The following is a 72089-nucleotide window of genomic DNA, read 5'->3' as shown; positions in this document are numbered from 1 at the left end:
TCATTACGAATCCTTGGTTATGCCCTTTGGGTTGTGCAATGCGCCCGCAGTCTTTCAGGAATTCATCAACGATGTTTTCCGTGACCTGTTGCAGCAGTGTGTGGTAGTCTATTTGGATGACATCTTGGTATATTCTGAATCCATGGAGGCCCACATTCTGGATGTCAGACGAGTGTTGCAACGGTTACGAGAGAACAAGCTGTTCGGTAAGCTTGAGAAATGCGAATTTCACCGATCCCAGGTAACCTTCTTAGGTTACATCATTTCCGCTGAGGGGTTCTCCATGGATCCTGAGAAGGTTTCGGCTGTCTTACAGTGGCCCCAGCCCAGTGGTCTTCGTTCCCTGCAGCGCTTTTTGGGCTTCGCCAATTATTATCGGAAGTTCATCAGGGACTTTTCCATGCTGGCCAAGCCTCTCACGGATCTGACCAGGAAGGGCAGTAATTCCCAGGTCTGGCCGCTCGAGGCCATCCGAGCTTTTGAGGCCCTAAAGTCCGCCTTTGTGTCGGCTCCGATTCTGTCGCATCCCAACCCTGGGTTGCCCTTTGTCCTCGAGGTGGACGCGTCTGAGACGGGAGTAGGCGCCCTTCTGTCTCAGCGTAGAACACCAGAGGGTCCTCTGCTTCCTTGTGGGTTTTACTCCCGGAAACTGTCTTCCGCGGAGTGAAACTATCAGATTGGTGACAGGGAGTTATTGGCCATCGTGCAGGCCCTTAAAGAATGGAGGCACTTGCTCGAGGGTTCGGTGGTTCCGGTTCTCATCCTGACGGACCACAAGAATCTGACCTACCTTTCTGAGGCCAAGAGATTGACACCACGTCAGGCCAGATGGGCTCTGTTTTTGTCACGTTTTAATTACGTGGTCTCCTACCTACCCGGTTCCAAGAACATCAGGGCGGATGCCTTATCACGGCAGTACTCCGAGCTGTCCAGGGAGGAGTCGATTCCGACTTCGGTCATACCTCCGAATCAGATCCTGGCCGCCATTCGCACCAGCCTGACCTCTCCCCTGGGTGAGCAGATTTTGGCGGCTCAATCTGGTGCTCCCTCTGGGAGACCCAACGGCAGATGTTTTGTGCCTGAGGAGTTGCGCACTCGGTTGTTGCGAACCTACCATAACTCCAAGACCGCGGGGCATCCTGGAAAGAATCAGCTGTCCTGGGCTGTTTCACGTCTGTTCTGGTGGCCTTCCCTACGTTCCGACATCGCCGCATATGTAGCGGCATGCTCCGTTTGTGCCCAGAGTAAGTCCCCTCGGCACCTTCCGTTGGGCCTTCTGCAACCCATAGCCACCGGGGAGCGTCCATGGTCACACCTGGGGATGGATTTCATTGTGGACCTCCCTGCATCCCGAGGCCATACGGTCATTCTCATGATTGTGGATCGGTTTTCCAAAATGTGCCACTGTGTTCCTCTCAAGAAGTTACCCTCTGCACAAGAGTTGGCCACGATTTTTGCCAGGGAGGTCTTCCGGTTGCACGGTTTGCCTAAGGAGATTGTGTCGGATCGGGGGAGTCAGTTTGTGTCCAGGTTCTGGCGCGCCTTTTGCTCCCAGTTGGGGATTAATCTCTCCTTCTCCTCGGCCTACCACCCTCAGTCCAATGGGGCCGCAGAACGATCCAATCAGGCCTTGGAGCAATTCCTTCGTTGCTATGTCTCCGATCACCAAGACAATTGGGTTGACCTCCTGCCTTGGGCTGAGTTTGCTAGGAACACGGCGGTGAACTCTTCCTCTGGGACATCTCCCTTCATGGCCAATTATGGGTTCCAACCTGCCGTGTTACCGGAGGTATTCTCTCCCCAGGATATTCCGGCTGTGGAGGATCACCTTTCCGTCCTACGTGCTTCTTGGGTACAGATCCAGAAGTCCCTTGAGGTCTCTGCGCAGCGCCAGAGACTCCAGGCTGATCGCAGACGAGCGCCTGCTCCTTCCTACCAGGTCGGAGACCGTGTATGGTTGTCCACCCGCAACCTCAACCTTCGAGTGCCCACTCCCAAGCTGGCGCCTCGCTTTGTTGGTCCCTTCCGAGTGCTTCGCAGGGTAAACCCGGTAGCCTATGCCCTTGCGCTTCCTCCTGGCATGCGGATCTCCAACGTGTTTCATGTCTCCCTGTTGAAGCCACTGGTGTGTAATCGTTTCACTTCCTCGGTTCCTCGGCCTCGTCCGGTCCAAGTGGGCAATCGTGAGGAATATGAGGTGAGCAATATCCTGGACTCACGCCTGGTCCGCGGTCGGTTGCAGTTTTTGGTCCATTGGCGTGGTTATGGTCCAGAGGAGCGTTCCTGGGTTCCCTCCGCAGATGTCCATGCTCCTGCCTTGCTCCGAGCCTTCCACGCACGCTTCCCTCAGAAACCGTTTTGTGCTCCGCGGAGGAGGGGTCCTTGAGGGGGAGGTACTGTCATGGTCTTACCTGCTTGCTGCTCTCCTTCGTTTGACATGTGCTGGCGGCCATCTTGGATTCTGGGTTTCTTGTAGCCTTCCACCCTGCGGCTCCTCCTTCCCCTGGGAGGAGCTGGATGCCTAGCTCATATATATAGGAGGTCTGTGGCTTCAGTTCCTTGCTTGGTCCTCTTGTGTTCACATGCTTCTAAGACTGCTGCTGCTTCTGGTTCCTGATCCTGGCTTCGTCTGACTACCCTTCTGGTTCCTGATCCTGGCTTCGTCTGACTACCCTGCTGGTTCCTGATCCTGGCTTCGTCTGACTACCCTGCTGGTTCCTGATCCTGGCTTCGTCTGACTACCCTGCTGGTTCCTGATCCTGGCTTCGTCTGACTACCCTGCTGGTTCCTGATCCTGGCTTCGTCTGACTACCCTTCTGGTTCCTGACCTCTGGCTTCGCAAAGACTCTGCTCGGTTTCACCATCCGTTTGGACTTTTGCTTTACAGCTTTATTTTCAATAAAGCCTTCTCATTTTCACTTATCTCTTGTTGTACGTCTGGTTCATGGTTCCGTGACAGCAACTGATGGTCCCAACCCCATTTATAAGGCAAGAAATCCCACTTATTAAACCTGACAGGGCACACCTGTGAAGTGAAAACCATTTCAGGGGACTACCTCTTGAAGCTCATCAAGAGAATGCCAAGAGTGTGCAAAGCAGTAATCAAAGCAAAAGGTGGCTACTTTGAAGAACCTAGAATATGACATATTTTCAGTTTTTTCGCACTTGTTTGTTATGTATATAATTCCACATGTGTTAATTCATAGTTTTGATGCCTTCAGTGTGAATCTACAATTTTCATAGTCATGAAAATAAAGAAAACTCTTTTAATGAGAAGGTGTGTCCAAACTTTTGGTCTGTACTGTATATTCTTTTTTTAAAATTAAGTTTAACAATCCCCCCCAAAAAATTATTGATGACCAGCATATAGGTGATCAGTACACCAGTTACTATACTTTCCCTTTAAGTACAGGGATAAGGTGTATTGTGCAACAATTCATTACTATTAATGCCCGTTAGGACTAGATAACACCTATTAATCCTGTACCTACCAATAGCTAAGACATAACTTTTATTGATAATGCAGCATTATCAATAAAAGTTATGTCTTAGCTATTGGTAGGTACAGGATTAATCAGTACACCAGTACACAGGCTACGATAACAATTTACCTGGGAGTTTGATATTAAGGGTCAGGTCTCAATAACCAGTTTCCGTATATTCAGTTTCCATGCAATTGGAATAATGTCATCACCAACGTACGACCTCAGGAATTGTTCCACAGACTGATTAAGGCGTTCAGTCTGCCCATTACTCTCAGGGTGGTAGGCGGAGGAAAAAGACAACAAAATCTGACATCTTTGACAGAAAGCCCTCCAAAATTTGGACACAAACTGCACATCCCTGTCAGATACAATATTTTCCGGGATACCATGTAACCGTACAATTTCTTTCACAAAAATAGACGCCAGGGTCTTGGCTTTCGGGAGTATAGACATAGGAATGAAATGAACCATCGTGCTAAACCTATCGACCACTACCCAAACTACAGTCTTACCCTCTGCCGGCGGCAGGTCAGTAATAAAGTCCATCAAGATATGGGACCAGGGTCTACTGGGAATGGGTAGGGGTCGTAGGTTACCAGCAGAGCAAGTCCTAGGTGTCTTAGACCTAGCAAAACCTCACAGGCTGACACGTAGGACTTGACATCCCTAAATAGAGTGGGCCACCAATAAGATCTAGAAACCAGCTCTCTAGTGCCCTCAAAACCAGGATGTCCACAAAAGGCAGAATCATGACACTCACCCAACAGCTGGAGACGAAATTGTATGGGGACAAACAACTTATCTGTTGGGGTGGTTGCCGGTGCCAGATGTTGTTCAGCCTTAATGAGAGCCGAGATATCTTGGGTTAAGGCTGCTACGAAGATATTTGCTGGTAGGATGGATTCAGGCGGTGCCTCTGTAGGCTGAAAAGCATGGAAGCTCCGAGATAATGCATCAGCCTTCACGTTTTTACTTCCAGGCCTGAAAGTAGTGGAGAATTCAAAACGAGTAAAAAACAGTGCCCATCTAGCCTGACGGGGATTCAACCTCTTAGCAGATTTGAGAAACATAAGGTTCTTATAATCAGTGACAACAGTTACACAATGCCTTGCCCCCTCCAGAAAATGCCTCCACTCCTCAAATGCCCACTTAATGGCCAGCAACTCCCGATTCACTATGTCGTAGTTTCTCTCCGTGGTAGAAAATTTTCTGGAAAAGAATGCACACGGTCTCAGGTTAGTTAGACTAGCAGGACCTTGTGAAAGGGCTGCTCCTGCGCCGTCCTCAGACACATCCACCTCCACAATAAATGGTCTCTCCTGATCTGGCTGGATCAGAAAGGGAGTGCTACTGAATGCCTTTTTTAGTGTTTCAAACGAAGTAATGGCCTCAGTAGACCAGTTCTCCAAATCCGCCCCTTTCTTAGTAAGGTCGGTCAACGGTTTAGCAATTACTGAAAAATTCTTAATAAATTTACGGTAGTAATTGGCAAAACCTAAGAACCGTTGTAAGGCCTTTAAGGATGAAGACCTTACCCATTCCTTAATAGCTAGTACCTTACCAGGATCCATCTTGAAGGCATGAGGGGTCAGGACATGCCCTAGAAACAGTATCTCCTGTACACCAAAGACACATTTCTCTTGTTTAGCAGACAACTGATTCTCCCTCAACACCTCTAATACTTGTCTAACATGAGACACATGAGATTTGAAATCAGGAGAAAATATCAAAATGTCGTTAAGATAGACAATAAAAAATTTACCTAAAAACTCTCTAAGAAACGCCCTTTAGGAAATCTAACTCTATGGCGCAATCATAAGGTCTATGGGGTGGTAGAACCTCCGGGGTAGGTGATGAGAACACATCAGAATATTCCCTAATGACCATGGGTAATATATCAGATTCTACTGAGACCCCAGCTTGTACCACAGGCAGGAAAGAGTCACACTTAGGTCCCCATTTCACCAACTCCCCCCTGAACCAATCAATAGTGGGGTTGTGTAATCAGAGCCAAGGCAACCCTAGTACCACCTCGACTGGTAAGTTCTCCAGGACTAAGAGGGAACATTTCTCCGAGTGGCACACCCCCACGGTTAAAGAAATCTCTGAGGTACATGACCTCACCATACCACCTACCAGGGGAATGGCATCAATAGCCATGACATGGATAGGTGTAGGAAGATAAAAAATTGGAATACCCAGTCTAATGGCGTACTCAGAGTCAATAAAGCTGGCTGCTGAACCAGAGTCAATAAAGGCCTTACCCGGCCATTTATTAACCCCCAGAGATATTGTTATAGGTACCAAAAGCTTACATTTCGTAATATTAGGGTGTACCTGTTCTTTAGGTTGCCTTGCCTTGGGAGACTTAACGGAGAGGGCCTTCTTAGGACACTGGTTGATCCAATGGTCAGGATCTCTCCAGTAAAAACACACTGCACATCTGCGGCGCAGATTCCCTTGAGTCATGCCAACCTGCATGGGTTCCTCAGTAGAGACCTCAGCGTTGTTTCTGGGATAAACCTCAGGCTGGACCACCATCTGAGAAAAGAACTGTCGTTCCTGTCATCTCTCTAACCCGTCGGTCAAGTCGGACTACAAGGGTCATCATCTCCTCTAGAGTCTCTGGAAGCTGATAACTCACTAGAAGATGCTTTAAGTTATCAGACAGACCTGACCTGAACTGTCTCTTAAGTGCTGGTTCATTTCATCCTGAGGGAACACACCACCTTCTGAATTGGGTGTAATACTGCTCCGCAGGTAGATCGCCCTGAACCAGAACCTTTAGAGCAGTCTCGGCTACCAGTGTCCTGTCTGGTTCATCCTACAGGGTACCCAGGGCTTGAAAAAAAAACCTCCACTGATGTTAAACAACTGGCGTCAGCAGATAAAGAAAATGCCCAGTCCTGGGGATCACCCTGTAACCGGGAAATGACAATGCCAACGCATTGACTCTCGGGGCCAGAGGATACAGGGCGCAAACGGAAAAAAAGTTTACAATTTTCTTTAAAGGAAAGAAACTTCTTCCGATCTCCAGAAAAGGGCATCAGGAAGCCTAATCTGGGGCTCTAAATGTGGACTGGAGGCCTGAGGGATGGAAGTACCTTGTCCTAGCTCAAAAGAACAGAGTTTCTCCCCTAGCTCCTGCACCATCTGCGTCAGGTTAGAGACATGGTCAGTCAAGGTCACCAGAGGATTCATGATACAGTGGTTAGGTTACGGCCTGTTAATCTGTGACGGTCACGTACACTATACACAGGGGGGAGGATAGTGACCACTGCGATCCACCCTCACCCCTGGCCCTGCCTACTTGCCTCACAAGTCCTAATGACAGGGAACAACTAGACGGCAGTCCCTAACTTAGGATACGTGCTGGGAAGACAGACAAGACAAATAACGGAATGTGAACGGACCGGGTCAGAACCAAGAGAGCTATGCGGTACAAAGGGTTAAGCAAAGATTGATCAGGAGAAGCCGAGGTCAAATACCAGGAGAGTAGAGAAGTACCAGAGGAGTCCGCAAAGAGTAGTCAGGTGGGAGCCGAGGTCACAATAACAGGAGGGATGCGCAGTACAGGAGGAGCAGGCAAAGGATTGTCAGGGAACAGGATCAGGTGAGTAATCAGTAGTCCAACAAATAGCCAGGAACCTAGAATTAACAGGCAACCTGTGGCCAGCAGGCTGCCTGTATTTATAGTGGGGTCTGAGGGTCATGTGACGTGGCCAGCGTCACATGACCGACAGACAGACAAGTCGAGCACCGAGTGATCAGCTCGGCGCTCAAGGCAGACCTAGGAGCAGGGAGCCTCCCAGCTAGAAAAGCCTCCCTGGGAACGAGGCCAAACACAGATCCTAGCTCCCGAAGCTAAGCAGCAGGTCTGTGGCTGATGGGAGACCGAGTGCGCCTTTGGCGCCCCGTGACATGTATTTTACAAAATCAAAGCTAGGTTAATTTTGAAGTTAGAACTATGTACAGTGCAGTGGAACATATTGGCACTAGTGATGAGCAAATCAATTAGTCTCACCACCAAGAGTTCTTCATTTGCGAGGGGCTCTCTCAACTGCTGAAGGATCTCCCCTGAGACATCTCTTGCAGACCTTAAAAAATACACACCTGTGCCACTGCTCCATGGCACAAGCGCAGAGGCTTTGCATCCAATATCAAAGTAGCAACTATACTACACTTCACTAGTGGCGCATAAACAGTCACTGCTCAAGAAGCAAAAGTCTCTGCTATTGCTACTCGGAACAGGGGTGCAGGCACCAGATTGGCAGGGCTGGGCAAGGTGTTGGTCCTGGGCAATCAAGTAAAGTGGCAAGGGGGAGCTTCTTCAGAAGCAGGGAAGGTGCAAAGCTCTTGATGAATGACAAATAAATTTGCTCATCTCTAGTTGTCACTATATAAATGAGTAAACTAAATAAGTGTATACCGCAGCATTCTTGACAGGGGCCCTAATACATTGTCAATGCCCTTTTATAACTGACCAGAGATATGCTCATGCTGCCGTCATTCTTTAGCTTTTAGAATCCCTATAAATTGATAGTATCTACTTCCGAGAGGATCATATGTTTCTGCTCCCAATCTGACCGCTGTTTCAGTTGCCAAATGGAAACACATACAGCAACAGTCACATGGCCAATTTTACTATTTTTGGCAGTAATACATAAAAAATGCTACATCCAAAACAAAATTGGTAGCTACTTATCATCTCTTATTAGTAGAGATGAGCACATTTTTCAGGAAAAATTCATTTTACCAGTTCGCCAAATTTTTCGGGAAAAATTCAGTTCAATCACAATATATTTGCGGCGAATTACATAAAAAAATGGCTATGGTGGTGTGGAACACTGTGCCTTGTAGTAACACGCATAGGGAGTCTGCTTTGGTAGTGAGCAACCGAGTATAATGGAAGTCAATGGGAGAACCCAAGCATTAAACCAGGTACCCCCTGGAAAATGTTCATAGGAAAATGTCAGAAATTGATGGAAACACCACCGAAATGGTTCTGGAACAGCATGGGGGGGATTTCTGGATATATCTTGTACTAGCAGGTCGCTGCTGGGAACGATGTTGTCCGAATAGTATGCCACTTTTACAGACTGACAATAATACGCACAAAACCGAAGAAAAACATCGATTTTATAGGAAAATTGATAGGAAACATTATTTCCTGTATATTTACGTGTATATAAAGAGCAGGTGCTGCCAAACAAAACAAGGAAAAGGCACTCTGATAAAACCTGTACATCTCCTAAAGGAGGGCCTCATTCACATTGCGGTACAATTGTTCATGTAGTGGGACTCCTACACTCATAAAGCCTATGCACTAAGTGAAAGGGCTGCCAAATATTACAAGGAACCGGCACTCCAATACACCCTTTGTTACACATAAATGAGGGCATCATACACAGCCTTGAAAAATTATGATTGATGGCCTGCTGGTGACCCTCAAAATAATTTGAAGCAAGGGCCTGCTGATCTGACCATCTAAAACAGGGCCTGCTGCTGCTTTGGTGACTCTAGATATCCTGGGGACAATTGCACATCCCAGTGACGGTGACTATCTATTCGGATGTGTTCCCTATCAACTTTTGATGTTATTTTCAGCCCAAACCATGTAGACCATGGTTCGTGCCGGGCCCTATTCACTTTATTGGCAGGCAAATCTGAAAAACCTTCAGCTCATAATTGCAGCCACCAAATACTTAGTAGAAGTGTACAAATAGTCCCACAACATGGACAGTGACATACTACAGGGGGATCAATGACAAAAATTCCAACAAAAAATATGTATCTTAATCAGGGGACATTTTTATGCATCTTAAAGGGAAAGTCTCTGAAATGTGCCCTGTTGGAGCCTAGAAAAATTTTATTTTAGGCCACGGGAGTACGGGCCTTAAAGATTAGGCATTCACCTGACATAAAAAAAATTCTGATTATGTGGCTCGAGGTACATTATGCGGTCAATGGATAAAATTTTTACTGTAGGCCAATGGACTACAGGCCCCAAACATTAGGCATTCACCGGACAGAAAAGATCAAGTGATTATGTTGCCATAGGTATATTACACGGTCAATGGATATCAATTTTACTGCCAGTACAAATACAGGTCAAATACATATGTTTAAAAGAACTACAAATATAAAAACATGGCTAACGAAATCCCCCCTCTTGAAAAAAACCGTAATGATAATAGTTGAAATTCGATAACACGTGGTCCTCACTGGTGTTGAATTCCTCCGAGGCCGCAACAATTATTCATTCACCGTACAGAAAAGAACAAATAAGTATGTGGCTGGAGGTTGATTACACGGTCATTGGATATCAATTTTGTAGCAGGCCAGTGGACTTCAGGCCCCAAAAATTATGCATTCAGTGTACAGAAAAGAACAAGTAAGTATGTGGCTGGAGGTCTATTAGACAGTCAATGTATATTAATTTTACTGAAGGCCAATACAAATATAAGTCAAATATAAAATTGGAATAAAAACATGGCTAAGAAAATCCCCCCGCTTGAAAAAAAACCTAATGATAGCAGTTGAAACACGAGGTTGTCACAACTGTTGAATTCCTCCGGGGCCCAAAAAATTTGACATTCAAAGGACAGAAAATGCCTTTTATGCCGCTGTATTTACCTAAGACAGGGACGATTATTTGTTCTGTGTGGTGGCAGATATTTGTGGGCTGGCATGAGAAAATTCAATTAAACGTGGTCTACTCGTCACATGTGTTGAATTCCTCCGAGATCCATGCCTCATTCATTTTTAGAAATGTGTGGTTGTACACACTGTAGATAAAAAACTCCAGTGACCTTATACTTGATTAGTGAATTTTAATCGTTATGCGGTTGTACACACTGTCATGAGCTAGGCGAGTGCGCTTATCGGTCACGATCCCCCCTGCTGCGTTGAACATCTTTTCGGATATGACACTGGACGAGGGGCAAGCCAAGAGTTCCATGGCAAATTGTGCCAGCTCTGGCCACAGGTCAAGCCTGCACACCCAGTAGTCCAGGGGTTCCTCACTTCTCAGAGCATCCACAACGCCTGTTAACCCGATGTAGTCGGACACCTGTCGGTCTAGACGTTCCCTGAGGCTGCAAGAATGATCTTATATCCAAAGTGACCAACACATCTTCAAACAGCCCTCTTCTTGAATGTGCTGTTGGATTGGTACCCGCAACTGTTTCTCTGTGAGTGGAAAATCATCTGCCAGCACCTGCAAAAGCAAAATGCAGCATTTCTCGAAGCAAGGCCTGGAAGTGCTGCATTCTGACAGCCCTCTGTGATGCTGGTAACATGTCCGCCATTTTGTGTTTGTACCAGGGGTCTAAGTACGTTGCCCCCCAGTACTGGTCCTTTCCCTTTATGCATTTTTATTTGTGGGTCCCTCTTCAAACATTGGAGCATGAAGGCCCCCATTTGCACTAAACTGGAGGCGATGGAGTGGCCTGGCTCCTGCTCATCGTCCAGGAAAATGTCGTCCTCGGTCTCCTCCCCCCAGCCTCAGACAACACCAGGGATCCCAGAAAAGTTTAAAGCATGCTCTTCTTGCTCCTCCTCCGCACTGTCACTATCCTCCTCTGACTCCTCTTCAGACTCCTGTCGACTTGTCTCAGATGGAGTAGCTCCCCCTGGGAATTCATCCAGCATTTCGACTTCCTCATCTTCCTGCTCCTGCTCCTCGACGGCTTGATCAATGACACGACGCAATGCACGCTCCAGCAGAAAGTAGGCATAAGGTACAATATCACTGATGACGTCCTGGCTGCGACTGACCAGTTTGGTGATCTCATCAAATGGCTGCAGAAGTCAGCATGCATCGCGCATTAGCAGCCACTGGCGCGGTGAAAAAAAACAAGCTCCCCAGAACCTGTCCTGCTGCAGAGTTCGTACAGGTAGTTATTAACTGCACGTTTCTGCTGGAGCAGCCTATCAAGCATATACAAGGTGGAGTTCCATCGCGTCGGGCAGTCACAAATCAGACATCTGACGGGCAGGTGGTGTCGCCGCTGAACGTCAGCAAGGGGAGCCATCATGGCCGTGTAAGATCTTCTAAAATGGCCAGAGATTTTCCTGGCCTGCCGCAAGACATCCTGGACCCCGGGGTATTTTGCAATGAATCGCTGCATGACTAAGTTTAGGACATGTGTCATGCACGGCACGTGTGTCATTTTGCCCTGTTTCAGCACACTCAGCAGATTTGCCCCGTTATCGCACACCACTTTACCAACTGTCAAATTGAGCAGGGTAAGCCATTGATCGGCCTGTGACCACAAAGCAGGCCTGAATTTAATCCGTGGTGGTAACACGAAATCCACACGAGTGCCACGGGTTGTATGCTTGACGGCCAACAGCAGGTTCACTCAGTGGGCAGTAAAAGTTATGTACCTTCCCTGCCCGTGTTTGCTAGACCACATGTCTGTGGTCAGATGTAACTTGGCACCGACACAGAGATACATTCACTTGCTGCTGAACGTGGCCATATAGCTCCGTGATGCCCTTCTGGGAGACATATTTCCTTCCGGGGACCTTCCATTGCGGTGTGCCAATGGCCACAAATTTTCTATAGGCCTCCGAGTCCACCAGTTTATATGGCAGTAGTTGGCAGGCTAGCAGTTCCGATAAGCCAGCGGTCAGCCGTTGGGCAAGAGGGTTATCAGGCGTCATCATCTTTTTTTCGCTCGAACATTTGGGCCACAGAAGTCTGCCTTTTGCCAGATGAACGCGACGACGGCACAGTGGAAGGTGGAGGACAAATGGGAGGAGAGAGGAGAAGGAGAAGAGGCAGGATGTGGAGCGCCAGGAGTGTGGCTTTGTGGGTTCTGACGGTGTTGCTCCCACTGGGCTCGGTGAGGGGAGGCCAGGTGCCTTCTTAAGGCGGTCATCCCTAGGTGACTGTTGGGCTTACCGCAACTTATGCGTTGACAGCACAGTCTGCAGATGGCAACACTATTGGACATAGTGCATGGTGGATGGCTCGTTCCAGATACATTATCAGTCTGCTTTTTGCCTCCTGTGCAATGTAAGTTCTGCCTGCTTCTCCTCCTTCTCCTCCCTATCTGCTGCTCTGTCTCTCCCTCTGAACTCCCCTCCTCTTCCTCTCTTGTGGGAGCCCACGTGACGTCCATAGACACGTCATCATCATCACCTTTACCACCACTGAAATTAGAGATCTCGGAGTAGGCAGCAACAGCGGGGACCACCCTCCTTGGGCTGATCTGTGAACTGTCATCAGACTGCTGGGTGGTGACCGTTGATACCTCCTCTTCCTGATCCGATGCCAAGAATGGCTGCGCATAGGTAAGGTCTTGTAATGGATGGGAAAATAATTGTTCTGACTTGAGCGGAGGGGATATGGTGGTGGTGGTGTCTTTTGGGGTGCACACAGCAGAGAGTGAAGAGGGAGCAGATAGAGAGGATGAGGAGGGTGCAGAAGCGGAAGGCTGAGTGAGCCACTCAACCAAGTCTGGTGCGTCCTTTGACGTAATCGCATGCACCTTCTGCAACTTCTCACTTAGGCTCGGCCTGGTGCACCTGCCCGACTCCTACCACCCCTGCGGAATGGCCTGCCTCTTCCTCTGCCTGTCATTTTCAAATTGACACAGTGACAAAAGTACCTATAGAAGAGCAGTATTTGTGGAAAAAGGTATATCACACCCCTGCCTCAATCACTTTTTTTGGGGGGAAGCTAGAAGATCACACCAGTAGAAATTATTTGTTCCAATAGCATTTGTCATTCTGTGTAGATGCGGTAACGCAGCAAAACCGCAAACAAATGCTGCACTACCAAAAATGCACTATATAAAAAGTATATAATTGTTATATCACACCCCTGCTTCCATCAGTTTTTTTGGGGGGAAACTGGTATTTTACTCCAGTAGAAACAATTTGTTCCAATAGCGTTAGTCTCTCTGTGCAGCTGCGGTAACGCAGCAAAACCGCAAACAAATGCTGCACTACCTAAATGGACTATATAGAAAGTATATAATTGGTATATCACACCCCTGCTTCAATCAGTTTTTTGGGGGGACAACTGGTATATCACACCAGTTGTAATTATTTGTTCCAATAGCGTTTGTCACTCTGTGTAGCTGAAGTAACGCAGCAAAACAGCAAATAAATGCTGCACTACCTAAATGCACTATATAGACAGTATATTATTGGTATATATAGCCACCATATGTCAGCCATCAGCCCCAATATGTCAGCCAGCATCCCCCAAATGTCAGCCAGCCGCCCCCATAAGTCAGCCAGCAGTCCCCATATGTCAGCCAGCAGCCCCTATATGTCAGACATCAGCCCCATATATTCAACCATGAGCCCAATATATTCAGCCATCAGCCCCATATATCAGCCCCTATATGTCAGCCATCAGCCCCCATAGGTCAGCCATCAGCCCCATATATCAACCCCTATATGTCAGCCATCAGCCCCCAGTGCAAATAACATAAAAAAACCTCACTTACCTCTCCTGCTTCTGGACTCCACCTCTCCTCACCATCACGATCCTCTTCATCCTGCTGTCGGCTGTGTATCGCGGCGCACAGTGTGAGGTCACAAAGCGCCCTCACACTGTGCGCAGCCCTGCACAGCCGATAGCTGAGCTGAGGACCAGGAAGCGGTGAGTACAGAGCCTTCACCGCTTTCTGGTCCTCTGGTACTAATGAAGCGCTTCATTAGTAGTTGCCACATAAGACGCAGAGGCATTTTCCCCCTGATTTGGGGGGGGGGGGAGTGCGTCTTATTGGGCGAAAAAAACGGTACCCTTGTTTGTGGTGGAAGGTGTGCATGGGAATACACTGTATTCAGTAGATTATAAACAACACATTTAAAGTGCCTCTATGTTCAGCCACTTTCGTTTTTGGAGTCGATAAGTCATGGTCAATCCAGACCTTGCTCAATTTTGTAAGAGTCAACCTGTCAGCATTTTTAATTGATAGGCAGATACGCTTATCTGTTATAATGCCACCAGCAGCACTAAATACCTGCTCAGACAAAACGCTGGCTGCAGGGCAGGCCACCACCTCCAAGGTGTAGAGCGCCAGTTCGTGCACATGTCCAGCTTGGACACCCAGTAGTTGTGAGGCTGCTGACACGGTCTGCTATGTACTCCTTCACCATCTTCCAAATTTTTTTTCTCTTTGTGACACTAGGCCATGCATCAGGGTGAGGGTGAAGGCGGGGTGTCATGAAACTGTCCCAGGATTTGGAGAGTGTTGTCCTGCCTCCTTTTGAACTGCTGTGTGTTCCCCTTGTCTTCCCTCCTCGGTTGGCCCAGGAACTACGGACTCTGCCGCCAGCGTTGTCAGATGGAAATTTTTGGAGCAAATTTTCAACAAAGAACTTCTGGTATTGCACCGTTTTGCTCGTCCTCTCCACCAGAGGAATGAGAGATGAGAAGTTCTCTTTTCAGCAGGGGTCGAGAAGGGTGAACAACCAGTAATCCATGTTGTCTAAAATGCGTGTAACGCGCGGGTCGTGGGAAAGGCAGCCGAACATGAAGTCAGCCATGTGTGCCAAAGTACCAACAGGCAAGACTTTGCTGTCATCATCAGGAGGATCACACTCAATCTCCTCATCCTCTTCCTCCTCTTCTGCCCAACTACGCTGAACAGATGGAATTAAACTTCCATGGGTACTACCCTCTGTAGCGGAGGCACCCCTCTCATGCTCCTCCTCCTCTTCCTCTTCATTGTCCAATTTGCACTGAGTAGACGAACTTAGGGTGGTTTGGCTATCACCCTGTGTAATGTTTTCCCCCATTTCCACCTCTCCCACATGCAAAGCGTTTTCCTTAATTGTGAGCAGCGAACGTTTGAGTAGACACAGAAGTGGGATGCTTACGCTGATAATAGCGTTATCGCCGCTCACCATCTGTGTCGATTCCTCAAAGTTTCCTAAAACCTCAGAAATCCATGCCCACTCCTCGTGTCACGAGTTAGAGGTCCCAGGAGAGACCACCGCGTCGTCAAGCAATAAACGGAAAGCAGGTACAGACATATAAGAGTTTATTGCACAAACAAACACATGAAAGGCAGCACAGATAAAACATGAGCTCTATGTACCGTCAGAACAGTAGGAGAAAACCCCCACTGCGCCACTGTCTAGTAATACTCCAGAGGGGCGTAACTAAGCAACTCCTGGTTTTCACTAGAGCCCTAGATGGTAGGGTTAGACTTAGCCGCAGGAAGTTGCCAGGGTCCACTCTGGAGCGTGACCTAGACAGTGACAGCAGGAGCGAATGGACAACAGGTACCAGAAGGTACCGACGGCACATAGGCAAACATAACAGACAGGTAAATACAAAACACAAGCAGGAGTTCATGCAAGGGAGCAGGAGTGGCAATGAGCAGAGAAGGACTTTCTCCACCAGTAGTAAACTGCATGGCCTTGTCATGCCACTCTGCTGCAAAGGCTTGCTGAACACAGACATATGAATACAAAACAGGGCAACTAATAATACAAACAGGAGTTCACGCAAGGGAGCAGGAGTGGCAATGAGCAGAGAAGGACTTGCTCCACCAGTAATAAACTGCATGGCCTTGTCATGCCACTCTGCTGCAAAGGCTTGCTGAACACAGACATCAGAATAAACACAAAGTAACAAAAACATAACAGGCAGAACAGATAACAGAAAGACAGGAAAGAAGACATCAAAATGGACAGGAAAGAGGACGCAAATGAACAAGTAGGGAAACCCACAGAGCACAGGCAGACAGACACGGATCCCATGGGTCAGCAGCATTGGAGACAGAGTACAAACCAGGAGCAGGACAAGACAACACACACCAGGAGAGCTGACCCAGAACTGAGAATACCTCAGCCTTATATACAGGTTCCATGGGTGCAGCAGAGAGACCACACCCATGGAGCAGACAGAGGATTAACTCCAAATAGGCACACAGGGGAGTTAACCCATACAGAACCACAAATAACACAAAGGAACAGAACTTCAGCGAGGAGCGCCAAACGAGCAAGAACGGAAGGTCACAGCCAGAGATAGTGGCTGTGACACCTCGCTTGTAAATAGCAGAAGCTGACGATGTTGCAGCTGGTATTCCACTACTGCCCTCTGCTGCTCACAAAGCCTGGCCAACATTTGGAACGTGGAGTTCCAGCGCGTGCTCACGTTGCACAACAGCCGGTGAACTGGCAATTTCAAGCGCTGCTGCAGCATTGACAGACCGGGTGAAGCTGTCGGTGACTTGCGGAAATGTGCACACACTCTGTGCACCTTCACCAGTAGCTTAGGTAAATTGGGGTAGGTTTTGAGAAACCGCTGAACCACAAGGTTGAACACGTGAGCTGGGCATGTGATGTGTTTGAGCTTGCCGAGATCCAAAGCCTCCACCAAGTAACGGCCATTATCAGACACAACCATGCCTGGTTCTAGGTTGAGTGGCTCAGTCTGGTCTCTTATCCCCTGCCACAGCTCTGCGGCGTTGTGCTGCTTGTCCCCTGAGCATATCAGCTTCAGCACGGCCTGTTGCCGCTTCCCCATCGCAGCGCTACACTGCTTCAAGCTACCAACTGATGACTGACTGGTGTTGCACGCGGATAATTCAGAGGTGGAAGTGGAGGAGGAGAAGGCCGAGGAGAAGTGTGGGTTTGAGCCACTAACGTAGGTGCTGGCGAAAACCCTGATTGACGTAGGGCCCGCAATCCTTGGCGTCGGTAGCACCTGTACCATCCCAGGGTATGACTCGCTCCCGGCCTCCACAATGTTCACCCAGTGTGCCATCATGGTAATGTAGTGTCCCTGGCCGGATGCACTTTTCCATTTTTCCGTGGTTAAGTGGACCTTCTCAGTAACTGCATTGGTCAGAGCACGTGTGATGTTACTTGACACATGTTAGTGTAAGGCGGGCACGGCACACCGTGAAAAATAGTGGCGGCTGGGGACTGCATAACAAGGGACGGCCGCCAACATCAGGCTGCTGAAGGACTCAATGTCAACAAGCCTAAATGGCAACATTTCCAGGGCCAGTAATTTGGAAACTTGCGTATTTAGTGCTAATGCCTGTTGGTAGGTTGCTGGGTATTTGCGCTTGCGTTCAAATGCCTGGGGTAAGGACATTTGTACGCTGCACTGGGACACAGAAGTTGATGGTGCTTGCTAAGGTCCAGGTGCAAGGCGGGATGCATCCGGGCCTGCGCCTTTGACAGGGGATTGGCCAGCATGTAACACAGGGGAAGAAGAGGCAGTGGTGTGACCCGCAGACTCAAATTGTGGACCCAGGCGTTTGGCCCACTTATTATGGTGCTTGGATGCCATGTGGTGGTGGGGAGGTTGCTAGTGTTCACACCCCAGCTCATTTTCGTATGGCACAGGTTGCAAACTACTATTCTTTTGTCGTCCGCACTTTCCTCAAAAAAGTGCCATACTGCGGAACATCTACCCCTTGGCAAGGGAGCTTTCCGCAAGGGTTTGGTCCGTGGAACAGTTGCGGGCCTGTGGGGTGTGGCCCGCCTTCTCCCTTGACAACTGTGTCTCATCCTCTTCATCAACCTCTTGGGACAGTAATTGTGGTTGACTCATTGGCAACTGTGTCTCATCATCATCCACCTCATTAAACACTAATTGCCATTCCCCACCGTCATGTTTTTGTGACTGTGGATGTTCAAGAGGTTGAGAATCAGGGCACCAGATCTCATGTCCCTCTTCAAGCATGCTTGGCAATAGGGACAAATCAAGTAATGGCGATGAAAATAGGTTCTCGGAATATCCAAGTGTGGGATCATTTGTTTGGCCAGACTGTAAATGGTGGGAGGAAAGAGGATCAGGGTGAGCATTGTGTTGACCAGACTCCTGGCTATTGAGACTGGACTTGGTGGAAGACAGGGTGGTGCTTAATAGTGTTGATCACGAATATTTGAATTGCAAATTTTTATTGCGAATATCGGCACTTTGAGAATTTGCAAATATTTAGAATATAGTGATATATATTCGTAATTTCGAATATTCAAGATTTTTTTAAAATCAGTACACATGATCCCTCCCTGCTTCTAGCTTGTGGGCCAATGAGAAGGCTGCAATATCTTTGACTTTAGGAGTAGTTTTGATTGCGAATTTTCGTAATGCAAATTTTTGAAATGAGAACTTTCGTAATGCAAATTTTTGTAATATAATAATTTGTTATATTGCTATATATTCTTGTTTTAGAATATTAAGAATAGTCTAAAAAACGAATATATAGCAATATAGCGAATATATATATATATATAAAAAAAAATATAGAGCAATTTAGCTAAAATAGTGCTATAATCTTCTTTGTCTAATACTTGTAATTTTTTTCTCATCTGAAGTTCAGATTGGAAAAAAATGACAACTCTAAAAAAAAAAATTATAGCACTATATTAGCTAAATTGTTCTACATTCCTTATTTTTTCCGAATATTCGCTATATTGCTATATATTCTTGTTTTAGAATATTACGAATATTCTAAAAAACAAATATATTAGTTTTTTAGAATATTCGTCTTTTTTTTTAAAATCTGTACAGTTGTTCCACTTTGGCATTCTTCTCCCCGACAAGCGTCCCAGTCACCATGGGAACGCCTGGGGCTTAGAATATACCATTGAATCTGAGTTTTCACAATCTCATTGATTCTCATTACGAAAGTTCGCATAACGAAAATTCTCATTACAAAAATTTGCTTTACGAAAATTCGCAATCAACACTACTCCTAACGAAAATTCGAATTCGCGAATATTCCACGAATATTCCACAAAATATTTGAAAAATATTGCAAATTTGAATATGACCCCTGCCGCTCATCACTAGTGTTTAACCGACTGAAAGCATTATCTGCTGCAATCCAACCGACCACCTGATCGCACTGGTCTGACTCAAGAGTGGTGTCCTGTGCCACTCTGCAAACTGGGACATGAAGCTAGGTATCTTGGATGATTGTTTTTCTTGTGCTCTGGCAGCAGGCACATTTCTCTGCGCCTAGGGCCACGGCCTCTGCATGCACCATCAGCATCACGGCCACTTCCCCGTCCCTTACTGCTCACCTCACTATTTTAAGGATGTGCACGCTTTAAACAGGAGATGTGGCGCAGATAATAACTGTCCGCAGCGGACACCGTCTACGGAAAAAGTGCACTGGATGTCACTGATATTTTAGGGATGCAACACAATTTACACAGGAGATTTGGCGCGGGTAATTTAACTGCCCTCAGCGGACACTGTCTACCGAAAAAGTGCACTGGATGTCACTGATATTTTAGGAATTCGCACACTTTAAACAGGAGATGTGGAACGGATAATTTTACTGTCCGCAGGGACACTGTCTGTGGAAAAAGTGCACTGGATGTCACTGATATTTTAGGGATGCTCACACTTTAAACAGTAGATGTGGCGCAGATAATTTTATTGTTCGCAGCGGACACCGTCTACCGAAAAACTGCACTGGATGTCACTGATATTTTAATGATGTGCACGCTTTAAACAGGAGATGTGGCACAGATTATAACTGTCCACAGCAGACACCGTCTACGGGAAAAGTGCACTGGATGTCACAGATATTTTAGGGATGCGCACAATTTACACAGGAGATTTGGCGCGGGTAATTTAACTGCCCGCAGCGGATACCGTCTACAGAAAAAGTGCACTGGATGTCACTGATATTTTAGGAATGCACACAATTTAAACAGGAGATGTGGGAAGGATAATTTTACTGTCCACAGGGGACACCGTCTATGGAAAAAGTGCACTGGATGTCACTGATATTTTAGGGATGCGCACACTTTAAACAGGAGATGTGGCGCAGATAATTTAACTGTCCGCAGCGGACACCGTCTACGGAAAAAGTGCACTAGATGTCACTGATATTTTATGGATGCGCACACTTTAAACAGGACATGTGGCGCAGAAAATTTTACTGTCCACAGGGGACACCGTCTACAGAAAAACTGCATTGGATGTCACTGATATTTTAGGGATGTGCACGCTTTAAACAGGAGATGTGGCGCGGATAATTTAACTGTCCACAGCGGACACCGTCTACAGAAAAACTGCACTAGATGTCACTGATATTTTAAGGATGTGTACAATTTACACAAGAGATGTGGCGCGGATAATTTTACTGTCCGCAACGGCCTATTACACAGTATTTTGCGCAGGATGTGCTAAAAATATATATTGCTGCCTTCACACACAATAGTCCTTAATAGAGTTGAGCGGACACCTGGATGTTCGGGTTCGGCAGGTTCGGCCGAACTTGAAAAAAAAATTCGGGTTCGGGACCCGAACTTGACCCCGAACCCCATTGAAGTCAATGGGGACCCAAACTTTTGGCAACTAAAATGGCTCTAAAATAGTCCTGGAAAGGGCTAGAGGGCTGCAAAAGGCATCAAAATGTGCTTAAGAGCATGGCAATTGTTATGAAAACAAATGTGGATAGGGAAATGACTTAAAATAACATAAAATACTGAAGAATAAAAAAATAAAAATCTGGATCTAGGAGTAGGAGGTTGAGGAGGCGGTGGATGGGTGGATGTGGCGGTGTAGGTTAACGTGGCGGTGTAGGTGGAAGCGGCGGTGAAGGAGGAATAGGTAGCCAACACTGATTTGTGTTGTTTTTTATTTTTAAATTGGGGTATCCCCCAAAATATTGGGACATATAACAAAATGAAAAAAACAAAGAATAAGTGCACTTGAGTACAAGAATGGATGGTTGAGGCTGGTATAAATGTCTATTCTGCACAAGGTACAGACAAGTCCAGTGGGATCCATGCCTGGTTCATTTTAATAAACGTAAGCTTGTCCACATTGGCTGCGGCCTGTGATAATGCTCTCTGCTGTGCTAAACACACGTTTACACTATACACTGGCTGCAGGGCAGGTCAGCACCTCCAAGCCTGACAAAGCTTTTCCACATTTGGGCCATGCTAACCCTGCCTTCTCAGGTGCTGGCGGTGCCCCAGGTGCGTTGGCGACCTCTTCCTCCTCCTCTGCCTTCGCCTTGTGCTTCCACTGTGCCCCCGCTGTCAGGTGGGAATGCCATCAGCAGTGTGTGCTTGTAGTCGCACATCTTCCGATCAGTAACAAATGTCTTCACTAAATTTAGGCCCCTGTCACCCAGGCACAGCAGGGATTCATTCACGGCAAAAGGGTGTTCATGTCACCCAGCAATAGAACAGAGGATTTTGAGAGATTTAGGCCCCTGTCAACCAGGCACAGCAGGGGTTCATTCAGGGCAAAAGGGGGTTCATGTTACCCAGCAATAGAACAGATGATTTTGAGAGATTTAGGCCCATGTCAACCAGGCACAGCAGGGGTTCATCCACGGCAAAAGGGCCTCCATGTCACCCAGCAATAGAACAGACGATTTTGAGAGATTTAGGCCCCTGTAAACCAGGCACAGCAGGGGTTCATTCACGGGAAAAGGGGGTTCATGTCACCCAGCAATAGAACAGTAGATTTTGATAGATTTAGGCCCATGTCAACCAGGCACAGCAGGGGTTCATTCAAGGGAAAAGGGGGTTCATGTCATCCAGCAATAGAACAGACGATTTTGATAGATTTAGGCCCATGTCAACCAGGCACAGCAGGGGTTCATTCACGGCAAGACGGGGTTCAGATGCAGCACGCCAGACCTGCAGGGTATTGCGATTGTGAGGGCAATCAAGGGTTACTCACTGTTCATAGGAGGCCCTGGGCAGGCATGCGACAGTGAAGGAGAGGATGACACAAAGTTCCTCTGGGGCACACTCTGTATGTAGAGACCAGGCCTGATGGTGAATGAGGTGCCCTGGATGTTGCAGGTGTTTTGAGTGCCTGAGGCAAGGTCCCTTTAAGAATCGTGACGCCAGTGCCTGTAACGGTGGCACACCGATTTTATAGTAGCAATAAGTGAGGTACGCAGATGGTATAGTGAACCAAACTTTGCTTTACTTGATAACAGTCCAACTTTATACAATAAGATGGTAATACAGTCCCTTACATCAAGTGTTCTTCACAAGCAGGCTTACATCAACAATGGCAGGGATATTCCTTGCAAGATACTCAGAGGGCAATAATAATACACACTCAGACCAGGTTGTCCCTTCTCCTCAGAAATAGTGTACACTGTTCCTAGAACTCCTTTCTGGCTTTTATCCCAAGGCCCGGATGCCTCAATGCTGGATTTTATCCTTGGTAAAAATAATCTTCCTCCCGTATTTATCCTTGCATTATATTTATAATTCTTCTGCCCATCAGCTTACTTGTCTTAGCTGGATACACTGGCTCTGCTTGGCTTGAGGGTACTGCAGGTTTCTCCCAGGAGGCACATCTCTTCTACTGGGGTGACTTCTTCTTGTGCTATCATAGGCTCAATAATACTTCAGGCAGGCTATGGTCCTTCACTAGCCTCCTGGTGGCAACTAGAAGCCTGGACTATCTAGCTGTATGTCAGGAGGAGGCCCTCAGCATATCTCTGGCTAAGATGCCCTCTCACTTCTGTCTTCACAGACTCCTGACTACAGACTAACTCCTCCCTGTCTGGGCCTGAACATTTATACTAGGGGCTCCCTATCTCCCTCTAGTGTCTAGGATTCTACAGTACACTCCAATAGGCCTGCTATGCATGTCACAGGGGAAACAATACACATAAAGCACATAAAAAATACAGTAAAATACTTGGTCAAATATAATATTACTGTCCCTTAGGAGTAGGAGTAACACGTGACCCTTGTGTAGTGCCCACCCCTACCTAGTGGGACACTACATACGCCCATGCTACAACGTTGCCCGTCCTCGGCGCAACATAAAGGGGCCCTGCCCAGCTGGAGACTGCACCTGGAAGACAAAAATAATGCAAAGCAGGAACATACATCTACATTTGCAAATTCACATATATATATCAGGCAGTTCTGCTTGCTTAGGAACAAGTCCGGTGAAAAGGGGCGTCGTTCTCTTCTCTCAGGATAATATAAGGGAACAGGGGGCGCTGACCTGGCGCAGCATATCAAGGTATACCAGGATAGTCCATAATACAATTGAAGTGCAATTGTCAATAATAAAACACAGTAGTCCATAGAAAAATGCAAAATAGAATAAGTCCTTGGAGGCTCAAAGAACAAACTGAGTCCGTACCCTGGTCTTGTAAATGGTTAAAGCAAGTGATGTATAATTTAGGGCAGAAGAACAGCATCTCAGAGGCTCACATCCACTAGAGTCCATCTCTGGGTACATTTCCTTGAAGTATAAGTTGCATAATAGAGCAGCATCTCAGAGGCTCACATACATTAGAGTCTATCTCTGGGCACATTTCCTTGGAACGTAAGTTGCATATAAAAGTCACAGCACAATAAAAGTCCACATTATTAAAAATGACGTATAAAATAAGTGCTGTAATATCCCTTAATCAACCTGAAAAAGGGGTTAAAAGGGTAAAGGTGCAAACAAAAATAGGCACAACTTGGCTTGCAGAATAATTTAAGCAGGCAGGAGGTCCTGTTAACAATATGGCAGCAGAGCATGTTTTATTCTCAGTGGCCGTGCAACTGCCACTGGGCCGTGGAGAACTGGCAGCAGCTCAATGGTGTCAAAACAAAGGACTCCTGTCCTGAAAGGGTTAAGTCCTCTTTAGTAAGGTCCCTTGTCAAAAAGAAGCAAGAATAAGGCCTGGCAGGCCTACTTACAGGGGTATATCAAATCCACTTGGTACATTAGTGGCACTTCCTGGTTCCATTTGTAGATTGGGCCTGCAGTGAGATTCGACATGCGGATGGGCCCACAAAACAGTATTGGGTGGCAATTTCAGCATGAAAGGACCCCTAATTGGTATTGGCCCCATAGGCCTAGGGGAGATTATAGTTGGTGGTCTTAGTGCTGCATACGGATCGCTGTACCTGGATTCGTATGAGATGGAAGGCTCCATAGGTCCAGGTAATATCACAGCGGGAAGCCCTGTTGGCTCAGGGGTTACAGATCGCACGCGCCGGTGCACTGAATAGGTAGACCTTCTTGGGGGTCCTACCGCAGCTGCAGTCACTATAGGGGGCCGGCTGGCAGGGACAGGTACCCTTACCTCAGACTCAGAGACGTCCGAGTCCTTAACCCCACTTTCCTTTTTCTTAGGCGGAGTCCGGATCCTGGCGGTAGCAAGCTGGTGCAGGCCTCGCAGTTGTAGCTCCAGTCGGACGATCTGATCATCCAGGCTCTCGGGTTCTGCGTCGCTGTCTTCCGATGTTACCGCAGGTGCAGGTGAGGGATCCGGCTTGTCTTGCGCGGCCGATGCAGGTGAGGGTGACGCGTCTGCTTTTCTTCCCTTGCGGATGTTGTCTAGAGCAACATGGAATCGCTCTAGATTTTCAAGCTCTTGTAAAGTCTTTTCCCAGCGGGGCAACTCGGGGGTAAGGATACGGGCTCACCCACTTTTCCACCACAGTTGGTTGCCAGAAGACGTTTGGGCCAATGAAGGAGCCTCGCTCCTGAAAAGTATTGTGGGCCGGTTCTGGAGAGCGCTCTGGTTCGCGCTCGCAGCCAGGATAGTCATCGTCTTCTTCCCAGTTCTCCGACTTCTTTTTAGGACGGGTCACAGCAGTGGCGTAGAGGGGCAGGCCCTCGGCAGGAGTAAATTCTACCTCCTCTCCCTCGCGGAGGTTATGCATATGCTCTGGGAGGTAGCTGCGCTTGACAGATCTGCGGTTCACATAAAGATCCCTGCCGGTCACATAATCTTTAATAAAGCCGAAGCCTTGGTCCTTATCGAAGGCCACTACCAACCCCATTCTCCTTTCCAGGCGGGGTTGGTTGTCAGTATGGCGCTCATATACGGTCTTTGCCAGCTCCTCAAAATAGATCTTGGTTCTGGTCGTCTTTTTTATCGCGGCCTCCCGTATCTCTGCCATAAGTGCCGACCACTGCATCGAGGGCCGGTGAAAGTCCTTCCATGAGCCGTAGTAGGGCTCAGGCTGCATCCTCGTTGGCGGGCAGGTGGGTCTCTCCGGTCCCGGAGAATAGGCCGGTGGAGCATCTTCTCGCTCTTTAGTAGTAGAATCCATGTTAAGTTCCATAGGTGCTGACAGCAATTCAAAGCAGTCCTCACTCGCCAACATGCTCGATCCTTCTCTGGAGAGCGACAGGGCGGCACCAATAATTGTAGACAGATCCTCCCATTGCTCCGGGAGGCCGCCCCCCAGGTATTCCAGCATAGGGGAGGCGGAGTCCATTATAGCAGACATGCTAATTTGTAGACAGGGCGGTGGCGCGGACATACAGCCTTTCCCGCACTTTTCAGCAGAAGGCACCATTTTTTCCCGCCAGACAATGTACAAAGATGACGCAGCAAATAAATCCAGTCAGGTTAAGCTGCCATCTTTAAGCAAAAACGCTGTCTATTCACTGACAGCAAGCGGTGGCTAAATAAGCAGCAAAACAGTCCATGCAATATACAGTTCTTCACACCGCAATTATTACAGTTCTTTGGCCCAACAACTCTTCAATAAAACAGTAGGGCTTAGTCACTTTATAGGTAATATAACGGCACACAGTTTTTGTATTTCAACAATGGCACAGGAATGATCGTATCCTGTTCGTGATGCCAATTTATGCAGCACGCCAGACCTGCAGGGTATTGCGATTGTGAGGTCACGGTTATGGGCAATCAAGGGTTACTCACTGTTCATAGGAGGCCCTGGGCAGGCATGCGACAGTGAAGGAGAGGCTGACACAAAGTTCCTCTGGGCCACACTCTGTATGTAGAGACCAGGCCTGATGGTGGATGAGGTGCCCTGGATGCTGCAGGTGTTTTGAGTGCCTGAGGCAAGGTCCCTTTAAGAATCGTGACGCCAGTGCTTGTAACGGTGGCACACCGATTTTATAGTAGCAATAAGTGAGGTACGCAGATGGTATAGTGAACCAAACTTTGCTTTACTTGATAACAGTCCAACTTTATACAATAAGATGGTAATACAGTCCCTTACATCAAGTGTTCTTAACAAGCAGGCTTACATCAACAATGGCAGGCATATTCCTTGCAAGGTACTCAGAGGGAAATAATAATACACACACAGACCAGGTTGTACCTTCTCCTTAAGAAATAGTGTACACTGTTCCTAGAACTCCTGTCTGGCTTTTATCCCAAGGCCCGGATGCCTCAATGCTGGCTTTTATCCTTGGTAAAAATAATCTTCCTCCCGTATTTATCCTTGCATTATATTTATAATTCTTCTGCCCATCAGCTTACTTGTCTTAGCTGGATACACTGGCTTTGCTTGGCTTGAGTGTACTGCAGGTTTCTCCCAGGAGGCACATCTCTTCTACTGGGGTGACTTCTTCTTGCGCTATCATAGGCTCAATAATACTTCAGGCAGGCTATGGTCCTTCACTAGCCTCCTGGTGGCAACTAGAAGCCTGGACTATCTAGCTGCATGTCAGGAGGAGGCCCTCAGCATATCTCTGGCTAAGATGCCCTCTCACTTCTGTCTTCACAGACTCCTGACAACAGACTAACTGCTCCCTGTCTGGGCCTGAACATTTATACTAGGAGCTCCCTATCTCCCTCTTGATAACAGTCCAACTTTATACAATAAGATGGTAATACAGTCCCTTACATCAAGTGTTCTTCACAAGCAGGCTTACATCAACAATGGCAGGCATATTCCTTGCAAGATACTCAGAGGGCAATAATAATACACACTCAGACCAGGTTGTACCTTCTCCTTAAGAAATAGTGTACACTGTTCCTAGAACTCCTGTCTGGCTTTTATCCCAAGGCCCGGATGCCTCAATGCTGGCTTTTATCCTTGGTAAAAATAATCTTCCTCCCGTATTTATCCTTGCATTATATTTATAATTCTTCTGCCCATCAGCTTACTTGTCTTAGCTGGATACACTGGCTCTGCTTGGCTTGAGGGTACTGCAGGTTTCTCCCAGGAGGCACATCTCTTCTACTGGGGTGACTTCTTCTTGTGCTATCATAGGCTCAATAATACTTCAGGCAGGCTATGGTCCTTCACTAGCCTCCTGGTGGCAACTAGAAGCCTGGACTATCTAGCAGCATGTCAGGAGGAGGCCCTCAGCATATCTCTGGCTAAGATGCCCTCTCACTTCTGTCTTCACAGACTCCTGACTACAGACTAACTCCTCCCTGTCTGGGCCTGAACATTTATACTAGGAGCTCCCTATCTCCCTCTAGTGTCTAGGATGCTACACTACACCCCAATAGGCCTGCTATGCATGTCACAGGGGAAACAATACACATAAAGCACATAAAAAATACTGTAAAATACTTGGTCAAATATAATATTACTGTCCCTTAGGAGTAGGAGTAACACGTGACCCAATTGACCCTTGTGTAGTGCCCACCCCTACCTAGTGGGACACTACACATGTCACCTAGCAATAGAACAGAGGATTTTGAGAGATTTAGGCCCATGTCAACAAGGCACAGCAGGGGTTCATTCAAGGCAAAAGGGGGTTCATGTCACCCAGCAATAGAACAGTAGATTTTGATAGATTTAGGCCCATGTCAACCAGGCACAGCAGGGGTTCATTCACTGCAAAAGGGGGTTCATGTCACCCAGCAATAGAACAGATGATTTTGAGAGATTTAGGCCCCTGTCAACCAGGCACAGCAGGAGTTCATTCAAGGGAAAGGGGGGTTCATGTCATCCAGCAATAGAACAGACGATTTTGATAGATTTAGGCCCATGTCAACCAGGCACAGCAGGGGTTCATTCACGGCAAAACGGGGTTTATATGCAGCACGCCAGACCTGCAGGGTATTGCGATTGTGAGGGCAATCAAGGGTTACTCACTGTTCATAGGAGGCCCTGGGCAGGCATGCGACAGTGAAGGAGAGGATGACACAAAGTTCCTCTGGGGCACACTCTGTATGTAGAGACCAGGCCTGATGGTGAATGAGGTGCCCTGGATGTTGCAGGTGTTTTGAGTGCCTGAGGCAAGGTCCCTTTAAGAATCGTGACGCCAGTGCCTGTAACGGTGGCACACCGATTTTATAGTAGCAATAAGTGAGGTACGCAGATGGTATAGTGAACCAAACTTTGCTTTACTTGATAACAGTCCAACTTTATACAATAAGATGGTAATACAGTCCCTTACATCAAGTGTTCTTCACAAGCAGGCTTACATCAACAATGGCAGGCATATTCCTTGCAAGATACTCAGAGGGCAATAATAATACACACTCAGACCAGGTTGTCCCTTCTCCTCAGAAATAGTGTACACTGTTCCTAGAACTCCTTTCTGGCTTTTATCCCAAGGCCCGGATGCCTCAATGCTGGATTTTATCCTTGGTAAAAATAATCTTCCTCCCGCCCATGTCAACCAGGCACAGCAGGGGTTCATTCACGGCAAAAGGGGGTTCATGTCACCCAGCAATAGAACAGACGATTTTGATAGATTTAGGCCCCAGTAACCCAGGCACAGCAGGGGTTCATTCACGGCAAAAGGGGGTTCATGTCACCCAGCAATAGAACAGACGATTTTGAGAGATTTAGGCTCCTGTCACCCAGGCACAGCAGGGGTTTGTATACGCCAAAAATTGTAAAATGTCACCCGACAATTGAAAATAAGATTTTTTTCAATTTAGGGCACTAAAATTGGCACTTTTTTGCATTAAATGGCTCTAAAATAGTCATTGAAAAGGCTAGAGGGATGTAAAAGGCAGTAAAATGTGCTTGAAACTTAAAATAAAATAAAATAACAAATTACAAATTATTAACCTGCAACTCAGAGAAGGAGGTGGATATGGAGTCGGAGGTTGAGGAGGCGGTGAATGTGGTGTTGTAGGTGAAGGCAGCAATAGAGGAGGAGGAGGCAGCCAACAATGTTTATTTTTTATTTTTTATTGGGGTAGGTAGCCCCCAAAATATTGGGACAAATAAAAAAAAATTAAAAAAGAATCATTGCACTTGACTTGAGTACAAGAATGTATGTTTGATGGTGGTATAAATGTCTATTCTTCACAAGGTACAGACAAGTCTTGTGGGAAGCAAGCCTGGTTTATTTTAATGAACGTGAGCTTGTCCACGTTGGCTGTGGACAGGCGGCTGTGTCTGTCTGTAATGACGCCTCCTGCCGTGCTAAATACACGTTCAGAGAGTACACTGGCTGCAGGGCAGGCCAGCACCTTCAAGGCATACAGGGCAAGCTCTGGCCATGTGGACAATTTGGAGACAAAGAAGTTTAATGGGGCAGAACCATCAGTCAGTACGTGTAGGAGTGTGCACAGGTACTGTTCCACCATGTTGTTCAAATGCTGCCTCCTGCTAACACGCTCCATATCAGCAGTTGGGGCCGGTTGTTGCGGCGAGGTGACAAAGCTTTTCCACATGTCAGCCATGCTAAGCCTGCCTTCTGAGGTGCTTGGCGCTGACACAGCTGCTTAGGCGACCTCTTCCTCCTCCCCTGCACTCGCCTTGTGCTTCCACTTGTCCCCCAGCGTCAGTCGGGAATGCTCTCAGGAGCGCGTCTACCAGCGTGCGCCTGTAGTCGAGCATCTTCCGATCACGCTCCAGTGAGGGAATTAAGGACGGCACATTGTCTTTGTAACGGGGATCCAGCAGGGTGGCCACCTAGTAGTCAGCACACGTTAAAATGTGGGCAACTCTGCTGTCGTTGTGCAGGCACTGCAGCATGTAGTCGCTCATGTGTGCCAGGCTGCCCAGAGGTAAGGACAAGCTGTCCTCTGTGGGAGGCGTATCGTCTGCGTCCTCCGTATTCCCTCAGCCACGTACCAGTGATAGGCCCGAGCTGCGTTGGATGCCACCCCGCTGTGAACATGCTTCATCCCCATCCTCCTCCTCCTCCTCCTCCTCCATTAGTGGGCCCTGGCTGGCCAAATTTGTACCTGGCCTCTGCTGTTGCAAAAATCCTCTTTCTGAGCCACTTCTAAAAGACTGGCCTGAAAGTGTTAGAGATGACCCCTCTTCCTCGTCCTAGTCCACATCCTCTTCCATCATCGCCCTAAGTGTTTTCTCAAGGAGACATAGAAGTGGTATTGTAAGGCTGATAACGGCGTCATCGCCACTGGCCATGTTGGTGGAGTACTCAAAACAGCACAACAGGGCACACAGGTCTCGCATGGAGGCCCAGACATTGGTGGTGAAGGGGTGCTGTTCCGCAGTGCGACTCACCCGTGCGTGCTGCAGCTGAAACTTCACTACGGCCTGCTGCTGCTCGCACAGTCTCTCCAGCATGTGCAAGGTGGAGTTCCACCTGGTGGGCACGTTGCATATGAGGCGGTGAGCGCGAAGGCCGAAGTTACGCTGTAGAGCAGACAGCTACGCTGTTGGCTCGGTCTCACCACTGCCTCTTCTCCCAAACTCTGAAAGCCAGTGGCACGACCTTCATTCCATGTGGGGTCTAGGACCTCATCGTCCCCTGCATCGTCTTCCACCCAGTCTTCCTCCCTGACCTCCTTTTCGGTCTGCACACTGCAGAAAGATGACGCAGTTGGCACCTGTGTTTTGTCATCATCAGAGACGTGCTGAGGTGGTATTCCCATGTCCTCATCAGGAAACATAAGTGGTTGTGCGTCAGTGCATTCTATGTCTTCCACCCGTGGGGAAGGGCTAGGTGGATGCCCATGGGAAACCCTGCCAGCAGAGTCTTCAAACAGCATAAGAGACTGCTGCATGACTTGAGGCTCAGACAGGTTCCCCAATATGCACGGGGGTGATGTGACAGACTGATGGGCATGGGTTTCAGGTGCCACCTGTGCGCTTTCTGCAGAAGACTGGTTGGGAGATAATGTGAACGTGCTGGATCCACTGTCGGCCACCCAATTGACTAGCGCCTGTACTTGTTCAGGCCTTACCATCCTTAGAACGGCATTAGGCCCGACCAAATATCGCTCTCGATTCTGGCGCCTACTGGGACCTGAGGTAGTAGGTTCAGTAGGAAGTGTAGCTGTGGCAGAACGGCCACGTCCTCTCCCTGCACCAGAGGCTCCACCAACACCACCACCGCGACCATGACCGCGTCCCTTATTAGATGTTTGCCTCATAGTTAGCGTTCACAAAGCAAAGTAAAAATTGGTTAAGTATGTTAAAAATAATTAACCGCTAATATAAACCCTGATGTAGAGTATTGCAATAAATTTTTATTTTTAAACTCTATATGACAGCTGTATTTGTGGCCTAAATGTGACTGCATTCGATGTACGTTAAATCCAAAATGATCAGTATATGAACACACGGTTTATTTAACCACCTCCGGACCGCTGTACGCACAGACGCGTCCTGGAGGTGGTTGATTCATTCCTCCTGGACGCGCCGGCGCGTCCTCTCGCGAGACGCGAGATTTCCTGTGAACGCGCGCACACAGGCGCGCGCGCTCACAGGAACGGAAGGTAAGAGAGTTGATCTCCAGCCTGCCAGCGGCGATCGTTCGCTGGCAGGCTGGAGATGTGTTTTTTTTAACCCCTAACAGGTATATTAGACGCTGTTTTGATAACAGCGTCTAATATACCTGCTACCTGGTCCTCTGGTGGTCCCATTTGTTTGGATCGACCACCAGAGGACACAGGTAGCTCAGTAAAGTCCCACCAAGCACCACTACACTACACTACACCCCCCCCGTCACTTATTAACCCCTTATTAGCCCCTGATCACCCCTAATCACCCCTGATCACCCCATATAGACTCCCTGATCACCCCCCTGTCATTGATTACCCCCCTGTCATTGATCAACCCCCTGTAAAGCTCCATTCAGATGTCCGCATGATTTTTACGGATCCACTGATAGATGGATCGGATCCGCAAAACGCATCCGGACGTCTGAATGAAGCCTTACAGGGGCATGATCAATGACTGTGGTTATCACCCCATATAGACTCCCTGATCACCCCCCTGTCATTGATCACCCCCCTGTCATTGATTACCCCCCTGTAAAGCTCCATTCAGACGTCCGCATGATTTTTACGGATCCACTGATAGATGGATCGGATCCGCAAAACGCATCCGGACGTCTGAATGAAGCCTTACAGGGGCATGATCAATGACTGTGGTGATCACCCCATATAGACTCCCTGATCACCCCCCTGTAAAGCTCCATTCAGATGTCCGCATGATTTTTACGGATCCACTGATAGATGGATCGGATCCGCAAAACGCATCCGGACGTCTGAATGAAGCCTTACAGGGGCATGATCAATGACTGTGGTTATCACCCCATATAGACTCCCTGATCACCCCCCTGTCATTGATTACCCCCCTGTCATTGATTACCCCCCTGTAAAGCTCCATTCAGACGTCCGCATGATTTTTACGGATCCACTGATAGATGGATCGGATCCGCAAAACGCATCCGGACGTCTGAATGAAGCCTTACAGGGGCATGATCAATGACTGTGGTGATCACCCCATATAGACTCCCTGATCACCCCCCTGTCATTGATTACCCCCCTGTCATTGATCACCCCCCTGTAAAGCTCCATTCAGACGTCCGCATGATTTTTACGGATCCACTGATAGATGGATCGGATCCGCAAAACGCATCCGGACGTCTGAATGAAGCCTTACAGGGGCATGATCAATGACTGTGGTTATCACCCCATATAGACTCCCTGATCACCCCCCTGTCATTGATTACCCCCCTGTAAAGCTCCATTCAGACGTCCGCATGATTTTTACGGATCCACTGATAGATGGATCGGATCCGCAAAACGCATCCGGACGTCTGAATGAAGCCTTACAGGGGCATGATCAATGACTGTGGTGATCACCCCATATAGACTCCCTGATCACCCCCCTGTCATTGATTACCCCCCTGTCATTGATCACCCCCCTGTAAAGCTCCATTCAGACGTCCGCATGATTTTTACGGATCCACTGATAGATGGATCGGATCCGCAAAACGCATCCGGACGTCTGAATGAAGCCTTACAGGGGCATGATCAATGACTGTGGTTATCACCCCATATAGACTCCCTGATCACCCCCCTGTCATTGATTACCCCCCTGTAAAGCTCCATTCAGACGTCCGCATGATTTTTACGGATCCACTGATAGATGGATCGGATCCGCAAAACGCATCCGGACGTCTGAATGAAGCCTTACAGGGGCATGATCAATGACTGTGGTGATCACCCCATATAGACTCCCTGATCACCCCCCTGTCATTGATTACCCCCCTGTCATTGATCACCCCCCTGTAAAGCTCCATTCAGACGTCCGCATGATTTTTACGGATCCACTGATAGATGGATCGGATCCGCAAAACGCATCCGGACGTCTGAATGAAGCCTTACACGGGCGTGATAAATGACTGTGGTTATCACCCCATATAGACTCCCTGATCACCCCCCTGTCATTGATCACCACCCCTGTCATTGATCACCCCCCTGTCATTGATCACCCCCCTGTCATTGATCAACCCCCTGTCATTGATCACCCCCCTGTAAGGCTCCATTCAGACATTTTTTTGGCCCAAGTTAGCGGAATTATTATTTTTTTTTCTTACAAAGTCTCATATTCCACTAACTTGTGACAAAAAATTAAATCTCACATGAACTCACCATACCCCTCACGGAATCCAAATGCGTAAAATTTTTTAGACATTTATATTCCAGACTTCTTCTCACGCTTTAGGGCCCCTAGAATGCCAGGGCAGTATAAATACCCCACATGTGACCCCATTTCGGAAAGAAGACACCCCCAGGTATTCCGTGAGGGGCATATTGAGTCCATGAAAGATTGAAATTTTTGTCCCAAGTTAGCGGAACGGGAGACTTTGTGAGAAAAAAATAAAAAATATCAATTTCCGCTAACTTGTGCCAAAAAAAAAAAATTTCTATGAACTCGCCATGCCCCTCATTGAATACCTTGGGGTGTCTTCTTTCCAAAATGGGGTCACATGTGGGGTATTTATACTGCCCTGGCATTCTAGGGGCCCCAAAGCGTGAGAAGAAGTCTGGTATCCAAATGTCTAAAAATGCCCTCCTAAAAGGAATTTGGGCCCCTTTGCGCATCTAGGCTGCAAAAAAGTGTCACACATCTGGTATCGCCGTACTCAGGAGAAGTTGGGGAATGTGTTTTGGGGTGTCATTTTACATATACCCATGCTGGGTGAGATAAATATCTTGGTCAAATGCCAACTTTGTATAAAAAAATGGGAAAAGTTGTCTTTTGCCAAGATATTTCTCTCACCCAGCATGGGTATATGTAAAAAGACACCCCAAAACACATTCCCCAACTTCTCCCGAGTACGGAGATACCAGATGTGTGACACTTTTTTCCAGCCTAGGTGGGCAAAGGGGCCCATATTCCAAAGAGCACCTTTAGGATTTCACTGGTCATTTACCTACTTACCACACATTAGGGCCCCTGGAAAATGCCAGGGCAGTATAACTACCCCACAAGTGACCCCATTTTGGAAAGAAGACACCCCAAGGTATTCCGTGAGGGGCATGGCGAGTTCCTAGAATTTTTTATTTTTTGTCACAAGTTAGTGGAAAATGATGATTTTTTTTTTTTTTTTTCATACAAAGTCTCATATTCCACTAACTTGTGACAAAAAATAAAAACTTCCATGAACTCACTATGCCCATCAGCGAATACCTTGGGGTCTATTCTTTCCAAAATGGGGTCACTTGTGGGGTAGGTATAATGCCCTGGTATTTTAGGGGCCCAAATGTGTGGTAAGGAGTTTGAAATCAAATTCTGTAAAAAATGACGAGTGAAATCCGAAAGGTGCTCTTTGGAATATGGGCCCCTTTGCCCACCTAGGCTGCAAAAAAGTGTCACACATCTGGTATCTCCGTATTCAGGAGAAGTTGGGGAATGTGTTTTGGGGTGTCTTTTTACATATACACATGCTGGGTGAGAGAAATATCTTGGCAAAAGACAACTTTTCCCATTTTTTTATACAAAGTTGGCATTTGACCAAGATATTTATCTCACCCAGCATGGGTATATGTAAAATGACACCCCAAAACACATTCCCCAACTTCTACTGAATACGGAGATACCAGATGTGTGACACTTTTTTGCAGCCTGGGTGGGCAAAGGGGCCCACATTCCAAAGAGCACCTTTCGGATTTCACTGGTCAGTTTTTACAGAATTTGATTTCAAACTCCTTACCACACATTTGGGCCCCTAGAATGCCAGGGCAGTATAACTACCCCACAAGTGACCCCATTTTGGAAAGAAGAGACCCCAAGGTATTTCGTGATGGGCATAGTGAGTTCATGGAAGTTTTTATTTTTTGTCACAAGTTAGTGGAATATGAGACTTTGTAAGAAAAAAAAAAAAAAAAAAAAAAATCATCATTTTCCGCTAACTTGTGACAAAAAATAAAAAGTTCTATGAACTCACTATGCCCATCAGCGAATACCTTAGGGTGTGTACTTTCCGAAATGGGGTCATTTGTGGGGTGTTTGTACTGTCTGGGCATTGTAGAACCTCAGGAAACATGACAGGTGCTCAGAAAGTCAGAGCTGCTTCAAAAAGCGGAAATTCACATTTTTGTACCATAGTTTGTAAACGCTATAACTTTTACCCAAACCATTTTTTTTTTACCCAAACATTTTTTTTTTATCAAAGACATGTAGAACAATAAATTTAGAGCAAAATTTATATATGGATGTCATTTTTTTTGCAAAATTTTACAACTGAAAGTGAAAAATGTCATTTTTTTGCAAAAAAATCGTTAAATTTCGATTAATAACAAAAAAAGTAAAAATGTCAGCAGCAATGAAATACCACCAAATGAAAGCTCTATTAGTGAGAAGAAAAGGAGGTAAAATTCATTTGGGTGGTAAGTTGCATGACCGAGCAATAAATGGTGAAAGTAGTGTAGGTCAGAAGTGTAAAAAGTGGCCTGGTCTTTCAGGGTGTTTAAGCACTGGGGGCTGAGGTGGTTAAACCGCAGTAAACGAATAACCGTATTTGTGGCCAAAATGTGACTGTATTCTATGTACGTTAAATTGAAAATGAGCAGTATATGAACACACGGTTTATTTCAACCGCAGTAAGCTAATGGCCGTATTTGTGGCCTAAATATGACTGTATTCTATGTACGTTAAATTCAAAATGAGTAGTATATGAACACACGGTTTATTTAAACCGCAGTAAACGAATGGCTGTATTTGTGGCCTAAATGTGACTGTATTCTATCCACGTGTAATCAAAGATGACCAGTATATGAACACACGGTTTATTTCAACCGCAGTAAACTAATGGCCGTATTTGTGGTCTAAATGTGACTGTATTCTATGTACGTTAAATTCAAAATGAGCAGTATATGAACACATGGTTTATTTAAACCGCAGTAAACGAATGGCCGTATTTGTGGCCAAAATGTGACTGTATTCTATGTACGTTAAATTCAAAATGAGCAGTATATGAACACACGGTTTATTTCAACCGCAGTAAACGAATGGCCGTATTTGTGTCCAAAATGTGACTGTATTCTATGTACGTTAAATCAAAAATGAGCAGTATATGAACACACGGTTTATTTCAACCGCAGTAAACGAATGGCCGTATTTGTGGCCTAAATGTGACTGTATTCTATGTACGCTAAATTTAAAATGAGCAGTATATGAACACACAGTTTATTTCAACCGCAGTAAACGAATGGCCGTATTTGTGGCCTAAATGTGACTGTATTCTATGTACGTTAAATTCAAAATGAGCAGTATATGAACACACGGTTTATTTCAACCGCAGTAAACGAATGGCCGTATTTGTGGCCAAAATGTGACTGTATTCTATGTACGTTAAATCCAAAATGAGCAGTATATGAACACACGGTTTATTTCAACCGCAGTAAACGAATGGCCGTATTTGTGGCCTAAATGTGACTGTATTCTATGTACGCTAAATTTAAAATGAGCAGTATATGAACACACAGTTTATTTCAACCGCAGTAAACGAATGGCCGTATTTGTGGCCTAAATGTGACTGTATTCTATGTACGTTAAATTCAAAATGAGCAGTATATGAACACACGGTTTATTTCAACCGCAGTAAACGAATGGCCGTATTTGTGGCCAAAATGTGACTGTATTCTATGTACGTTAAATCCAAAATGAGCAGTATATGAACACACGGTTTATTTCAACCGCAGTAAACGAATGGCCGTATTTGTGGCCTAAATGTGACTGTATTCTATGTACGCTAAATTTAAAATGAGCAGTATATGAACACACAGTTTATTTCAACCGCAGTAAACGAATGGCCGTATTTGTGGCCTAAATGTGACTGTATTCTATGTACGTTAAATTCAAAATGAGCAGTATATGAACACACGGTTTATTTCAACCGCAGTAAACGAATGGCCGTATTTGTGGCCTAAATGTGACTGTCACCTATGCACGTGTAATCAAAGATGACCAGTATATGAAAAAAAGATTAATTTTTAAACGCAGTAACCTAACGGCCGGCCGTATTTGTGGCCAAAATGTGACAGTCACTTATGCATGTGTAATCAAAGATGACCAGCATATGAAAAAAAAAATTTTTTAATCACAGTCAGCAAAAATGCTGTATTTCTGGGCTAGCAGACATGCAGATAGATAGTGCTGCACCAGCATGTCTGCATAAAATGGCTGCCGATTAGGTATTCATAGTGACAAACTGAAGTAAAAAAAAAATGCGTTTTCAACAGAAGTTGGCTCAGTGCAGGCTTAAAAAAACTGTGCACTGCACCCACAAAACACATTGGATTGAGATTGCTGAGTTATAAGGCAGGTCTTCTTAGTATTTATCCCTGATCTGTCCCTGACAGCAGCAGCATCCTCTCCCTACACTAAGAATAGCAGAGTGACGTGCAGCGCTACGTGACTCAGCCTTATATAGAGGCTGGGTCACTTGCTGCAGTTGGCCAATCACAGCCGCCATGCCAATAGTAGGCATGGCTGTGATGGCTTCTAAGGGCACACAGTTAAACGCTTGTTGATTGGCTTTGCAGCCTTTCAAAAAGCGCCATAAAAATCGCCGAACACTGAACACGAACCCAAACTTTTATGTAAATGTTCGGGTCCGGGTCCAAAAAAAGCTAAAGTTCGGTACGAACCCGAACTTTACAGTTCGGGTTCACTCAACTCTAGTCCTTAAAAGGACTTTTGGGTCTCTGAAAAGTTTTTTGTATAAAAATCTTCCTATTACACTCCCTACACTGTCTGTCCCTTCATATGCACAGCTTTCCCTAACACTGAGCAATTTAGCGCAGGTTGCGCTACAAACATATATTGCTGCTGTCACACACAATAGTCCTTACAAGGACTTTTGGGTCTCTCAAACGCTTTTGTACATAAATAATATTCAATTACACTCCCTACACTGTCTGTCCCTTCCTATGCTCAGCTCTCCCTGACTTAGAATGAACCGAACACGCTTCATCTGGTGCTATTACACACTTCACTTATTAGGGCAGTCACGGGGCCAAAACTGAGTATGAACTCAGCCTTACAGGTCGATTTTAGCGCCAAGAAGAAGCGCACTCCTTTTACACCGCCATCACCTGATTCCACATAGATGTCTACAGAACCTGTTCTATTAAACGCGTCTACAAGTAGAGCCCCCCCCCCCGTGCATAGTGCAGAGGGTGTCAGCAGTAAGTTTGTGTTGACGTCACTGATTAATTTGCCCTTCATTTGATCTGTCAGAAGAATAACCCACAAATAATGGATCCTGTCTGTGGAACATACGCCTTCACTCGGTCAGCATCAGTATTGCTAATGCCCAAAAAAACAGGAGTGGATGTAAAACAGAGTTGACACATGAATGGAATATTTGCATGTCTTCTGTGTTTTGTACCCACTCCTGCTTTTGGCTACCAAATCATAAGCCAATTCTGATGGAACCATACAGGCCTTACAGTTGCTAAACAGACAGGATCCATTGTGCATCTCAATTTTCCTTCCTTCTGACAGATCAGAAGAAAGGTCAAATAAATCATGTAAACCATGATGTCAGCCAGGCTGAAAGGCAAAATAGTGGCCCACTCATGAAGTGGGGAGGGTGGGAACAGCATGAGAAGTCCACAGAGTGGACCTATGACATAGTGGTGAGCTGGAAGCAGCTTAAAGAGACCACAGAGTGGCCCTGTGATGAATTCCACACCCCTCGTACCCTGATTGACGCCAAGACGTCAACTACGTTGAGCTCACGATATACGGAATGGTCACTGGTTACCAAGGCGTGACATTACGCCCTCCTGGAGGAGCGGGTAAGCTCAGTCTTGGTACAGTTTTCACAGACTCCTCCTGTCCACACAGTCACAGAGAGGCAATAAGCTGAGAGAGCCTTTTCACTGCCCCAGTGAAACAGCGCATTCTCAGCCTGGGAAGACTGCCACCATTTTCTTGTTTGATATAAGCACGGTCCGCTAACAGGATTATTTAGGGTAAGAAACCAACATGCAGAAGCATATAACTAGGCCAAAACACGGACGGGGGGATTCATGATCGAAATACAAGACAGTACAAGGTTAAATTATATATTTAATCGCTTTAAGGGCTCACTAGACAATACACTATACACACATAGAATATATACAGTGGTCTGAGGTTGCAAATACAGATGGCGTGGTACAAACAGGATTAAACAGAGCAAAAGTCAGTTTACCAGATGGATGAGTCCTTTTTGGTTGTGATTAGTCCTTTGCTGTAGTCACATGGAGGGCACTGATGTCAGCTGGTTGCAGGTCCCTCTAAACACATGGCACAATGTGACCCTCCTTCAGAGAAAAGATACACTCTCTTGCTGGCACAAGCCTTTTAAACTGTAGCCAGCCCCTCCTCTTCCCACCTCTGGGAAGGGTCCCCCCCTCCCTGCTGATCCTGGCAGCTCAATGACCCACAAAACTCTTTAGGGTTCATAGCTCCAGACCAGAAGGTCACAGGGAGATGGTTCTGGGACCAACAGACCCGTATGGGTTCCGGATACAAGTAGAGTCCAAGCATGGTACCGTTATTTAGTTCCTGTGGGGAGATATGTATATCTCCCTTCCCTATCATCCCACCGCCAGACTATGACCATGGGCCTGTTCATCGTGGCCACAGTGGCACAAATATGTATCCGGTTTGTGACTGTGATGGCCGGGTGATTCATAATTCCTTATGAACTGCACCATCTCACCATCTCCTTGTTGGGATAGCCCGTCGGCGTTCCTGTGGTCACGGCCCTTCTTGTGGCGAATGGTCAAGTGATACTGCTGGAGCGCGAGGCTTCAGCATAGCAGCCTTTCATTCTTCCGTGAGACGGTGTTTAACCAGCTGAGGGGGTTGTGGTCTGTCTCCACAGTAAAGCGGCTGCCTGTATAAGTACGGCTGCAACCGTTGCAGTGCCCAGACAATGGCCATGCACTCCTTCTCCATGGTGGAGTACGCCACCTCCCTCGGCAGAAGCTTCCGACTCAGGTACAAATCGGGATGCTCCTGGCCCATAGTGTCGACCTGGCTGAGTACGGCACCGAGGCCAAAATCACTGGCGTCGGTCTGTACTATAAACGGCCGTGTGAAGTCGACTGCCTGTAGTACAGGGAAGCTCGAGAGGGTGGCCTTCAGCACCCGGAAGGCCGTCTCGCAGTTGTTTGTCCAATCGATTGCAGAGGGCAGCTTCTTCTTGGTGAGGTCCGTCAAGGGCTTTGCCAGGCTTTTTTAGTGGGGGAAGAACCTCCTATAGTAACCAGCGGTGCCCAGGAAGGATATCACCTGTTTCTTGGTCCTGGGGGTGGGCCAGGATGCGATGATATTCACTTTGCCAGGCTCTGGCTTCAGGGTCCCCCCGCCTACCCTGTGCCCCAGGTAGTGGACCTCGCTAATGCCCAGCTGGCACTTTTCCGGCTTGATGGACAAGCCTGCCTGGCGGATCGCCTGAGCACCTGCGTCAGGTGCTCTAGGTGATCCTCCCATGTGGGACTGAAGACGGCAATGTCACCCAGGTACGCTGCTGCGTTCTCTTCAAGTCCCTTAAGCAGCGTGTTGACCATCCGTTGAAAAGTGTCAGGGGCATTCTTCATGCCGAACGGCATCACAATGGAATCGAAAAATCCAAAAGGGGTAATAAAGGCAGAGCGTTCGCGTGCCTCACTGGTCAGGGGAATCTGCAAATACCCCCGGCTCAGATCCATGATGTTCAGTTACTGGGCCCTGGCCAACTGATTGAGTAGGTCATCGATGCATGGCATTGGGTACGCATCAGTGACCGAGACAGCGTCGAGTCCCCTGTAGTCCATGCAGAATCGGGTGGTCCGGTTCTTCTTTGGGACGAGGACCACAGGCGATGCCCAAGTGCTGTTGGATGCCCAGCTTCAGCACCTCGTCAATCTCCTGGCGCATGTGCTGCTGCACTTCCAAGGAAACATGATATGCTGAACGCCGGATTGGGGGGTGATCACTGGTGTCCACGTGATGGACAGCTAACTCTGTCCTTCCAGGCTTGTTGCTGAACAAGGGTATGCACTGAATAGATGTCTTGGAAATAGCTCGCCAACCCCACAACCACAGGAGGTGCACAATCTGATGATTCACCCTTCAAATTGAAATAACTGTTAATATAAGATTGGCACACTCATACATGCGGAGCCCCACGGAGCTTAAACAATTTATTATAACTGTACTTGGTTAAAATATAATAAAATACAATAAAATACCTTTATAAATAAAATGTATAAGAGAAAATTAAACAGTATATTCAGCTATTTCTATATTGCTCTAGTATACTTATTGCAGATACTGATATTATCCGAAATAAGTACAAATGCCCTGGATATAACTTGGTTACATATATATCTCTTGTGGACCTGGATCATATAATCACATATCAGGCTTGATAGTAACTATCTGCTGAGTATGTGTATGTGTATGGACAACGCAAATAAGAAGTGTTACAAATGTATGTTGGTGATTTACTGTTGAAACTCAGCAGATAGTTACTATCAAGCCTGATATGTGATTATATGATCCAGGTCCACAAGAGATATATATGTAACCAAGTTATATCCAGGACATGTATACTTTTTTCGGATAATATCAGTATCTGCAATAAGTATACTAGAGCAATATAGAAATACCTGAATATACTGTTTAATTTTCTCTTATACATTTTATTTATAAAGGTATTTTATTGTATTTTATTATATTTTAACCAAGTACAGTTATAATAAATTGTTTAAACTCTGTGGGGCTCCGCATGTATGAGTGTGCCAATCTTATATTAACAGTTGTTGCTGAACAACTCCCGAAAGGGTTGAAGGGTGGCCCAAAGCTTGGACCATTGGTCCTTCAAGAGCTGTTGGCCCACCTCCACATCCTCGATGGACCCACCCGCCTTCAACTGGGTAAGCATGTCCAGGAGGGTTTCCTCATCCCCCTCTTCTGGAATGTTGCAGACAAGGAGGGCACATGCCTCCCTCTCCTGATGTTCTTTCATCATGTTCACATGGAAGGCCTTCCGCCTTCCCCGGGCATGGTCCAGGGTGACCAGGTACGTCACGGCGTTGAGGTAAGGGCCTTCCCAGGCCGCCTGAAGCTTGTCCTGAGGTACAGGGACCATACCTTTTGACCCACCTGGTAGGTCCTCTCACAAGCGTTCTGGTCGTACCATTGCTTCTGGTCAGCCTGGGCCCGCTCCATATTATCGTGCACCAGCTGATACAAGGTTTGCATCCTGTTTCGGAAGGCATGACATACTCGATGGCCAAAACTCCAGGGGTGGCTACATCTCCCTTCCAGGACTTTTTCACCAGAGCCAGGGGTCCCGCACACGTCGCCCATACAGGAGCTCGAAGGGGGAGAACCCCGTGGAGGCCTGTGGGTCCTCTCGATAGGCAAACAGTATATGTGGGAGGTACCGCTCCGAGTCACGCCCGTGGGAGTCGACCAACATCTTAAGCATCTGCTTTAAGGTGCCATTAAACCGTTCGCACAGGCAGTTGGTCTGTTGGTGGTACGGGCTGGTCACCAGATGTTGCACCTGGGTTTGCCTACAGAGGAACTCCATGAATTGTGACATGAACTGGGTCCCCGATCGGTGAGAATTTCCTGGGGAAAGCCCACTCTGGAGAAAATCTCCAGCAAGGTGGTGGCCACCTTGTCGGCCCGTATGGAGGACAATGCTACCGCCTCCGGGTACCGGGTGGCATAGTCTATTACAGTTAATATGAAGTGTTTCCCGGAGGTGCTGGGAATGAACAGTGGTCCAATCATATCCACAACCACCCTCCTGAAAGGCTTCTTCAATTATGGGCAGTGTTATCAGTGGGGCTTTGGGGCGCCGCCACACCTAGCCCTTCACTTGGCAGGTGTCACATGAACGGCAATAGGCAACCACATCGGCCCCATCTTTGGCCAGTAGAAATGCTGGGCTGATCTGGCCTTTGTTATAGTGACCCCTAGGTGTCCAGCCATCATAATCTCATGCGCAACCCACAGCAACTCCGTCCTGAACTGATAGGGTACCACTAGCTGTCGGTCCCTAGGCCATGCCTCCGGTGAGCCCTGCTGGACCGTGACCCGGTACAGCCGTCCTTGGTCCCAGACCATCCGCTCAAGGTCTGAGTCCGAGGGGGACTGTGCCACCTGCTCCTTGAGAGGTGCCTGAAACTCCTGACTGGACGTGGGTCAGGTCCCCGGAATCTGTCTCTTGGCCTCCATCTGACTCGGCAGCCAATTGGTCGGAAGGGGGAAGCCATCAGACCCCTGAGGGGCCCCTGGGGCCCCAGCACTCCCACTGCGCCTGACAGCAGCTATGGCCGCTGCCACCGTTGGTAGTGCCTGCTTCCCCTTAGAGTCTGACCAAGTCGCCAGTCCAGATGGACTAATCTGGCCCTCTGACATCCCAGTTGTGGAGGAACCCTGCACTGAGGCTTTACCTGGGAGCCCTACTTATCCTGGGACAGCCCTGACCTCATTTGAATCCTCTTCCTCTGCAGCTGTCTTCCCCCTGCTTGTCCCCTCAGTCACCACAACTGAGGACAACAGGTTCCAGAAGGATTGCTGGCCAAATCCTGGGGCCTCAGCACAGCTGGCGTGAATGACCCTTTCCCCACTGAGGGGAGAAGCGCACATTACATCCCCCACATCCCCATCAACAGGCATGTTAGGTACATTAACAGTATCAACAGGGGTGGACATGACATCACATTCTGGGGGATTGACCTCGGGGTGTCAGCGGCCACGTATTTAGACACAAGCCGCCCCAGGTCCATCCCAGGCAAAACACTGGCAGGGATATTTGAGGATACCCCCACGTACCTTACTCCTCGACCGGCGCCCCAGTCCAAATAGACCTTGGCGACGGGCAGCTGCGGTTCTACTCTTCCAATCCCGGAGACAGTAAGGGATCTCCCGGGCAATAAATCATGGGGTGCCACCAGTTCAGGCCATACCAGAGTCATCTCAGTGCCGGTGTCTCTAAGTCCCATGGCCACGGCCTGGCCCACGGTGACAGGTTGAAAATTGTCCATGGACCTCCCACCACCCACACACAACACAGTGGACAGTTTCCGGGTCGAAGACTGAGACGAGTCCCTTGCGTATTGTGGATACATGGACTTGAAGTGTCCTGGCTGCTTACACAGGTGGCAAAGTTGGGGTTCCCCCACCGACAAGGAAAGTGCCCACTTGGGTCTAGGGGCAGCAGAGGCAGAGTGTGTCTTACCCCCTCTCCAGCGGACAGGTTTCCGGGCCTCTGAAGTCTTGTTGTTGGTGTACTCGTCGGCCAGGGCTGCTGTTGCAGAGACCCCGTTTGGCTTCCTGTCAAGGAGGTACTGCTGGAGGTCCTCCGGGCAATTCCACAAGAACTGCTCTGTGGAAATGAACTCCTTCAGCTGCTGGACGGTGGTGAGCTCCAATCCTGTGGTCCATTGATTGACCGCTCTCAGCAGAGCCAGCATGTGATCGTCCCAGCTCTGGGTAGGACCCCGCTGCAAACTTCAGAGCTTATTCCGGTATGACTCAGGGGTCAAGTTGTACTGCTGGACCAGAGCCTGCTTGATGTCCTCATAGCTCAGGATGGTCTCGCTGGGCAGGTACCCGAAGATTTCAAGGGCTTTTCCCCTGAGACATGGGGTTAGAAATCAGACCCACTGGTCCTCCGGCAGATGGTACTGATGGCAGGCCATCTCAAAAGCCACCAAGAAAGTGTCCAAGTCCCCATCTTTGTCCAGCAGGGGGAAGTCCGCACGCAGTTTGGGAATCCAGATTTCTGGAGACTCACATGGGGTTGGAGAGGGCTGCTGGAGTTGGAGCTGGAGCTGGAGCACTTGTAGCTGGTGCTCACGCTCGGCCTGTGCTTTCTCACGATGTTCTGCAGCATCTGCTTGCTCGCGATGCTCTGCCGCCTCTGCATGCTCGCGACGCTCTTCTGCTTGTTCCCGGCGTTCTGCAGCTTCTGCTTGCTCGCGATGATCTGCAGCTGCCATGAGGATCTCGTAGAAAGCCTGGTCTTCGGCCTAGAGACGGTCTAGGGCAGCCTGTAGGAGCATGGCTGGGGGAATGGGCAGGTGGGGTGCGGCCCACTGGGGCCTCACCGCTAGCAACTGGCTCCTTGGGGAGCTTTGGCTGTGCTCCCCCTCACCTTGAAGAAAGTTGCCTTCCACCTCCTCTCGGCCCAATATCTGGACTGCGTCCTCCCCACCGCCATTTATAGCATCGGCCATCTCCTTAGCTTTGCTCCTTGTGATACTGGCAGTCATTGCAACTGATAATCACTGAGACAGACTGCAACCTGATGCACACACACACCTTATGGTATTTGCACTCAGACTGTCTAGTGTTGAGCTGATCTTAAGACTCCAGTGGCAAAAGCTACTGCTGGTAGTCTTTAGTGTCTGGGAGTATGGGTCCCAAACTCACACACACTAGCATCTCGATCCCACTGCTGTCACCAATATCTGATGAAAACCGTACCACTCATGCCCCGACTGACCCTGGATGTCAACTACATCGAGCTCACTAGATACGGAATGGTCAATGGTTACCAAGGCATGACGTTAAGCTTGGAGTACAGTTTTCACAGACTCCAAGCATGGTACTGTTATTTAGTTCCTGTGGGGACATATGTATATCTCCCTTCCCTGGCATCCCACTGCCAGACTATGACCATGGGCCTGTTCATCGCGGCTATAGGGACACAAATGTGTATCCGGTTTGTGCCTGTGATGGCTGGGCGATTCCTAATTCCTTATGAACTGCCGGCCCCAGAAAGTCTGATAATTTCCATTGAAATGGGAAATGGACTAGATCTCCTGCAGAGAGGTCTTTCCTGTTCCATTAGCTGGGGTTGCCTGGCAGCCTGGCAGGCTGAATGGAAGTGTGAAAAGTTGTAAACACTGGTGGACTGCTAGAGGTCTTCAGGTGATGGCAGTATGAAGGGCCACCAAGTGGCACAATTACAGAGTCTGGAGTTGGCAACAGTATGAGGAGGCCACCGAGTGGCTCAATGACAGAGTCTGGATTTGGCAGCAGTATGAGGAGGCCACTGAGTGGCTCAATGACAGAGTCTGGAGGTGGCAGCAGCATGAATAGGCCACCGAGTGGCACAACGGCAGAGTCTGGAGGTGACAGCAGCATGAGTAGGCCACAGAGAGGCACATTGACCGAGTCTGGAGTTGGCAGCAGTATGAGGAGGCCACTGAGTAGCACAATGACAGAGTCTGGAGTTAGCAGCATTATGATGAAGCCACAGAGTGGCAAGGTGACATAGTGTGGAGATGGCAGCAGCATGAGGAGACCACAGAGTGGAAAGGTGACATAGTGTGGAGATGGCAGCAGCATGAGGAGACCACAGAGTGGCAAGGTGACATAGTGGGGAGATGGCAGCAGCATGAGGAGACCACAGTCAGGAGGTGGCGGCATCAAGAGATAGCCACCGAGTGGCACAAAAACACAGAGTGGCTGGAGTTGGCAGCAGTATCATGAGGCCACCAAGTGGCTCAATGACAGAGTCTGGAGTTGGCAGCAGTATCATGAGGCCACCAAGTGGCTCGATGACAGAGTCTGGAGTTGGCAGCAGTATGAGGAGGCCACAGAGTGGCACAATGACAGAGTCTTGAGTTGGCAGCAGTATGGGGAGGCCACCGAGTGGCTCAATGGCAGAGTCTGGAGTTGGCAACAGTATAGGGGGGCCACCCAGTGACTCAATGACAGAGTCTGGAGTTGGCAGCAGTATGAGGAAGCCACAGAGTGGCAAGGTGACATAGTGTTGAGATGGCAGTAGCATGAGGAGACCACAGAGTGGCAAGGTGACATAGTGTGGAGATGGCAGCAGCATGGGGAGACCACAGAGTCTCAGGGTGACATAGATTGGAGGTGGCGGCAGCATCAGGAAGAAACAGAGTGGCACAATGACCGAGTCTGGAGATGGCAGCAGTATGAGGAGGCCAACGAGTGGTGCAATGGCACAATGACCAAGTCTGGAGGTGGCGGCATCAGAAGAAAGCCACTGAGTAGCACAATGACACAGTCTGGAGTTGGCAACAGTATTAGGGAGGCCACCCAGCGGCTCAGTGACAGAGTCTATAGTTGGCAGCAGTATGAGGAGGCCACAGAGTGGCAAGGTGACATAGTGTTGAGATGGCAGTAGCATGAGGAGACCACAGAGTGGCAAGGTGACATAGTGTGGAGATGGCAGCAGCATGAGGAGACCACAGAGTCTTAAGGTGACATACAGTAGATTGGAGGTGAGCAGCATCAGGAGGCGACAGAATGGCACAATGACCGAGTCTGGAGGTGGCAGCATCAGGAGAAAGCCACTGAGTAGCATAACGACAACGAGTCTGAAATTGGCAGCAGTATCATGAGGCCACCAAGTGGCTCAATGACAGAGTCTGGAGTTGGCAGCAGTATGAGGAGGCCACAGAGTGGCACAATGATCGAGTCTGGAGGTGGCAGCAGCATGAGTAGGCCACAGATTGCCACAATGACAAAGTCTGGAGGTGGCAGCAGCATGAGTAGGCCACAGAGAAGCACAACGTGTGGCATCAGGCGGGTATGAGGAGGCCACTGAGCGGCTCAATGACAGAGTATGGAATTGACAGTAGTATGAGGAGGCCACAGAGTGGCACGGTGACATAGTGTGGAGATGGCAGCAGCATGGGGAGACCACAGAGTGGCAAGGTGACATAGTTTGGAGGTGGCGACAGCATCAGGAGGCTACAGAGTGGCAAGGTGACATATTGTGCATATGGCAGCGGCATCCGGAGACCACAGAGTAGCAAGATGACATAGTGTGGAGATGGCAGCAACATGAGGAGACCACAGAGTGGCAAGGTGACATAGTGTAGAGATGGCAGCAGCATGAGGAGATCACAGAGTGGCAAGGCGAAATAGTGTGGAGATGGCAGCAACACGAGGAGACCGCAGAGTGGCAAGGTGACATAGTGTGGATATGGCGGCAGCATCCGGAGACCACAAAATGGCAAGGTGACATAGTGTGGAGATGGCAGCAGCAGCTGCATCAGGAGACCAAAAAGTGACCCAGTAACAGAGTGGGGCGGTGGGTGGCAATACCAGTACCCGCTGACAAAGGTGGGTGAAATAAGGAGCACTTGGCATCAGATGTGTGGCATCAGGCGGGTTGCAACATCAAAGCTGCCGATGATGGAGCTGGTACTGCTCCTGCCACCTCAACCCTCCCCAGCAGCCATGGCAGTGGAACGTGAGCGCCGAGGGCCCCTCCCGGTCATACCTGCGAGAGGATGGACAATGGCGCAGATAGGCATAGGCCAACTAACTACATAGGATGCCTCTGTAGTAGTTCAGTTTGTCCTCCCTCTCAGTGGGTGTAAAAAAGGCCCCATTCTGGACGGTAGCGAGGGTCCAACAAGGTGGAGAGCCAGAAGTCATCCCTCTGCCAAATGGAGACAATTCGGCTGTCACTACATTAGCAAGTGAGCATGCATCGTGTGATTTGTGTAAGTGACTTGGAGGGACTCCCTGCCTCCATCTCCATTGCATACTGCCACAATGGGTCCGGGTCCTCTGTCTCGTCTGCCTCATCGCCCTGTAGCTCCTCTGGCTGCTCCTGCTCCTCCTGTCCTGTCAACTAAGTAGAAAAATCACTCATTTAGCTACACATTGCCTGTGCTCCAATGTCCTCCTCCTCCTTTTCCAGTTCAGCCCCCACAGGGCTCATGTGGCCATGAGATCGAGGCGCTACGTCTCTTGTCCCCTGACCAGCCATTGTTACCAGCATCTGTTCCAGGACATGAAGCAGTGGAATGTTGTTGTTCATTCCGTAGTCCTGGCGACTGACAAATAACATGGCCTCCTCAAAGGGACTGAGCAAATGGCAGGTGTCACGCATGAGCTGCCACTGGCTGACATCGAAGTTACACAGGGGAGCACTCCTGCCTGCTTGGATCATCAAGAATTTATTTATGGCCTTTCTCTGTTCGTATAGTTGGTCCAACATATCAAGGGTGGATTTCCAACTGGTGAAACCGTTGCATATCAGCCTATGTTGGGGAATGCTGTTCTGTCGCTGCAGCTCAATGAGGGTGTGTTTTGTGCTGTACGAGTGGCTGAAATGCATGCAAAGTTTCCTGGCCATTTTTAGGATGTCTTGCAGATGGGTGGAAGACTTCAGGAACCGCTTGACAACCAGATTGAACACGTGTGCTATGCAGGGCGCATGGCTCAGCCTTCCTTGACGCAGTGCCGACACCACATTCTTCCAGTTGTAAGTCAGCATGGTTCCAATTTTTAGTTGTCGCGGAGAAAGCCAGGATTCGATTTCTTGATGCATCATACAGAGAAGTTCCTCCCCTGTGTGACTCAGTTCGCCAAGGCAAACCAGGTGCTGTCATGCCATGCTCAGGCTATGTGCGGAGGTCTGCCAGGTTAGCAGCAAGTGTGTAGCCTTTTGTTTTTGTTTTGGAATTGAGCTATATTCGCCTTCAGGGTCAGAACGTGGGCATAGAAGTCTAGGGAGAGCTTGTAGGGATTTGTCAGGAGGTGACCTTTATCCCCAGCTTCTTGCCTAGACACTTGTTTGCTTATTTTCTGTGTATCTGGTATCCTGTCCGCCGTGACATTATAACCCGCCAATACTTTGACTGCCATTGCTCAGCTGTTTTGAGATGGAGTCAATTGATGCGCTAGTTGATCGCATGCAGGGATTATCCCTAGAGGTTGCGCATCTGCGTAATTCGGTCACACGGTGTCAGAATGCTCTGGCATCAGGTGCAATAGGAGGAAGTCAAATTTTTGGGGAGCCTAAAGTCGCTCTCCCTGATAGATTTGCAGGGGGTGTGGATGACTTTATGCGCTTTAAAAAGTCATGCAAGTTGTATTGGACTATGATTGTCCAGTTAATCTCATCCCAGGGGCTAAGTTGCCAAAATCTCGGCTTTACAATCTTTCTCAACCTGAAAGAGAGGTCATGCGGAAGTATATTGCTGAGAGTTTGGCAAAAAGGTCATATTAGGCCATCTAAGTCTCCGGTGGCAGTGGGTTTATTCTTTGTAAAGAAAAAGGATGGATCGCTGAGACCTTGTTTGGATTTCCACGAATTGAACCGTATTACGGTCCGTGATCCGTATCCCCTTCCTTTGATCTCTGATCTTTTTGATCAGATTGTTGGAGCCAAGGTGTTCTCCAGGTTGGATTTGAGAGGGGCCTACAATCTGATCAGAATCAAGGAAGGGGATGAGTGGAAAACGGCCTTCAACACGCACGAGGGTCATTTCGAGAATCTGGTTATGCCTTTTGGGTTAACTAACGCGCCAGCGGTATTTCAGCGATTCGTCAATGACATTTTCCATCATTTTGTGGGGAGGTTCGTGGTAGTTTACTTGGATGACATTCTAATTTACTCTCCTGATCTGAAGACCCATCAGGATCCTTCGGGAGAATAAATGATATGCCAAATTGGAGAAATGTGTGTTTTCTGTGCAGGAGCTTCAGTTTCTGGGATATCTGCTTTCTGACTCTGGTTTTCGTATGGACCCCGAAAAGGTCCAGGCTGTTCTGGAATGGGACCGACCAGAGAATCAGAAAGCTTTGATGTGGTTTTTGGGGTTTACTAATTATTATAGAAAATTTATCTTGAACTATTCTACCATTGTAAAACCTCTGACCGATATGACTAAGAAGGGCGCCGACGTCTCTGTCTGGTCGGATGAGGCATTGCAGGCCTTTTCGTCTATTAAGGAATGTTTTGCGTCTTCTCCCATTCTGGTGCAACCCGATGTGTCTCAGCCATTCGTGGTGGAGGTTGATGCATCAGAAGTGGGGGTTGGAGCAGTGCTGTCGCAGGTTTCATCTCCTGGCAAATGGGTTCCGTGTGCTTTTTTTTCCAAGAAGCTCTCTGTCGCCAAGAGGAATTATGATGTAGGAGATAGGGAATTTCTGGCCATCAAATTGGCCTTTGAGGAATGGCGTCACTGGTTGTAGGGGGCGTCTCATCCCGTTACAGTATATACGGATCATAAGAATTTGGCTTATCTGCAATCTGCCAAGCGTCTGAATCCTAGACAGACCAGATGGTCACTGTTCTTTACCAGGTTCAATTTTGTGGTTACTTTTCGCCCGGGGGTTAAAAACATCAAGGCAGATGCGTTGTCTCGCAGTTTTCCTGGGGGATGTGATTCAGAGGATCTTGCTCCGATTTTGGCTGATGGGGTGGTGGTCTCTGCTCTGTACCCCGAATTGGAGATGGAGGTGTTGGGAGCCCAGGAGGGGGCTCCTGGTTCTTGTCCCCCAGGGAGCTTGTTTGTTCCTGATGGACTGCGATACAAGGTATTCAAGGAACATCACAATACTGTCCTTGCTGGACATCCTGGTGGTAAGTCCACCTTTGATCTTGTGTCCTGGAGGTTCTGGTGGCCCGGGTTACGTAAGAGTGTTGAGGATTATGTAGCAGCTTGTGAAACCTGTGCACGGTCAAAGGTTGCTCATACTCGACCTGCTGGTTCACTTCTTCCTTTGTCTATTCCGTCTCATCCTTGGACGCACTTGTCTATGGACTTTATTACGGATCTGCCGAGTTCCTCCAGGAAAACAGTAATTTTGGTAGTTGTTGACCGTTTTTGTAAAATGGCTCACTTTGTATCGTTAGCCAGTCTGCCCAATGCCAAGACTCTTGCGCAGATTTTTGTTGATAATATCGTGAAATTGCATGGCATTCCCTCGGATGTGGTTTCTGATAGGGGCACACAGTTTGTCTCCAGGTTTTGGAGGGCGTACTGCTCTCGGCTTGGCATTCAACTTTCATTCTCTTCGGCTTTTCATCCACAGTCGAATGGGCAGACAGAGCGTACTAATCAAAACCTGGAGACCTACTTGAGGTGCTTTGTGGCTGAGAATCAGGAAGAATGGTCCTCATTCTTGTCCCTAGCAGAGTTTGCTTTGAATAACCGTAGGCAGGAGTCCACGGGTAAGTCACCATTTTTTGGCGCATACGGTTTTCATCCTCAGTTTGGTACCTTTTCTGAGACTAGTTCCTCTGGGATGCCAGAGGAGGAGAGATTTTCTTCTGCCTTGTCTTCTATCTGGCGGAGGATCCAAATGAATTTGGAGAAGATGGGTGAGAGGTATAAGCGAATGGCTGACAAGAGACGTATGACTGGTCCGGACCTGTGTGTGGGTGATCTGGTGTGGTTATCTACTAAAAATATTAAACTCAGAGTACCATCTTGGAAACTGGGTCCAAGATTTATTGGACCTTACAAAATATCTGCGGTGGTTAATCCAGTAGCGTTTCGTCTGGATCTTCCGCAGACTTGGAGGATCCATGATGTGTTCCACAAGTCTTTACTGAAGAAATATGTGAAACCGGTGGAACCATCGCCATTGCCTCCTCCCCCTGTTCTGGTTGATGGAAATTTAGAGTTCGAGATCTCCAGGGTTCTCGATTCAAGAGTTCTTCGGGGTTCCCTTCAGTACCTGGTACACTGGAGGGAATACGGCCCTGAGGAGAGGATGTGGGTTCCGGCTGTGGATGTTAGTGCCAGGCGTTCTCCAGTCCACCTTCCATCATGCCGTCCTCACGTTTGTCAGGAAAAAGGCAGGCTTCCGTGGCCCAAATGTTTAAGCGTAAAAAAATGATGGCGCCGGATAACCCTCTTGCCCAACGGTTGACCGCTGGCTTGTCGGAACTGATAGCCCGCCAACTACTGCCATATAAACTTGCCAAAATACATCTTACCACAGACACGTGGTCTAGCAAACACGGGCAGCGAAGGTATATAACTTTTACTGCCCACTGAGTGAACCTTCTGACGGCCGTCAAGCATGTAACCCGTGGCACCCGTGTAGATTTGGTTTTACCGCCACGGTTTGCATGCAGGCCTGCCACTTCTTCTCCTCCTCCTACTCCATCCTCCCTCTCCTCCTCGGCTGACTCCTCCTTTTCCGCTGCTACAGTCTAAAATTGCGGCCCACATACAGTCGTAATACAATCCCATCTTCTAACCGTAACAGTAAGGCCGCATGCACACGGGCGTGTTTTTTCAAAACTACGGATCGTACAAACCCGTCCTGACGTCCTGCAGAGTGGACAAGCGAACGGCGTCATTGGTTGCTATGACGACGTGCGCTTCCAGGCCACCACCGCTGTACTCTGATACACTTGTATGATCTATACAAGTGTATTACTGTACAGTGGTGGCGGCAAGAAGCTGTACAGTGGCACGGCGTCATAGCGAGTTAGCATTAGCAACCAATGACGCCGTGCGCTCGGCCACTCTGCAGGGTAACCTAACATAGTGGGTGTAATGTCACAGGAATACTTAGTGCAAAATCAATAATATCTAGTGAGACCTTATAAAATGTGAAGTTTGGTGCACTTAAGAAAAATTAGAATCGCAGAAGGTCGCACTGGCAATTTTTTATAACACTCTTTAAGCATATAAAGCGATTGTTCAGACATGCAGGTGAAATGTAATCAAATACACTACTTTAATGTAAGATTACTTACAGTCACCTGGAGTTCTTCCTCTTCCTCGTTGAACTTCGTTCCAACCATCGCGTCCATCTATTTGCTAGTCGGTGCAAACCAGTTGCTGTAGGCCAAGCCTTCAAAACGCATGTGCTCTTGCGATTAATACTTTGCAGAAATTTCGCTGATAAAAAAAAAATGCTTGTAGATTGTGAAATCACTTAATACTTCTGGTATGTCTGTGTCCATGTTGTGGGACTATGTGTGCGCATTTACTAAGTATTTTGTGGCTGTAAATATGACCTGGAGGTTTCTCATGTTTGCATGGCATTAAAATGAATGGGACCCGCCGCAAACCTGTGGTTCGCAAACATTTGAACGAGTTCGAGCGATCGCGTTCGCGAACCGTCCCATCTGATGTTCGTCCATCACTAAACACAAGCTCCTGCGCCACTCTCCTCATCACTACTTTCCCGCCTAGCAGAGGAAACAGCGGTTGTCTCCTCCAGATATTGGCTGAGAAGTAGGTTCTTAACTGTCCTCTAGTAGCTCTTCCTCGGTGAAAAGTGGAGCTAAGCCCACAGCATGTAGTACTTCTCGTGGTAGGGGAACAGAGAAGGCCAGAGGCAGGTTAAGGACAGGTGAGGGCACAGGGCCTGCTCCCGGGCCATGCCAACTAACGGTTGTGTCTGATGAACCCACCGACTGTTGGCTAGGTGTGTCTGATGTCACTTGGGATGAGGTTGATGACCGAGTTGACTAATCAAGAACCGCGGGCTTGCTGGTCAAGACACGACCACTAGATGACACCGGGAGCGCAGGACTCTCGCTGCGACTACTGATGCCACGCCCCTTTACTCTGCTGCGACCTCTGCTTGTGCCAGAAACATTCAGGCCTCTGCCACTCCTCTGTGCATGGCCTGGCACTTCTGTGCCTGACATACTTGCAGCTGAACTAAACAAATTAAACGGAAATTAAAACACCCCGAAAAGCGACAAATATATTTTTCTTTTTGTACTGAAATAGTCCACTAAATGCTTTCACCACAATTAACTGCAGAAATGCACTGAGAATGTATTTTTCTTGAAGTACAGAAATACGCCCCTCTACGCTTTCAATAGAAATCACTGCAACAGTGCACTGAGAATATATACATTATTTCTTGTCACATTGAAATTGGCCACTATATGCTTTGACCAGAAAAAAAAAAAAGTGAAGTGAGTATATAGTTTTCTTAAAGTACTGAAATACGCCCCTATACGCTTTCACCAGAAATAACTGCAGCAGTGAACTGAGAATATATATTTCTTGTTAGTAGGAAATAGGCCAGTATACGCTTTGACCAGAAAAAAATTAAAGAATCTGATTGAAGTGCAGTATGCTTTGGGTCATTGTCCATCTGCACTGTGAAGCGCCGTCCAATGAGTTCTGAAGCATTTGGCTGAATATGAGCAGATAATATTGCCCGAAACACTTCAGAATTCATCCTGCTGCTTTTGTCAGCAGTCACATCATCAATAAATACAAGAGAACCAGTTCCAATGGCAGCCATACATGCCCACTCCATGACACTACCACCACCATGCTTCACTAATGAGGTGGTATGCTTAGGATCATGAGAAGTTCCTTTCCTTCTCCATACTCTTCTCTTCCCATCACTCTGTTACAAGTTGATCTTGGTCTCATCTGTCCAAAGAATGTTGTTCCAGAACTGTGAAGGCTTTTTTAGATGTCATTTGCGTTCCTTCGGTGCGTTCCTTCTTTTTAAGATTGTTCCAAACAGTTGTTTTGGCCACGCCTAATGTTTTTGCTATCTCTATGATGGGCTTGTTTTGTTTTTTCAGCCTAATGATGGCTTGCTTCACTGATAGTGACAGCTCTTTGGATCTCATCTTGAGAGTTGACAGCAACAGATTCTAAATGCAAATAGCACACTTGAAATGAACTATGGACCTTTTATCTGCTCATTGTAATTGGGATAATGAGGGAATAACACACACCTGGCCATGGAACAGCTGAGAAGCCAAGTGTCCCATTACTTTTGGTCCCTTAACAAGTGGGAGGCACATATGCAAACTGTTGTAATTCCTACACCGTTCACCTGATTTGGATGTAAATACCATCAAATTAAAGCTGACAGTCTGCAGTTACAGCACATCTTGTTTGTTTTATTTCAAATCCATTGTGGTGGTGTATAGAGCCAAAAATGTTAGAATTATGTTAATGTCCCAATATTTATGGACCTGACTGTATATTTCTTGTTGGACGGAAATAGGCCACTATACGCTTTGACAATAAAAAAATTTAATAATCTGATTGAAGTGCTTATATATATTTCTTGAAGTAGTGAAATACGCAACTATACGCTTTCAACAGAAATTACTGCAACAAAGCAGTGCGTATATATTTATATTTTTTTACTGAAATGCGCCCCTATACGCTTTCACCAGAAATAACATCAGAAGTGAAATGCGTATATATTTTCCTTGTAGTACTGAATAAGATACTAAGATATAATCCTCTAAAGGCTTTTCAACATAACACTTACAGCCCAATAACAAATAGCTGGAATGACAGAGCTGTCTAATGACTATTTGGATCCCCAAATAATCGTTCCCTGCACTTGTAAAGCACTTTCCTAGCACCTTCTGACATCTCTCCCTGCACTAAGATGCTGTGAAATGATTCCTCCATATCCTTTCCCTGCACTTATAAATTATTTTTTCTGGCTTTTTTTCCCCACAATTATTTTTCCACTTGCTGTCCCTAGCACCTTCACACGTCTGTCCCTGCACTCTGAATGCTAGAAAATGGCAGAATCTAAAATGGCTGCCATATTTATAGGGCTGTGACATCACAGGGCCGGCTGCTGATTGGCTGCATGCAGGCATGTCAATCTGGGTGATCCCCCCTTCCCAGGGTTCCTTGTCCAATATCCTCAGTCCCCACACGTGTAGCAGCCATTTTAGGAAAATTGCAATTTATTACCACGAAGCGCGAGGAAATTCGCATTTGTTGCTGAATTTTTCCTGAAATTCTAAACGATTTCCACTTCGTCAGCTTCAATTCGCTCATCTCTACTTATTAGGAATTGTGTACCCTGGCATTTTATGAGACAAGTAAACTGGTGATATCTTTACAGCCCACAGCAGGGAGTCCATTGTCTCATGTATGTTTTACTATAATACCACGTTATGTGAAAATTACGAGCAGCCATTTGTCAACCGGAAAGGAAATTCACTATTTCTCTTTTGTTATATCTTTCTTATTTTCATATGGTTTTATGGTATACTCCCTTCGATAACAATTTAGGTATCAAAGGGACATTTATTTCCTCCCTCGCTCCTCTATCATAGCGGCACACATGTAGAATCTGGTCTATTGTACTGTGCCAGTAATAAAACAGATCAGGAGAAGCTGTGGCACAAGAAATCAAAAACATAATAATGTCTTTGGGTTTTGCATTTTAAATACTGCATTCATTGTTGCACTGAGGCTTCAGATCCCTTCCCAGACATTATGCAGATTATCTTTGGTAATGTGTGTTTCATTGTACTTTGATATGAAATAATGTAGATCATGATTCTTCCTAGTGACTGTCATTAAAGAGAAAAGCAGCTACTTATGATATGTAACAATTTGCTTTTCTAATTTGAAGAGGATCTTGCTATTTTAATTGCATAATTTGTGCAGTGTTCTTGGGCAGAATTGCAATTCACTGTGAAACCTATTGCTTGGCCTCGAAATTGATTCCTTAAATGGCTGTATAGGTTTAAATTGTATTTTCTTAAGACTTTCAAAAAATTTCTACATAAAGGGCGAATAACTGTGCAATGAAAGAATCAATTATATAACTTTGTGTATGTAAAAAAAATAAGGCTTCTTTCTTAAAGGAATTAACCAGAAAAAGAAGTCTGAAAAATAAAACTGGAAGAAGACAATCACTACTCCATGTAACAGACTCATTAAGGAAATTGGCAGAATTGGAGAGAAAAGAGATAGTTACAATTATTGGAGAGGCTCAGATATTCGAGATTTCTTCCATTTAGAAGAGAATGTGGGTTTTGAGTCTTCTCATTTCAGTACAATTTAAAATTATTGAAGCACTTCACTTTGAAGGTGATCGGGCCTTGCATCTGTTCCTTGTAGGGAGATTTAAAATTATGAGTGCTCCTTAAATTGTTTAAACCATTGATTTTCTTATGAAATTGATTTTCTAGGCTTTTATTTCTTCCCTGGCCAGGTAATTACAGTTAAGACAAAATGGAGCTTTTTTTCCCCCCTCTTGTTGAATACGACATGCTTGTTCTTTGTCTTCATTTTCCAATTCAATTCAAATCTACATCTGCTTAGACTATTTTAATACAATTCCATTTTTTTTTTCTTTTGTTTTTGTATTAGGCATGAATTGTACTGGTATTAAAGTTTAGCAAACGCTTAAAAGAGTTTTCCAACCCAATGAAATTTTTTACTAACTGCTTACAATGGATTAAAATCAGGCTCCATTATGTGGAGTGTCAACAGGTGACCACTACAGCAAATCAACAGCTATGGCAGTGACATGTTGACATCACTCAGGTCACCACTGCGGCTAGTAATTAGCTGCAAAAATCACATGTCTTGTGGACACAACTTTGTCAGAGCCCATTAAAGCAGAGACCAGAGGGCTACCAGAGAAGGGTCAACATGGATGCAACAGGGGATTGGTAAGTTATTGCTCTTTTTATCTGTTTATTTTATAATATTGTAGGCTGTTTTAGGGACAATAGGAAGGTCATATGAACCCCTCCAACAGTTTTAACTTATATCATCATTCACAAATTCTTTAATATAAAATAGAATATTTTTAGCATTTTCTATTTGTAGAAAATAGGACCTGTTTTTCAATTCTATTTTTAGTAGTATGCAATATCATTAGTTAGTTAAATTAGTTAAAACATCTCCATGAGATTAGAAAGAGGTTGTTTCTTCCCAGAAAAAATTGCACTAGTTCATGGAGCATATCTGGCATTATAGTTTTTTTTTTTTTCTACTCTTGGACAACCAATTTAATACTGTAATGCCAATAACAAAACAAAAACTCTTTGAACTTCATTCTTGTACAAAGTGCCTACCACTTGCAAATATGCCACACAGTACATACTTTAAAGGAAATGTGTCACCAAAATGTTTTTTTGCCAGTTAAAACCAGATAGCGACACATATCCTTTTTTCTAATGTTTTTTTTTTATTGCAGATTTTCTTTCTCTTTTCTGAACATGATTATGGCGGCTAGTGATGTCCCGAATAGTTCGCCAGAGAATAGTCCCCGGCGAACATAGCTTGTTCGCATTCGCCGCGGCGGGCGAACATATGCGATGTTCGGTCCGCCCCCTATTCGTCATCATTGAGTAAACTTTGACCCTGTACCTCACAGTCAGCAGACAGCATCCATTTTAGATTCATTCGGAAGCTGCATTCTTAGTGAGAGGAGGGACAGTGCTGCTGCTGATTTAATAGGGAAAGCGTTAGCTAGGGCAGTGTTCTGTGTCCACAGACTCATCTGCTGTAAGGACAGCATCCTGAAAGCACCCCAAAAAGCCCTTTTTAGGGCTGGTACATTAGTCAGCTTTTTTTTTTTTCTTCATATATATATATATATATATATATATATATACAGATGAAAAACGGACAGCACTCCAGGTAAAAGTTGATGGTGTTTATTCACCCATGTGGATGGCAACGTTTCAGCTCATACAAGAGCCTTTGTCAAGCAATGAACACAATACAAAAGGGGGTATATATAGGCCAACCCCTATGGCATCACAATGTGATCAATTATCAGCCAAATACAATAAAGTGCAAATAGTGCATATGTGATACATAAAAACATAAGTATATCAGTGTACAAAATATCAATAGATCAGTGGTATATATCAAATATATTATAAAATCAATGCGTAAACGCAATAAAGTGCATAAAGGTAAATTGATGAATCAATAAACATCAGGTGTATCCTAGAATATATAATGAGTGGGAAGAACAAAACGATGCTGCCAAAGGGAGGAGGAGCAATGACATACCCGATGTCGCTCGATGCCACACATGTCGATAGCCGCCACGTCCGGCGTTCAGGTGGATGCAATGCGCAGGCGCCGAGTCGCGTGAGGGATAAGATGTAGCTTCCTCAAATGACGTAACTGGCGCATGCGCATGAGTGTCAAAAGCTGTGTCGGCCATCTTGAAAGTGGTAAAAACCTCACATGGGAAAAAACGCAGACAATAGACCGCAACAAAAACGCGATATAGTGTGATCTCCTCACAAATCACAGTGGGAGTATGCGCAAAATGGCACTACTTAAATCAAACAGAAAAAAGGTAACTAATGATGATCACTGTGTGTGCGCATAGCCTGACAATGAACAGAGTAGCGCAAAACGGAAACAGTGCCGTTCACCTAATTGTGTATCCATAAGGAACAGAGAGAAACGAGTGCATAACAAAATGCAACATGCTTCCCCAAGTGAGCCATCTGAAGCAATATACCCAGCAGCAATCATGCTGCGGGCATGCCACAAAAAGGCCCACAGTTCCCCATGGACACACATGTCATATAGGACACACAGTATACAGCGCAATATACCAATAAAAAAGTATGACCACAGCCAAAAACAACAAAAACTCTGTATGGAAACATGTAGGCAGATACGGGACATCTCGGGTACGTCTCACTTCTCCAACCTGCAGCATCATTCGTGTCTGTGAGTGAAAGAAAAAAGAATAGAAATAAGAAACTGGCTTAATAGTGTTCAAAATACACTAAATACCCTCAAAAGATAGACACATATCGCATATATGACAATTGTGGGGCAAACTACTCCACTAAACATATAACCCCGGGTTGTAATCCGCATTGAGACCATTGGGTCTCAAGCTGTTGAGGGTATAAATCCAAAAAAGCTCTCTTTTTCTCAGGATCAACACCCTGTTGCCCCCACGTCTGGGCATGGGAATGTGGTCAATGACCCAACATTTGAGATCTCTTTCGGAGTGTTGAAGCTCCGTAAAATGTTTGGCAACAGGGAGGTCCTTTCTTTTTTTGCGTATTGACAATCGATGATTGTTCAACCGCGTTCTGAGATCCGTCGACGTTTCACCCACATATAATAATTTACACGGACAAATCAACACACACTGCTCAAAAAAATAAAGGGAACACAAAAATAACACATCCTAGATCTGAATTAATTAAATATTCTTCTGAAATACTTTGCTCTTTACATAGTTGAATGTGCTGACAACAAAATCACACCAAAAAAAAAATGGAACTCAAATTTTTTAACCCATTGAGGTCTGGATTTGGAGTCACCCCCAAAATTAAAGTGGAAAAACACACTACAGGCTGATCCAACTTTAATGTAATACATAGTAACATAGTAGTACATAAGGCCGAAAAAAGACATTTGTCCATCCAGTTCGGCCTGTTATCCTGCAAGTTGATCCAGAGGAAGGCAAAAAACCCTGTGAGGTAGAAGCCAATTTTCTCCACTTTAGGGGAATAAAAAATTCCTTCCCGACTCCAATCATGCATTCAGAATAACTCCCTGGATCAACGACCCCTCTCTAGTAGCTATAGCCTGTAATATTATTAAGCTCCAGAAATACGTCCAGGCCCCTCTTGAATTCCTTTATTGTACTCACCATCACCACCTCCTCAGGCAGAGAGTTCCATAGTCTCACTGCTCTTACCGTAAAGAATCCTCTTCTATGTTTGTGTACAAACCTTCTTTCCTCCAGACGCAGAGGATGTCCCCTTGTCACAGTTACAGTCCTGGGGATAAATAGATGATGGGATAGATCTCTGTACTGACCCCTGATATATTTATACATATTAATTAGATCTCCCCTCAGTCGTCTTTTTTCTAAAGTGAATAACTTGATCCAGGCTGATCCAACTTTGATGTAATGTCCTTAAAACAAGTAAAAATGAGGCTCAGTAGTGTGTGTGGCCTCCACGTGCCTGTATGACCTCCCTACAACACCTGTGCATGCTCCTGATGAGGTGGCGGACGGTCTCCTGAGGGATCTCCTCCCAGACCTGGACTAAAGCATCTGCCAACTCCTGGACAGTCTGTGGTGCAACGTGACGTTGGTGGATAGAGTGAGACGTGATGTCCCAGATGTGCTCAATTGGATTCAGGTCTGGGGAACGGACGGGCCAGTCCATAGCATCAATGCCTTCGTCTTGCAGGAACTGCTGACACACTCCAGCCACATGAGGTCTAGCATTGTCTTGCATTAGGAGGGACCCAGGGCCAACCGCACCAGCATATGGTCTCACAAGGGGTCTGAGGATCTCATCTCGGTACCTAATGGCAGTCAGGCTACCTCTGGCGAGCACATGGAGGGCTGTGCGGCCCTCCAAAGAAATGCCACCCCACACCATTACTGACCTAATGCCAAACCGGTCATGCTGGAGGATGTTGCAGGCATCAAAACGTTCTCCACGGCGTCTCCAGACTCTGTCACGTCTGTCACATGTGCTCAGTATGAACCTGATTTCATCTGTGAAGAGCACAGGGCGCCAGTGGCGAATTTGCCAATCTTGGTGTTTTCTGGCAAATGCCAAACGTTCTGCACGGTGTTGGGCTGTAAGCACAACCCCCACCTGTGGACGTTGGGCCCTCATATCACCCTCATGGAGTCTGTTTCTGACCGTTTGAGCAGACACATGCACATTTGTGGCCTGCTGGAGGTCATTTTGCAGGGCTCTGGCAGTGCTCCTCCGGTTCCTCCTTGCACAAAGGCGGAGGTAGCGGTCCTACTGCTGGGTTGTTGCCCTCCTACAGCCTCCTCCACGTCTCCTGATGTACTGGCCTGTCTCCTGGTAGCGCCTCCATGCTCTGGACACTACGCTGACAGACACAGCAAACCTTCTTGCCACAGCTCGCATTGATGTGCCATCCTGGATAAGCTGCACTACCTGAGCCACTTGTGTGGGTTGTAGACTCCGTCTCATGCTACCACTAGAGTGAAAGCACCGGCAGCATTCAAAAGTGACCAAAACATCAGCCAGGAAGCATAGGAACAGAGAAGTGGTCAGGTCACCACCTGCAGAACCACTCCTTTATTGGGGGTGTCTTGCTAATTGCCTATAATTTCCACCTGTTGTCTATCCCATTTGCACAACAGCATGTGAAATTGATTGTCACTCAGTGTTGCTTCCTAAGTGGACAGTTTGATTTCACAGAAGTGTGATTGACTTGGAGTTACATTGTGTTGTTTAAGTGTTCCCTTTATTTTTTTGAGCAGTGTATATATATATATTGCAGTTGCCTGCCCGTGTGTGAGAGGCTGCAGGCTCACAGACTGTACTGTGTGCACACCATTCATACAGGGTGTCACAGACAGTACCTTGCAGATAAAAAAAGGCAATATATATATATTTTTTTTTTATATAATCGCAGTTGCCAGACAGTGAGAGGCTGCAGGCTCATAGACTGTACTGTGTCCACTGGCCAGGCCACTACTCATACCGTTACAGGGTGTCACACTCACAATACCTTGCAGATAAAAAAAGCCAATTTATTTTTTCTCTGTGATATAATCGCAGTTGCCAGACAGTGAGAGGCTGCAGGCTCACAGACTGTACTGTGTCCACTGCCCACCACTTATATAGGGTGGCACAGTACTTTGCACGCATAGTACCACTTATCTAAAAAAAAAATGACAGGCAGAGGCAGGCCACCCCGCAGGGGCCGTCGTGGTGCTGTGATTCCCACTGGCCCTGGAATAATGCACAGTATTCAGAGACCACGTACCCTGAACCCGAAAAATTCGGAGAAAATAGTTGACTGGCTTACACAGGACATCCAATCTTCAACAGCTTCCACTAAGAACCTTGACGCACCATCCTCCTCCAGCTCAGCTTCGGTCACCTGCTCTCAAGTTACCACTCTCCCGCCGCCGCCACCACCACCATTACCACCACAGCTGCTTCACTTGATCCGTCAGAGGAGTTATTTACACATCAGTTGGATGAAATTAGTGATACGCAACCATTATTGCCAGAGGATGTAGATAACAGGGATATGTCTCAGTCAGGCAAGATTACACACATGGACGTACAGTGTGATGATGATGATGTTGTACCCGCTGCTGCTTCCTTTGCTGAGGTGTCAGATACAAGTGAAGTGGTTGATGATGACGATGTGTCCGTGGATGCAACGTGGGTGCCTGCTCGAAGAGAAGAAGAAGAGGGGGAAAGTTCAGAAGGGGAGACAGAGAGAAGGAGGAGACGAGTTGGAAGCAGGGGGAGGTCGTCGCAAGTTGCTAGTGGCACAGTCAGACAGCATGTATCGACACCCGGGGTCAGGCAGACAGCACGCCAATCAACACATGCTGTTGCCACCACCAGAATGCCGTCATTGCAAAGCTCAGCAGTGTGGCATTTTTTTTGTGTGTCTGCCTCTGATAACAGCAATGCCATTTGCCAACCTGTGCCAAAAGAAACTGAGTCGTGGGAAGTCCAACACCCACCTCGGTACAACTGCTTTGCGAAGGCACATGATCGCACATCACAAACGCCTATGGGATCAACACATGAGTACAAGCAGCACACAAACTCAAAGCCGCCATCCTCCTCCTGGTCCAGCATCTTCAGTCACGTCAACCACTGCTGTCCTCCTTGCCCCCTCTCAACCATCCGCCACTCCGTCTCTCGCCTTGAGCAGTTCCTGCTCATCTGCCCACAGTCAGGTGTCTGTCAAGGACATGTTTGAGCGTAAGAAGGCAATGTCACAAAGTCACCCCCTTGCCCGGCGTCTGACAGCTGGCTTGACGGAACTCTTAGCCCGCCAGCTTTTACCATACCAGCTGGTGGAGTCTGAGGCCTTCAAAAAATTTGTCGCTATTGGGACACCACAGTGGAAGGTACCCGGACAAACTTTTTTTTCAAAAAAGGCAATCCCAAACCTCTACTCTGAAATTGAAAAGGAAGTCATGGCATCTCTGGCATATAGTGTTGGGGCAAGGGTCCATCTTACCACTGATACCTGGTCTGCAAAGCACGGTCAGGGCAGGTATATCACCTACACTGCGAATTGGGTCAACCTGTTGATGGCTGACAAGCATGGAATGCGTGGCTCTGCAGCGGAGTTGGTGACACCGCCACGACTTGCAGGCAGGCCTACTGCCAACTCCTCTACTCCTCCTACTCCATCCTCTTCAATAACTTCCTCGGCTGAGTCCTCTTCTGATGGGGCATCTGACTGCACATCAATTGAATCCCCCCAGCTCCCCAGGGGCTATTCCACATCCCGGATACGACAGTGTCACGCTGTCTTGGGGTTGACTTGCCTTAAAGCAGAGAGCCACACCGGACCAGCACTCCTGTCCGCCCTGAACGCACAGGTGGATCAGTGGCTGACCCCGCACCAACTGGAGATCGGCAAAGTGGTGTGTGACAATGGAAGCAATTTGTTGGCGGCACTGAATTTGGGCAAGTTGTCACATGTGCCGTGCATGGCACATGTGTTGAATCTCATCGTACAATGCTTTATGTCTAAGTACTAAGGCTTACAGGACGTCCTCAAGCAGGCCAGGAAGGTGTGTGTCCATTTCAGGCGTTCCTACAAGCCATAACGCACTTTTCAGATATCCAGCGGCGAAACAACATGCCAGTGAGGCGCTTGATTTGCGACAGCCCGACACGTTGGAATTCAACACTCCTAATGTTCGACCGCCTGCTCCAACAAGAAAAAGCCGTCAATGAGTATTTGTATGACCGGGGTGATAGGACAGCCTCTGCGGAGCTGGGAATTATTTTGCCACGTTACTGGACGCTCATGCGCAATGCCTGTAGGCTCATGCGTCCTTTTGAGGAGGTGACAAACCTAGTCAGTCGCACCGAACGCACCATCAGCGACCTCATCCCATTTGTTTTCTTCCTGGAGCGTGCCATGCGAAGAGTGCTGGATCAGGCTGTAGATGAGCGTGAAGAGGAAGAGTTGTGGTCACCATCACCACCAGAAACAGCCTTGTCATCATCGCTTGCCGAACCTGCGGCAACGCTGGAAGAGGAATATGAGGAAGAGGAGTCAGAGGAGGAATGTGGCTTTGAGGAGGAGGAAGACCAACCACAGCAGGCATCCCAGGGTGCTCGTTGTTGTCACCTATCTAGGACCCGTGGTGTTGTACGTGGCTGGGGGGGAGAACAGACCGTCAATGACATCAGTGAGGACGAGGAACATTGTGCAAATGGGGTCTTTCATGCTGTCATGTCTGTTGAGGGATCCTCGTATAAAAAGGATGAAGGAGAACGACCTGTACTGGGTGGCCACGCTACTAGACCCCCGGTATAAGCAGAAAGTGGCGGAAATATTACCAAATTACCGAAAGTCGGAAAGGATGCAGCAGTTCAAAACCAAAAAATATGATTTACACAGCTTATAAGGGGGATGTCACAGCACAACGGGAATCTAACAGGGTAAGAGGTGAAAGTAATCCTCCTCCTACCACGACCACGCCGGCAAGGACAGGACGCTTTACAGACGTGTTGTTGATGGAGGAAATGCAGAGCTTTTTCAGTCCTACACATCGCCACAGCCCTTTGGGATCCAGCCTTAGAGAACGACTCGACCGACAGGTAACAGAGTACCTCACCTTAACTGCAGATATCGACACTCTGAGGAGCGATCAACCCCTTGACTACTGGGTGTGCAGGCTTGACCTGTGGCCTGAGCTATCCCAGTTTGCGATAGAACTTCTGACCTGCCCCGCTTCAAGTGTCCTATCAGAAAGGACCTTCAGTGCAGCAGGAGGCATTGTCACTGACAAGAGAAGTCGCCTCGGTCAAAAAAGTGTTGATTACCTCACCTTCATTAAGATGAATGAGGCATGGATCCCAAAGAGACTGACAGTGGGGGATACGTTTGACTAACAAAAGAACTGATGACATGCCTTGGCCTCAAAATGGTCCCCACGCTGCTGTATTTAATGTCTGCATACCGGATGACTTTCATGAATTCTCCGCCACCAACTAGGGTTCAAGCCGCAATATTTTAGTCACCTTTCTGCCTGGAAAACATACATTTTTCCGGCCGCTGCTACAACAGCGGCTGCTACAATACCATGTGTACATGCCTAATTTTTCTGGCCTCTGGTGCTGCACTGTGGCTGCAAAAACAAAACAAAAAAAAGGCACATACATGTGTCAATTCCCCTTCGTGATCGTTACCTTGTCGTGGTGAAGGGGCTTGCGTATCACAATGAAGCGATCATCACCTCTATGAGTGTGTTGGCAATGTTGCCACACCCCAGATGATAAGGCCGTTGCTTCATTATGATCAGACCAAAAGCGATCGGCTAGATAATTTTTCATAGAAAAAACATTAATTTTCTTTTTTTTTTCTTTTTTTTTTTAAGTTGTATGGGTTTTTAATACATAAAATAAAAAAATCATAATAAAGTCTCTTAATAGTTTATTAGAAATAATGCAGACAATTAAAAAAATCCAAAATACAAATACAAAGCAAGTACAGAGCTCAGAACTAAATTATTTCAGGATGTCGTAATGGTTTGTTAATTCGACAATGGTTAATCAATTCGACACACGTCCCCGGATATGGGACGTAACAGGGATTACACTGATAGGAATAGTACTAGTTAAGACACCACTCATATAGGGTGTCACAGCACATTGCTCTGTGCACGCGCAGTGCCCCAACTTGGGAGTAAAAGGACCGACCAAGCTGCTTTTTCCATCTCCCGGTTCCTAAAATCAATTCAGTTTGGTGTATCAGAGTTTGGTCTGTCACTGTGAAGGCAGTCGAAGGTACCCGGCCTAAATTTTTTTTCACAAAAGGCAATCCCTGATATGGGACGTAACAGGCATTAAACTGATTAGAATAGTACTACAGAAAATACCACTCATATCGGGTGTGACAGTGAATTGCACGGCGCAGACGCAGTGACCGTGGATTAAAACAACGGGGAGGGAGCCAGCGTTTTTTTTAACCATCTCCCCGTTCGAAAAATCTATTCAATAAATGGACCCCAAATTGGGGACGTAACAGGGATTAAGCTGATGAGAATAGTACTACAGAAAATACCACTCATATCGGATGTGACAGTAAATTGCACGGCACAGATGCAGTGACCTTGGATTAAAACAAAGGGGAGGGAGCCAGCGTTTTTTTAACCATCTCCCTGTTCGAAAAATCTATTCAATAAATGGACCCCAGATTGGGGACGTAACAGGGATTAAACTGATGAGAATAGTACTACAGAAAATACCACTCATATCGGGTGTGATAGTAAATTGCACGGCGCAGACGCAGTGACCGTGGATTAAAACAAAGGGGAGGGAGCCAGCGTTTTCATAACCATCTCCCCGTTCGTAAAATCAATTCAATAAATGGACCCCAGATTGGGGACGTAACAGGGATTAAACTGATGAGAAGAGAACTACAGAAAATACCACTCATATCGGGTGTGACAGTAAATTGCACGGCGCGGACGCAGTGACCGTGGATTAAAACAAAGGGGAGGGAGCCAGCGTTTTTTTAACCATCTCCCCGTTCGAAAAATCCATTCAATAAATGGACCCCAGATTGGGGACGTAACAGGGATTAAACTGATGAGAATAGTACTACAGATAATACCACTCATATCGGATGTGACAGCAAATTGCACGGCGCAGACGCAGTGACCATGGATTAAAACAAAGGGGAGGGAGCCAGCGTTTTTTTTAACCATCTCCCCGTTCGAAAAATCAATTCAATTCACCTTTCGGGGACCCTTGGTGTTGTACGTGGCTGGGTGGAGGAAGAAACCTTCAATGACATTAACGGGAGATGGCTAGCTTGGTATCCAACCTTGTGCAAATGGGGAGTTTGCGGTTGGGCAAATGGACTGTTTGCAGTTGTTTGCGGTGCATTAAAAGGGGAGTTTGGTCTGTCAATGTCTGTGAAGCGGGCGTAACCCTTACACTACCTGATCGATACAACATCATACCTGATCGTATACACACACTGGATGTTTTAAACCACGTTGTTCAAAAAAAATTAGGATTGTTAGGTGATTTATGCCCTTTATGGATTAAAACCCAACTCTGCATCAACTATGTAATTTTCCATGGGAGTTTTGCCATGGATCCCCCTCCGGCATGCCGCAGTCCGGGTGTTAGTCCCCTTGAAACAACTTTTCCATCACTACTGTGGCTAGAAAGAGTCCCTGTGGGTTTTAAAATTCGCCTGCCTATTGAAGTCAATGGCGGTTCGCCCGTTCGCGAACATTTACAAAAAATCGCGTTCGCCGTTCGCGAACGGAAAATTTTATGTTGGCGACATCTCTAATGGTGGTAGCCATCTTGCCTGAGCTGTTCTTAACAGCACTTAGAACACCCCAAAATCAGTAGTATCAGACCACAATTTCACCCCAATTACAGAATAAAGGATTAATGGAATTACTTATGTAAAAAACAATGTGGACAACACAATAGCAGTAGTATTAGATCACTTATTAACCCCAATTAGTGCAGCAAGATGTAATAGAATGGATTAACCAAGCGTTACACTGTTCTATTGGTCCCTGATCTCTCCCTATAGTGTGGATAATGCCTCCCTATTATATCCCTACACCATCTCAGTGCTGTCCCTGAACTGCCCAAAGTAATATTTTCTGAATAAAGTATTTTCTAACCACTGTCCGTAGTGCCTGCAATGTCTCTCCTTGCAATAACTTCACAGTAAAATAAAAGAGACCAGGCAGGAGAAGACTTTTTATAAGGCTGTGACATCACAAGGGCTGCATGGCATTGTGGGTGCTCCCTCATTCCCTCAAAAATCCAGATCTAATTCCAGTTTGTAAACTTTGAGTCTCTGAACACTAGTACCCGTTCAAAACAATATTATAATACTATGTCCTCACAGACCACCTCCTCATTCTTAAGTCTCTAGTTACTGTATTCTGGAACATGTTTTGATCTTTACCCTATTGAGTTTTACATATTATAATTTGAGATGAGCAAATCAAAGCTGACGAAGTCGAATTCGATTCGAATTTCAGGAAAAATTTGATTCGCACCAAATCAGAATTTCCTCACGCTTCGTGGTAACGAATCACATTGTTTCCTAAAATGGCGGTTGCATTGTGTGTGAGGACATGGAGCAAGGAACTCTGGGAAGGCGGGATCACCCATAATGCCATGCATGCAGCCAATCAGCAGCCAGCCAGGCCTGTGATGTCACAGCCCTATAAATAGCCTCAGCCATCTTGGATTCTGCCATTTACCAGTGTACTTAGTGCAGGGAGAGATGTGTCTGCAGGCACTAGGGACAGTGCAAGAAAAAACTTAATTGTGTTAAAAAAATTTTTTTTACAAGTGCAGGGAAAGAATATTCAAGGTGTAGGGAAAGAATAGGGAGGAATTATTCCACAGCATTTATATTGAACAGGGTTCCGTAGGGGAGGTTACAGCCTGGGTAATAGGAACAATCTTTTTACACTTTGCAGTGGGATGATTACGCTGATAATAGCGTTATCGCCACTAACCATCTGTGTGGATTCATCAAAGTTTTTTAAAACTTCACAGAGGTCTGACATCAAGGCCCACTCTTCGCTTGTGAACAGTGGCAGCTGACTCGAAAGATGACGACTATGTTGCATCTGGTATTCCACAACTGCCCTCTGCTGCTCACAAAGCCTAGTCAACATGTGGAACGTGGAGTTCCAGTGCGTGCTCACGTCGCACAACAGTCGGTGAGCTGGAAGGTGCAAGTGCTGCTGCAGCATTGACAGACCGGCTGAAGCTGTGGACAACTTGCAGAAATGGGCACATAAGCGACACGCCTTCACTAGTAGCTCAGGCAAATTGGGGTAGGTTTTGATAAACTGCTGAACCACTAAGTTTAAGACATGGCCTAGGCATGGGATGTGTGTTAGTTTTTTTTTTGGGGGTTTTAAACAATTTTTATTGAGAAAATCAATAAAATACAAGATTAGAATAGTGGAGGGAAGACAGGTCTCCACTACTCTTGCATAGGTCACAAACAGAATACAGGTCTGTCAAGTATATAATAAGTAATGCAGCTTTATCATTAAGGCAAGTCCATAGATAGACATCAAATAGATAAGATGGATAGTGGTCATCATTCTTTGCGTCGAAGTGTCACTGTGCATCCCATCGCATCACATCCGAGATGGGCCAGAGTGGGGAGGGCATTGCCCTCTGTAGAATTTGCAAATAAGGAGGTAATAGAAGTGGAAGGAGAAATTGAGTGTAGCTAGCTCGCAGAAATACGTTCCCTGAAAGAACACTAACTGCAGGATATTGTCTAATAACCTCTAAAGGAGATCCATTGCTCCCAGACCTTTATAAATTTGTGGTGAGATCTCAGTTCCCATGAGGACAACTCTTCTAGACAGTAAATCTGGTCAATTTTCTGGAACCACTGTTCTATAGAAGGTACATCGGTGGATAGCCATAATAGAGGGATCAACAGTTTGGCAGCATTTATTAGATGTTTAAAGAGTGCCAAATTAGGTGGAGGAGGGTCTCGCGGGAAAAGATTCAGGAGAGCTACTTCAGGTGTTGGAGTAATATTAGATCCACATATCTCATTACATGTTTGAAAAATCTTATCCCACCATTTTAACAAAATTGGGCACGTCCACCATATGTGGAGGAAAGTACCTCTCTGCTTTAAGCATCTCCAACATGTGTCGGAAGCTGAAGTCGAGTAAAAACATGTCTTGTCAGGGGTTTTATACCACCTTGTGATAATTTTATAATTATTCTCCTGGATCTTGACACATATCGAGGCCTTA

This window comes from Bufo bufo, chromosome 4 (genome assembly GCF_905171765.1).
Source record: "Bufo bufo chromosome 4, aBufBuf1.1, whole genome shotgun sequence".
In the NCBI taxonomy this organism is placed as follows: Eukaryota; Metazoa; Chordata; class Amphibia; order Anura; family Bufonidae; genus Bufo; species Bufo bufo.
This window is presented reverse-complemented; position numbering follows the sequence as displayed.